The 69,418-nt window shown below is 39.1% G+C and overlaps 1 protein-coding gene across 1 annotated transcript; it reads left to right on the forward strand.

Annotated features, from left to right (window-relative positions):
- Nucleotides 1-823: 823 nt before the first annotated feature.
- LOC117660890 (hormonally up-regulated neu tumor-associated kinase homolog A-like) lies at nucleotides 824-28,973 on the forward strand. The gene is made up of 9 exons (XM_034409223.2): nucleotides 824-1,177; nucleotides 2,071-2,363; nucleotides 5,608-5,663; nucleotides 7,265-7,403; nucleotides 8,532-8,659; nucleotides 9,748-9,883; nucleotides 12,315-12,492; nucleotides 24,283-24,502; nucleotides 26,831-28,973. Exons 1-9 carry the CDS (start codon nucleotides 923-925, stop codon nucleotides 27,580-27,582), a joined length of 2,157 nt encoding a protein of 718 aa, XP_034265114.2. The 5' UTR covers nucleotides 824-922; the 3' UTR covers nucleotides 27,583-28,973.
- The last annotated feature ends 40,445 nt before the right edge of the window (nucleotides 28,974-69,418 follow it).

Below are 69,418 nucleotides of genomic sequence, written 5' to 3' on the forward strand. Positions count from 1 at the left end.
CGTTTTTTTCCCCTTTCACTGATCCCAGGGAAGATTAAAGATAATGTACAATTCTCACTTAGTGCAAGATGAAACTGTAGTACCCAGTGGTGGGTTTCAAATTTTTTTACTACCATTTTTGTGGGCATGGCTTGGTGGGCATGGCTTGGTGGGCATGGCAGGGGAAGGATACTGTAAAATCTCCATTCCCACCCCACTCCAGGGGAAGGATACTGCAAAATCCCCATTTCCTCCCAATCAGTTGGGACTCGGGAGGCAGAGAATAGATGGGGGTGGGGCCAGTCAGAGGTGGTATTTACCAGTTCTCCAAACTACTCAAAATTTCCGCTACCGGTTCTCCAGAACTGGTCAGAACCTGCTGAAACCCTCCTCTGAACTGTACTCCAGCCAAAGAATTTGGAAGGGATCTAAGAACACAAGTTTAAGTAAGTCATTTGGAACATGCTTGCCATCACTTTCTGTGTAAATAAATCTCTGGATTAACCTGAGCCGCACTGATGCCATTACATAGTAAACATTGTGGCTGTTGTCTCTGAAAATACACGGGGAAAGAGCCGTAGTCTAATTTAGTTGATTGGTGTTTAGGTAACGTTGGCCTCTGTAAACGGGAGTGGTTTATTTCATGAAATTATTATGTGACATTGGAGCTGTCAGTTGTGGGGCATTAATTGACATCTTGTATCAGGTTAGGTTAATAATCTCCAGCTTGGTTCTGCTTGAGCGGACCTCCATGCCTGCAGGTAGAGATCAGTAATGAAAACATAGCCTCCAGGGGAGCCCAATTAAATTCTGTCTGACCAATAGATTTGTAGGGCTGCCTCACCATAAGCAGAACTAGCTCTTGTGTTTCCTGACTGAATGGTCTTTGGCAAGTTGTGTTCCTGGGAAGCAAGGCTGCTAAACCCAATCCAACTTCTTGAAGATGCCTGCAGCAATAAAAGAGACTCCAGATGTCAGCATCATCAATCCTACAAATCAAAAAAGGCTATTGTCGGGCATGGAGAAAAACCATACAGATCTACAAATACCTGCTTGTTTCAGGAAACTCTCCCAAGAAGAGCCTAAGAAGACTTTTCCATACACTAAGCAAGTTGGGAATTACCTAGTAGGCAAAGTGATCAACAAGGGTTCTTTTGCCAAAGTGATGGAGGGACTGCATATTCTGACGGGGGAAAAGGTAATCTGAGCATGGTTATATGAGCCTGATTAGCAATTGCATTCATCTCACAATAGCATGTGATAATTCATGAATTGTCTTCTCTTTTCTTGTTTGTTCATAGCTTTACTCAATTACGGTAGCGATGCTCATAGTATAAAGTATAAAAGTAATGCACTGACTTACTTTTCTCAAGTTCCTAAATAGCTTTGGAAGATAAGGGTATATTTCATACAATATATGCTCTATCGATTTGACTGTACTATTAATTTCCCCCAATTGGGTGATTCTGCTGATATTTGAGTATATCTGGAGCATTTCAAGGGACTTTAATTAATCTGTGAGTGCAGTAATAGCAGACTTGTTCAGTCCCCCGTGGAATGTCTGCACTCAAGTTATCTATAAGAAATGTACAAAATGATACAAAGATGTTTGCTAAAACACTTACCTATGCCTCAAACATTACTATAGAACTCCATATTATGCAAACAATGGCCTGATTACATCGCTGGTCTTAAGAATTATGCATTTTTCTTTTTAGTAGTCTGGATTTAATATCTGAATGCCATCCATAGTGATAATCAGCTATTGCTGAGCTTGTTTATTTATATTATTATATTATATACAATCACTGGGTGTTGTGCCTTGTGATTCTTGATGGGTGTATCTTGTCTTTTTATGTACACTGAGAGCATATGCACCAAAGACAAATTCCTTGTTTGTCCAATCACACTTGGCCAATAAAGAATTCTATTCTATTCTATTCTATTCTATTCTATTCTATTCTATTCTATTCTATTCTATTCTATTCTATTCTATTCTATTCTATTCCATTCGCAAAATGGGATGGCTGCTGCCAAATTATGGTGGGAATTATCTGTATCATGAAGGATTCATTCATTTCTGTGATTTAGGTAGCCATAAAAGTTATTGACAAGAAAAAGGCTAAGCAAGACTCATACGTTTTAAAAAATATGAAGCGGGAGTCTCGGATACATCAGATGATTATGCATCCTAACATAGTTCAGCTGTATGAAACTTTGGAGACGGAGAACTCGTATTACATGGTAATGGAGCTGTGCCTTGGCGGGGACCTCATGGACAGGATATGTGAGAAAAAGAGGCTAGATGAAGAAGAAGTAAAGGAATATACGAGGCACATCATGGCTGCTGTAGATCATCTGCATCACCATGGCATTGTCCACAGGTAGACACTACTGTTTCTTTTTAAAGTACGGGTGGGAGGATAACATATTTTATAAACTCGTGTTTTTACAGAGAGTCCTTGACTTACAACCACAATTGAGCCCAACATTTCTGTTGCTAAGCGAAATATTCGTTAAGTGAATTTTGCCCCATTTTATCACTTTTCTTGTCACCGTTGTTAAGTGAATCACTGCACTTGTTAAATTAGTACCATGGTTGTTAAGGGAATCTGACTTACCCATTGACGTTGTTTGTCAGAAGGTCGCAAAAACGGATCACATGACTCTGCCGTGGGACACTGCAACCGACATAAATGTGAGTCAGTTGCCAAGCATTCAAATTTTGATCGCATGACTATCGGGATACGGCAACAGCTGAAAGTGTGAAAAATAGGTCATAAGTCACTTTTTAAAATGCCGTTGTAACTTTGAACGGTCACTGAATGAATCATTGTAAGTCGAGGACTATCTGTACTGTGTTGGGTTTCACATCTAAGAGAAGCTAGGCTCTGATGAACTGTATCAGGGACTTCCTCATAATGTTAGCAAACATTAAGTTTACCTGACTAGGGTGGATGAAAATAATAATGATAAATTCAAATGTAATAGTTTTTCCCTACTTCAAAGCTGATTAGCAATTATTATCTGACATAAAAACATTAAAAAAAACAAATTAATAAGTGTCAGGTGCACATCCATATTCTTGATCGCTTTAGGTTGTGACAAAAACTTGAAAGAGGAAATGAGAATGTTTGTTTTAATCCCTCTTTTGGAAGTATGCTTCATATGGGAAATGAATTGGGACTGTTGCCAAATAAATGGATATTCTTATACTGTATATTAGGATCAATAGCTAAATAAGCAGAATATTATATATTTGTTCAGCCTGTTCTAAAAGTTTGTGGGTTTCCAGAAAATATGATTGTTGACGAAGCTCTTGGGGAAAAAAAGTAGGAAGTTAAAAGAGGAGAAAAAGTAATTAATTTGCACCGGCCATTCATAAATTACGTAAAATGTAAGGGGAAAATAGCCACAGAAAATAACTGATTGATATTATTATTAAAAGGAAATCACAAAAAGTTAAAGAAGAGTAAAAGCAACACAGCAGGTTAAAATGATTAACAATTGAATTTTACTTTCAATTCTTGTTTTTTATTTTTTATTTTTGTTTCATTCTAAATTCTTGTGAGATTACAATAGTCAGTTGTACAATAAAACATATTAAATAAAGATATGGAAGAAGTAGCATAATTTTTAATGTTTTCCTGGTGAAACAGTCTGGAAAACTCAAAAAACACATAAAACTTTTTGGAATTTATTTATTGTTATTTTTCTTGGCTATAACAATAATTTTAAAAAATCATCCGGGCTATAGGTTCTTTATATTTTACAAGAATGTGTCCATTTTCTAATATCTGCCATGCCTCATTTAGTCTTAAACTGAACCATTTACTATTATTGGATAAGATACTAAGTGAGGAGGGGGAAATCTTTCTCCTTGCCTAAATTCTTCTTGACTAAATCTGCTATTTTCCTATGTATGGAACTGAACAGGAAATCCACTCCCTCCAATTTTTATGTTATCTTTATGGTATTTTAATTACAGAATTTGTACTTCCTAAATCTTTAGAAGGTTTACTATAGTATAATACCTACACACCTTCGAAGATTTACACTTCGTGTGAATTTTGTAAAATTGTTTCTTACTTTAAAAAATACATTTATAATGCATATGTACAGGTACTCCTTGCCTTACGACCACAACTGAGCCCAACATTTCTGTTATTGAAATGTTGGGTGAGTTTTTGTCCCATTTTATGACTTTTCTTGCCACAGTTATTAAGTGAATCACAGTTGTTAAATTAGGAATACGGTTGTTAAGTGAATCTGGCTTCCCCATTGACTTTGCTTATCAGAAGATCGTAAAAGGTGATCCCATGACTCTAGGACATTGCAACCGTCATAAATATGAGCCAGTTGCCAAAAAGCCGAATTGAGATCATGTGACCATGGGGACGCTGCAATGGTCGTAAGTGTGAAAAATGCTAATAAATCACTTTTTTCAGTGCCGATATAACTTTGAATGGTCACTAAATGAACTGTTGTAAGTGGAGGACTACCTGTACATTGCTGGAAAACATGTATATTGCCACATTGTCTTGTGAAAAGCTTGCATGCAAACATTAAGATCATCAGGAAGAAAAATATATATGCTCATACTATTTACATATTATAAAGAATAATGAATATTATACATGTTTTGAAGCAGAAATTCTGGCTCATTCTAAAATATTAAATAAATCAGAGGGGGAAACTGAAATAATTTTTCCAGATTAAGAGAGAAAGAGAGAGTAGTAAAATAGATTGTGTCTCCAAGATCCTTGTCCTTAAAGCTCTTACGTTAACAATAAGAGTTCAGCAGGGCATTGTGGGCCAATTGTTATTTTTTTAGCCTAATGTGTCTCCTGGTCGCTGTTGTGAGATCCTTGAGAAGAGACATTTGCTTCCAGAACTCAGGCAGATATAAAGGCCATGTGTGTGATGTTGTTCTGTCCCCGTACCACGCACACACCCAACCAGCCAGCCGAGGGTTAAATAAACTCTTCAAACACTCAACGTCAGTGATAAAGAACTTGGCAGCAACTCCATGGTGTCAAGAACTTTTACTCCGATAACACAGACAAAAATACACACAGTTTGAATAATCCAGTTTGTAATTAAATCCACAGCAAATAGGCGTTGTGTCCAAAGGTGCAAAGTGACTCGCCAGAGATTAGCTTTGTCCGTCACAGAGTCCGAATGGCCACCACACTCCCTTTTATAGCCTGTGGGGTGTGGTCCAGTGACTCAGCTTAATCTCTGGCACGCCTCCTTTTCTGCTGCGCACACTTGTCTCTCCGACACTGGCGTGGGTCCAACCACAATGTTTCTTCGTCACTATCCAACGGCTCGGAAACACCTGGCTCCTGGCCAATCTCTTCTCCTTCGGGAGACACGAGGCATTGCCAGAGAGGAGGGTCCTGGAGAGGGAAGCCTGGCCGTCTCCTCTCCTTCATGTTCGGAGCCTTCTTCCTCCAATAAGATAGGCTCGGAGGACGGAGCCACAACAGATTAGAGATCTATCAACTATATTCCTACTAATATCATTGAGCAGGCATATTGTGAATAACCTCAGTTCTTGATATTTGCAGTGCAAATCTTACGTTTCAAGACTGTGTATTTAGTTTAAGTTTTTCTTTCTTTTAGAGATCTGAAGATAGAAAATTTTCTTCTGGATGAAAACAATAGCATTAAAATTGTTGGTAGGTAGATATGAAGTTCTTGTTTACCATTTCACAGCGATATGTCCTGTAAAGTATTTGTAACATATAGATTTATGTCTTCAGTTAATTGTGGAATTTGGAGGGTTTTATGGACTCCTGAGTGGGTTTTGAACAACTCTAAACCTTGGTGCAAGTTGATGCATTGCCTCACACTGTTGTTACAAGTGAAAGAACACTCCAGGGCCTTTCCACCATTCCTTGAGTCCTTCCTACCTCTTAATTATTACACATGCAACTCCTGGCTGAGAAGATCTGCCACAGATGCTTTTTCATATTAATTGAGGAGATTGGACTGCAATTCAAAGTAAAATGTTTCCCTCAGATATGATGAACAACATCTGCAGAAACTCTCTATATGGTGTGCTAAAACTTCATTTTCAAAATGTTGGACGTGCTGGAAAGATGGAAGTACATAAAGGCCATACCGCTTATTCATGTTCTTTCCATTTTTCTCTTCTTCCTGCTACACATTTGTTAGGAAGAAAATAAAGTCTATTGCTTTATATATTACAGTACTTTCCCTCATTTTTGCGTGCATTTTGAAGAATGAAATGTTGACATAAGTTGCCTTTTAAAGTGTCATCACCAGCACGATCTGAGAAGGGTCTATAACAGGGGTGTTAAACTTGATTTCATTGAGGGCCGCATCAGGGTTGTGTTTGACCTTGGGGGCCAGGTGGGTGTGGTCAGGGTGGGCGTGGCCAGCTTGACATCACTCATGTCAGGAGCGCCTGTACTGGCCCGAGTGTTCTGCCAGCAAAAACGGAGCTCGGAAGGGCCACACCTTTGCTGTTTCCAGGGTGGCCCTGAGGGTCAGATCTAAGCACCTCCCCGGGCTGAATCCGGCCCCCGGGCCTTGATTTTGACACCCCTGATCTATAACAACTTGCTGTGGCCAATGTGCCAAAGGACAACTCACCACGGCCAATTTACCACCAGCCAATTCATCATGGCCAACTCACTGCTGGACAAGAGTTACACTAATATCAAAGAAATAGTGCAATAGAATCATTAAAGAAAGGATGCCAAAGGAGGGACAGAATGAAATGTGAATTACAAAAATTAAAATAATATTTTAACTATTAAATTGAATGGTTGAATTGTCCTGCAGCAAGTTGTCCCTTGGCATGTTGGCCACGGTGAGTTGTCCTGCAGTGACATTGATGATGGGTGATGCCTTGGGACCATTGTTCTTCATCTGAACATTTAGATGGGCATTGATGTAGGAAAAATATTGCCGTAATAGCTTCAACAGCTACAATTAAAATCATGAATTCCCTGAAATTGGTGCAGTTTTTTTTTAACCTCACTATTTTAAATTGTACCTAATAAGAAAGCCTAAAATTAAGTAACCACAAAAAAGTTTCTCTAAATTAATATAACACGCAGCCATAAAACATCTTCTATGCTCACATACCCATATAACGCATCATATGAGTTATTCTGAATGCATATTCTGTGCAGCCTCCAGTTGAGGGTTGTGGTTGTTTAAATCAATTTTCTGTATGATTAAAACTGCTAGAGTTTATCATGCAGACTGTTAAAATTATTATTATTTTTTTGCCTGTTTGTTTCTTCAGATTTTGGACTGAGCAATATCATAAAGTTTCAGGGCCTTTCCCAAGAACTGTTAAACACCCAGTGTGGGAGTCCAGCTTATGCAGCCCCAGAACTCTTAGCTCATAAGCAGTATGGGCCAAAAGTGGATGTCTGGTCCATGTAAGTAGATTATGAATGTTTCTATCTCTCCTTCAGCACTTTTAGGGAGACAAAGTGCTATATAATGTCAGTGGGATAACTATGCATAATGGGAACTGTTTTCTCTCTGTTACATTGCCTAAAAGTCTGGTTTACTCGGAGTGAGATGATGAGCTAGAATAATAAAATACAAGGAAAATAAGCAGACTACTCCAAGATGTTGTTATAAAATAGGTCAAACTCTGACATCATAAACACCTTTCCTACCAATTGTTTTTATTTAAAGAGAGGGATTAATGCAAATCAGTAAGAAGTCAGTGTCTTTCCCTTGGGGATTTAAAGAGCTCTTGATAATCCTTGCCAACAATGAGATCATGAATTCATTTTAAAAAATGTATAGAGACCTCAAACACTACTGTAGAAATAAGATTGTAAGAAATACTAAATTATGTTATGAAAACTGAAGTTGATAAAATATCCAGAACTTCTACAAGGCTATGCTATAGACACTGTAGCAAAAAAAGAGGTTAATATCATCATACCCAACACTATAAACCAGGTTTTATTTTTTTTTAAATAAAGGAATGGAGAAGAGAAAAAACCGTCTTTTCTCGATTTGTGTTTGGCTTCTCTTGTTCTATTGATTTGTGTAATAAATGGCTACAGTCAGTGGTGGGTGTCAATTTTTTTTACTACCAGTTCTGTGGGTGTGGCTTGGTGGGTGTGGCATGGCATGGTTTGGTGGGTGTGGCTTGGTGGGCATGGCAGGGGAAGGATACTGTAAAATCTCCATTCTCTCCCCACTCCAGGGGAAGGTTACTGCAAAATCCCAATTTCCTCCCGATCATCTGGGACTTGGGAGGCAGAGAATAGATGGGGGTGGGGTCAATTAGAGGTGGTATTTACCGGTTCTCCGAACTACTCAAAATTTCCGCTACCAGTTCTCCAGAACTGGTCAGAATCTGCTAAAACCCACCTCTGGCTACAGTGTATAAAAGCAGGAATATACATCATTGCTTTTTGTAGGAAATAACCCATTTTTGTTTGGTATAGTAATTCCCAGTGATGAACAGGTTTGATACACAAAGGGAGGGGGGAATGAATTGGGTCATCTCGATAGCCATTCTGTGTTGTCTTCTCCCTGGACAGAGGAATCAGCACATTTGCCATGCTGACTGGCACACTGCCGTTCACTGTGGAACCATTTAACATCAAGCAACTTCATCTCAAGATGGTTAATGGAGAAATGAACCCCATCTCTCCCAACATTTCCTCAGGTAAGGGATGGTTTATTTTATGTTTTAATAAATATAAAACCTGCTGTTTTAGATTATAGCCAACGTGGCTATTGGCTAGGCTGGTTCGAATTCTGGAAGTTGTAATCCAAACACATCTGGAAGACACCAAGTTAAGACAGACTTACAGTATATTGCTGCAATTTTGGTGTAACATAACAAGAACAGACATTTAGGCACAGCTCTTATTCAGGACAATGAATGACTGATTGAATTTCTAACCTGTCCTTTCTCTGAGAGCTCTAAATAACCTACACAGAGGACTTTTTATCCCCACAACAACAGTCCAATCTGGCTGACAAAGAGTGATGAATTCAAAGTCACCCGTGAATTCTGTGATTTGAACATGGCTCTATTGGTCTTTGTAGTGGAAGGACAATATAGGAAGCACTATATTGTCAATATAGGAAGCACTGATAGTCCAGTTTCTTCAACTGAAATAGCTGATGAATCTCTTCTGGATTGGTTTATATTCACAATAATCCTAAATTCATCCTATAAATCACAAATCAATAAATGACAAAATAATCAAGTGATTTAATGGAAGTGGCCCAAGGTCTAGGAAAATAGAATAGATTTGAATGCAGTCCATTTTTTCCCTTTTCTTTTCTAAAATATTAACTTTTTAAAGTACTGTTGGCTTTTTGCCTAGGTTTAAGGGAAGAATAAAATGCTATGACTCCTCAGTATTTGAGCTGGATCATTTGTCCATGATAATGTTGAAGAATGGCTCTGGGATTTCTGGAAAGATGAGTAGATAAAAGTGTATTAATGAGAAAGTACATTTTGTATCTGTATGAAAGCCAATTACAAGAATAGATCTATTAAAAGAATATCATTGTTGAAAGTGAATAGCTGTTACTTTACCTCAGAAATTTAAATTCAAGCAGTGATTTCTCTGATGTCAGAAAGTTTGACTTTGGTAATTTTTCTTCCATGATGATGTTGTCAGGAAAAGTGCTTCATTAATTCTTCCTATTGTTTGAGGACTCTGTAGGTTGTTTCAAAAAAGCAATGCCACCCAATAAATTTGTTATAACAACTCTGAGTTTTTAAAAATTCCTCCACAGGAGCTGTTCATTTTATGGACTCTTTGCTTGAACCTGATCCCACAAAGCGGCCTACTGTTAAAGAGGCAATGCAAGACAAATGGTTAAATGATAATAATATCAGCAAACCACCAAATGCGTTCATATATAGAAATAGGTAATTATTGCAAGTTTGTCAACCTTTATTTCTTCATTTTCAACAATAATGAATTTGCTCGAAAATGGTCTTTGGCCATGTGGTGAAAGTGGCTTCGACCTTTCTGACCATACCTTTCAGGTCCCATCATCCCACCATGCTTGAAGTATTCTGTTTATAGGCTGTGTAGTATTTCCTGTTGCTATTATCCACTTTCCTGAAGGAAGGCGATGCCTTGCCCTGAATTCTCCCTTTTAAGAACAACTTGTGAAAGAGATGAGCCTTTTACAGTCCGGGCATAATTTTATTTATTCATTTATTTAGATTGAAAAGAATATCTAATTTCAAATAACTCCAAGCTCTGTACCTAATAAAAACCAGAACAATAAGAGAAGCAAATCACAAGCATCCAAAAACCCCATTACTCCAGTTCTAGTTGCTTTGGGGGAGGGGGGGTACAGCCAAAGAACAGCAATTATGTCTCCTTTTGAGGAGATAAAGCAGAAATACAATTTAAGAGAGAATAAAACTTCTGCAGAATAATGATAACTAGTTGGAATAAGACATTTGGCTCTCAAAAGATCATAAATAGTCCTCCAAACACCATTCTCCCCTACAAAACTATGTGGAGATTCAAGCACAGTTATAGATAGATGCGGTCTGAGGCTCAGAAAAACTTGGGATAATGCAAAACTTTAAACTCTGCACAAAGATACAAACATTACTAGGGACAATTGCCAGATTCAAGCAAATTCAGCACCCAGAAAATAAAGTAGAACATCCTGATGAAGAGATCTAGCTTACTGATCAGTGATTTAACACTTATTCTAAATTCTTGTTAAGAGTTAAACTCTGTTTCTTTCAGATTTCCAGTTATTTATTAGAGACTTAGGAGCATTTCACCATGTACTTGGATCATCCTTGGGCTACATGTCCCCATTTGAGTTCCTTCTCATCTCTATTGTCCAAACAAACCAATTGGGAAACCTTTGATTCCCCATTCCTGAATTAATAGAACATGGACCCATTATCCAGAATTCTACTTTCCTTTATCTGAGAAGGCCAATATGGTCTTCTGGGTGCTGTTTTAGCCATTTCCTTCTGGCACTGCTGTCTCTTTCTCTGAGAAACAATCAGAAGATTGGTCCCCCTTTCTCACATCTCAGAGCCCTGATGGTGCTTTGGTTAAAGGGCAGTATTACAGGCAAACTCTGCCCATAGCCAGGAGTTCAATCCTGACAGGGCTGAAGGTTGACTCAGCCTTCCATCCTTCCAAGATCGGGAAAATGAGGACCCAGATTATTGGCAGCAATATGCAAATAATGCTTCTACATTGCAAATTCCTCAAAGAGTGATATAAAGTGCTATAGGGTAATATATAAGCCTAAATGTTATTGCCATTGCTGTCCTGCTCAATTCTTCCCCTCACATTTGCCTCAATCTGTTTCTCTCCAAAAAAGACAAGATAGGACTGGAAAATTTCTTCCTGTTTTTGCTCAAATCATATGGCTCTTCTTATTTGGAGGCTAAGATTCTAAAAAGCCAATGTTTTGTTCTCTTTAGCACAAAGGAAGAGCCTATGGGCCATCTTCCACAGATTTGCTTGCATTTGAAGTCAATATGAATTTTCCTGTCTGCCTGTTGTGTGACATCTCTCATATATTGGAGATACCTGAGGGCTTGAAGTACGTGTATGAAGGCAGGAGTTTAATAGCAGTGATACAAAATATAGTCTAAATTCAATTTTAAAAAAAACCTTCTTAGAAAGAAAAATAGAAAACTATTTGGGATGTCACTTGAGAGTAAGTTAAGAAGACCTTGATAAAAAATATGTAAGAACTGTTTCCTAGGTGAAATAGGATGAAATATTTTTAAAGTCCAGAATAATGAGAGAGCATTCAGAAGCAGCTCAGTCAGATGCCTCCCTGAAGTATAAAAAGAAGGGAAGGGATAGCACAATCAAACTTGCAAGTCTCTGTTATTCTAACCAATCCCAATAAAAGTAGTTTTAGTCTTCATGTGGAATTAATTTCCTGGCCTGGTCTATCTAGCGGGATTGACATTAACAGCTCATTTAGCAGATTCTATTATGACAATGAGTCATGAAATGTATTTCTACTGTGCTAAAAATCCACTGTAAGCATTCACAAGCTCACATCAAAATGTTCTAAATTCTAGAAACTGAGGCAGATTTTACCCTGAAGTCCTCAGTGAATCCTTGTTTTACCGTTGTGAGGATTTGCCGCAGGACACCAGATAAATTTAGAACAAATTGTGTATTGTGGGGTGGGGGGAACCGTTGGAAAACCAGGGGAACTCAGGGGAGATTTTTCAGACTAAATTTTGAACAGAATTATACTACATTTTTTTTTCTCGTATAGAAGAATATAGCTCAGTTTATTGCGGCAACCTCAGCCAAATAGATGCCTATCCCTTAACCTCTTCTTTTCAGGCTTCGCCCAAATGAATTGAATCCTGTTGTTTTGAGTTACATGACAGAAATAATGGAGTTCAACCTTTCAGATGTTGTGACTGTCTTGATTAAAAACAAGCCATCTTCCATCATGGCTACATATTACTTATTGCTGAAGAAATTAATTAGGTATCAGAGAGAATCCAAGACTGAAAAGGTAAGATATGACTTCATGACATCTTTAAATTAATTAAGGATCACATTTTGCTTATATCTTGTCTGCAGTCTGTTAAATTATTTATATAATATAATTTATATTATATAATATTTATATTACACATTGTATATTTATTATATTACATTATATTACATTATATTATATTATATATATAATTTGATTCATATGCCGCCCTTCTCCGGAAACTCAGGGCGGCTTACAATGCGTTAAGCAATAGCCTTCATACTTTTGTATATTTATACAAAGTCAGCTTATTGCCCCCACAAACTGGGTCTTCAATTTACCTACCTTAGAAAGGATGGAAGGCTGAGTCAACCTTGAGCCTGGTGAGATTCAAACAGTAATTGCAGACAGCTTTTGTTAATCACAATGCTATCGGTCTGCTGAGCCACCAGGCCCTATTATATTATATTATATTATATTATATTATATTATATTATATTATATTATATTATATTATATTATATTATATTATATTATATTATATTATATTATATTATTATATTATATTATATTATATTATATTATATTATATTATATTATTATATTATTATATTATTATATTATTATATTATCATATAATAAAAATATATTATATTTATATCATACCTAATTAATTAATTAATTAATTATATAAATAATCCCACAATTATGAAATGTAGGGCTAGCATGGCTGATCATCTGGATAACCTGAAATTGTAAAAAGAAATAAGTAACCTGACTAAAGTGGATTAAACCAACTGGATGAGTCTAGCAAGTCAATCTGTTGTTAAGGTGATATCTGAAAAGGGATTTGCTTCTTTTCATATACCCATGCATGAGGTCAAGCCATGTGGTTAATGTACAATCTTTTCCAGTTTATCTATGAGATGGACATGGCTCAGGGGTTCTTTTCCCTAAGAAAAATAGAGTGATGCAGTCTTTGCAAGGTGTTTCAGTTGCATTTGAGATTATTTCAGAGAAAGCTGATAGACTTTCCAGGAAGTAAACTTTTAAGATATTCTAGTTGGCTAAGAATGGATACAAGCTGATAGTCTCGTTCAGATTTGCCTATATTAGCATCCTCCTCTTGGATTACCAACTGAAGATATACCTGAGTTCAATCCTGATCACTAAAACCATAAATACAGACATACAACAAAGGTGGGCCATCAATGGCTTCTTCCAGAATGATTTAATCTACAGCCTTGGTATTGTTGGAAGAAATATCTTTCTGGTTCATTCCAAGTTGGGAGAAAGGCACTGGAGACAAAATGGAGGCTGGAGGCTGATTGGAAAGATGGTTTAATGGTGAAACAGAACCACATGGATGGTCCTGGGCAGCTGACCACATGGGGTATTGTTTATACCTTCACTTGGGCTTTGAACTTGAACTTCCTGTTCCTGTGCAAGAACATGTATTCTATTGGCTGTTGTCAGATTCCTATGGGGTCGTGTTTGTTTGAGCTCCCAGGCTTGGTTGAAGTTTGCTGGGTGATGCAATGTCCTTAGGATATTGTGCCATGTGGTGAACTCTGCTGCTATTTTCTTTAAAATAATTATTCTGCTCTCACCCCATCTTCAGAAAGACCAGCTGTTGATAAAACAAGAGCAAAGCAGGCCTATTTGTACAAATATGAATTTAAAATGGTTTTTCTGTGGCAGCATTTACAGTAAAACATTTTTAGATCTCTAATTTCTTTTTTAAATCCAAAAATACTGCCTTATGATAAGGAGAATAGCTACCATATTTATATGAAGATTAAGCACTTGTTACTTAAGGGTAGTGAAAAAATGCCAAAGCATCCTTCAAGTCATGCTCAATCCTTAGAGGTTTTATGGATGTGTTTACATAATTTACTTGGTAGCATTATGGATATAATTGCTACTACTTTTGTCTATGATGTTTTTCAAATTTCTAATCTAACATATGACTTAAATCCCCAGCAACTTCAGGTAAATTTTATAACCACGACACAACTGAGAAACCATTGTAAGATAGCTGTAACGGACACCAGCTAACCGCCACCAGCTTATCACCACCAAGTCACTTCTATCAACTCACCACAAATTACTGCAAGATAACTCAACATGGCCAATTAGCTGCAGAGACAACTCACTGCAGGTGGTTGGAGGGAGAGTCGTGGCAGGTGAGCAAGTGTATAGGCAGAGCACAGAGTGGTGGTGGCAGTGGCCAGGAGCTTCTCATTTTCCTACTCTCTATTGCCACTGCTGTGGCCACCACACTGAGCTCTGAGCCATTCAGACTTCAGGCTGTTCAGCAAAGGTGGCGGGAGCTTGGCACTGTGGCAGTGGTGGGGTTATGAAAATGGAACATGCCTGGCCATCACCAGCTCCCTGCTTACCGTCACCACTGAATAGCATTGCCGCCACTGAATGGTCTGAACTCCAAATGGCCTGGAGTTTGGCATGGTAGCAATGGCAGCAGTGAAGATGTGTGCAAATGGGATGTGTCCGGCTGCCACAGCCTTCCCACCCACCACCCTGCCCACCACTGTTACTGCCGAACGGCCCAAACGGCCTGGAGCTCAGTGTGGTGACAGGGGCAGCAGTGCAAGGTGTGAAAATGGGAAGCCGCCAGCTGTAGCCATTGCTCTGTGCTCTGTGTTCACCTGTTCACTCAACTGCCCACTCAGCTCTTCTTCCAGTGGGAAACCCCCAGTCGCCGTTGCTCTGTGCTCAGCCTGCTCATTTACTTGCCCGCCTGGGTCTTCCTCCGACCACCCATGGCAAGTTGTCCCTGTGGTGAATTGGCCATATTGAGTTGTCCTGCGGTGACTTGATGGCAGTGATTTGGCAGAGACGACCTGGCGGTGGTGAGCTGGCTATGCCGAGTTGTCCTAATGTGATGTTTTGACATGATGAAGGGGTGTTCTTGGGAAGGTCAAGTGAAGAATGTTGAGAGTGTATGCCAAGAGTAAATATTTCCAGAAGAATTGTCTAAGGCAGGGGTCAGTAACCTGCGGCTCTTTGGGTCATCTACTGTGGCTCCCTGTCAGATGATCCCACCACTGGCTGGCCTCACCCCTCACCCTCCCCTCCGAGTCACTCCTTGCCTGTCCTGAGAAGATAAGGGTGACGGTGGGGGATAGAGATGCGGCCAGGGCAGAGACAGAGAGATACAGAGAGAGAGGGAAAGAGGGGGGGAGAGGGAGAGGGGAGAGAGAGATGTCAAAAAAAAATTGTGGTTCCCGGTGTTTTTTAACAACTGGTTTTCTGCCCTAATGACCGGCTGGGTAGGTGTGGCTAGGGGGGGGGTCATGTGACTGGTAGAAGTGGGTGACATCGAGTTGGCCATGCCCACCCAGGTTTTGTGGCTCCCAGTGTTTTCTTTTCTGTGGGAAATGGGTCTAAATGGCTCTTTGAGTATTTAAGGTTGCAGACCCCTGGCCTAAGGAAAGATCATCCCAACTCCCCATCTGAAGCAAACAGGCACCAAGAACAGGTAGCACTGATATAGGAAGATGCCAGAGACAGATAATCGCTTTAGTAATAATGGCAAAGATATCAATTAATAGAATCAGAATCAGAACAGAGCTGGAAGAGACCTTGGATAAGGTGACCAGATTTTAACATTGGTAAAGAGGGACATTGTGGGCGTGGCTTATTTTGTGGGCATGGCTAGCTGGTCATGTGACTGGGTGGCCATGGTTATGTGTATAGGGACTACTCAGAGGGCTGAAAAGTCATTTCTGACAGGTTCTCACACTTTTGACTGGTCCTCACACTTATGACCATCCTCACATTTATGCCCGTGCAGCATTCTTAACAACCATGTCACTCATTTCACAACTGCTTCTCTTCACCATGATGACAAGATAGGGCAAAAATGTAAAATGTGAGGACAGTCATAAGTTCGAGGACTGGTCAAAAGTGTGAGGACCAGTCAAAAATAACTTTTTCAGCCCTCCGAGTAGTCCATATGCACAAAAGGACTAACCAGAGGGCTGAAAAAAGTCATTTCTGACAGGTCCTCGCACTTTTGACTGGTCCTCACACTTATGACCATCCTCACATTTATGCCCATGCAGCATTCTTAACAACCATGTCACTCATTTCACAACTGCTTCTCTTCACCATGGTGACAAGATAGGGCAAAAATGTAAAATGTGAGGACAGTCATAAGTTCAAGGACTGGTCAAAAGTGTGAGGTCCAGTCAAAAATAACCTTTTCAGCCCTCTGAGTAGTCCATATGCATTAAAGGACACAGCAATAGAGAGGGATGAAGGAATGGAAATTAGAGTAGGAGTGAGGGTAAGAGAGGGAGGAAGAGAGGAGGAGAAGGAGAAAGGAAGAGGAAATAGGGAGGAGAAAAAGAGGGTGGGGGGAAGAGAAAGTAAGAAGGAAAGAAAAGAGAGAAGTGGTAGGTTTGAGGAGAAAGATTGCTGTACAATAAAAAAGATGAAAGGGAAGAAAGTCAACCCCAAGCAAATATAAAGATATTAAGATAAAGAATGAATTGTTAAACTTTAAAGAATAAAAGAGAACAAATATGAATAAATAGCAATAATTAGAAACACACATACAAACATACAATGTATTTTCTTTGAACAGAATATTTGGCTGGTTCACAAATTTAAACAGCGTTTAGTCATTTCAATTAAATTTACAATTTCTATATTTCCTTTTTGCCATATTTATTCCTCATCTATTTTTTAAAAAAACCAATATTACCCTTCATCCTCATCTCTAATCTTAATCAAATTCAATTTTTCCCTTCTATTCTATATTATACCCCTTCCCATTGTCATCTATTTTTATATCCATCCTCACATTGGTTAATTAGGTAATTATGTAATACAGTTGTTTAATACAAATTCAACATTTTAATATAAATCAATTAGTTATATAACTATCTTTTTTGTATATTAATCAATATGAACATAAATATTCCAATTATTTCCATGCAATCCAATTTCTTACAAATCAATTAATTATATTTACCAATAATAATAAACCAAATAATTTCCCCCATATATTCCTCCAAAGCACAACTTAACCATTTCTGCTTTAAACACAATATACAATTATTAATAGTATCTCAATTATTACAATTCCCTAGTTAAATAGAGCTTTTTTTCTTTTGTGTTTTAAAATCTTGAACTCTTTTGCCCTAAATTTCCCATTGTTTGCAGTTTTGCACCTACCTTTTTTGGTGAGGAAAAAGAAAAAGAAAAAGAAAGAAATCTCTCTCTGCCTCATTTTGTCACATTGCAGCTTTACTTTCGCTTTCGCCTTTGTTTTCAGCATAGCTGGGGGAAAAAAATCTGCTCCAGGAACTTTTTGCAGCTAATTAACCTAGCAGAAGCTGTAGGGGCTGTTTTTTCTATTTTTGCAGGCATGGGTCTACTCATTTTTTTTTATCACTGATCAGCTGTAGGTCGGCCCTTTGAAGCCCCACGGCAAGAGTTTAAACAGTTTTTTTTCCCTCTAGCCATCAGCGGGGACTCAGGAGGCAGAATGAAAAATCGGGACTTTTTTAAAATGCCGCGGGACGCGGGACAAATTGCTCAAAAGCGGGATTGTCCCGCCAAAAGCGGGACGTCTGGTCACCTTAACCTTGGAGGTCTTTTAGTCCAGGCCCCTGCTCAAGCAGGAGATCCTATACCATTTCAAACAAGTGACCATCTAGTCTCTTCTTAAAACCCCCCAGTAATGAAGCACCCACAATGTCTTAAGGCAAGCTGTTTCATTGGTTAATTACTTTATACATTCATCTTCATTGTTCAAGGAGCTGCATTAATGAAATGGTTATCACTGAAAAATAATACCCTGGTCTGATCTTTCTTAGCCCTTTGAATCAATACAGATAGAATAATTTTCGACAGTTCACTCATTCAGACAGTTTAAAATATTTAAGTTCTATAGCATATGAACATGTTTCAATACACTAATGCTGGATATAACCTCTTGGTTTCAAATGTTCAGACATACTTTTCATTGAAGCATAGAATTGAAAGTCATAATGGCTATTGAATTCAACTCTCTGCTCAGTACAAAATAAATGTAGACATTCATGACAGGCAACTATCCACTTTGTGCTTTAACATCTCCCCCTCACTATGGACAATTAACTCAACTTACTCTTTGAGTAGAATGAATCTATCTTCCTGCTGACGAAGAATAGGACCTGGCTTTCCTCTTCTTTTTCATGTACTTGAAGAATGCTATCATCCCCTTCTCCATTATTCCTCCCTTCTTAAAGGATAACCTATTTAGTAGCACCAAGCTGCTTCTAGGTCTTAGTCTCCAGCCCCAACTCACTCCGCATCAGCCTCATTTTCTTGAATTTGCTCTAGGTTCTCTGAATCTTTTAAAAACATGTTTATTCAAATCCGGTTGTAGTACTTGAGATAGGTTCTGACCAATGCAGAGTAATGACTTCAGTGAATGTATTCTGTCTACTGGAATATAACATCAATCAGTGGAACAGGCTTGTTTTGTCACCCTATCTGACTCTCAAATCCACTCCAGAATGTGGTGACACGCCAGAATATGATGATACCTTTTATCATAGAGGTGGGTTCAGGAGGAAGAACAGTTTAAAATCAGAACTCTGTCTCTGTAAGGCCAGCTGTTTACACAAGAGTATCATCTCCAACAGATGTGGTAGATGAGTCTGTGCATATGAATTGTGCATATCATTTTTTTTTCTTAGTTCCAAAGAACTGTGGTATGAGTGTTGAGGAAATGTGATTTGTCACACTAGATCTAGGAAATGATATCTGATTCTCATCATCATCTAAATGTTGTGCTATGTTCTACTTGTCCAATAAAACTCTCCTCTGGAAAAACCCTGAAGGTTTAATATACTAAAGTTTAACATCTCACTCTTTATAATCTTGACTGCAAACAGCTGGTCACAAAAGTGTCTATGGAGATTCTTAGTCATCCAGGTCATGTTTGTCCCAAAAGTGCTTTTTCAAGAGGCAACTGGACTTTCTTGAACTGAAAGAAAGTCCTATCTAGTTGCCTGTTGAAAAAGCACCTTTGGGGCTCGTCACAAAAGATTTTGCTTTAGGCATGACAGTCATTTTGCTTGATGAGAAAAACCTACTGGAAATTTGGCTCTGAAAAGACTATCAGCAACCCAGAAGTTTTTTTTTTCCATGACCATGTTTGAACCATTAATTATACATATAAAAGAAGGACCTGTTCTGTTACACACTGTGATTTCTCCAAGCAACTTGCATTTTATGACATTTGTTGTAGAAAGGAAGTCTAATGCCATCCAAAACCATCTAGTTCAGTGTTGCAGAAATAGTGTTCTTGCCAAAGAACTCCCTGTCCAGATGCTTAACCAATTAGTTCTTAGGAATCCAGGCCATAGCAAGTTTTCTGATGGACAGTAAATAAAGTGACTGTAAAAAATCTTAAGATGAAACTTTGATTTCTTGGTTAGGAGTGTAAAAATTCTGAGATAGTCTTTGACTGAGTTGGCTAGAATGCTTAGGTTATCTACAGAGGAATTATTGAGTCTGTCATCTGCAGCTCTATAACTATCTGGTTTGGTTCTGCAACCCAACAAGACAGACAGAGACTTCAGAGGATAATTAGAACTGCAGAAAAAACAATTGCTGCCAACCTGCCTTCCATTGAGGACCTGTATACTGCACGAGTCAAAAAGAGGGCTGTGAAAATATCTACAGACCCCTCGCATCCTGGACATAAACTGTTTCAACTCCTACCCTCAAAATGACGCTATAGAGCATTGCACACCAGAACAACTAGACACAAGAACAGTTTTTTCCCGAATGCCATCACTCTGCTAACAAATAATTCCCTCAACACTGTCAAACTATTCACTAAATCTGCATTACTATTACTATTAATCTTCTCATCCTTCCTATCACCTATCTCCTCCCACTTATGACTGTATGACTGTAACTTGTTGCTGTATCCTTATGATTTATATTGATTGCTTTCTAGTATGATTTGACTGCTTATTTGTACCCTATGACTATAATTAAGTGTTGTACCTTATGATTCTTAACAAATATATCCTTTCTTTTTATGTACACTGAGAACATATGCACCAAAGACAAATTCCTTGTGTGTGCAATCACAATTGGCCAATAAAGAATACTATCTGTCTGTCTGTCTGTCTGTCTGTCTGTCTGTCTGTCTGTCTGTCTGTCTGTCTATCTATCTATCTATCTATCTATCTATCTATCTATCTATCTATCTATCTATCTCATATTCACCTCTACCCCGATGTAGTATAGTTGGAGCAGGGCATTTCAAACGTTACAAAAATTGTTGAAGCAATTATTGGCAGATAATCACTCAGCTGCCCTGTTTAGGGTGACCCGCTCCCTTCTCCACCTGGGAGCACAGGAAGACCCCTTGCAAGGGCGTGCTGAGGATTTTGCACATTATCTGCACGATAAAATCGCTCAAATTCGGGACAGCCTGGACTCTGACTGGGTGGGTTCAGGCGAGGTGTCCGAGGCGGGTTTTGAGAATGTTATCTGGGAGGAGTTTGATCCTGTGACTCCCGAGGATGTGGACAGGATGCTGGGGAGGTTGAACGCAACCACATGTTTATTGGACCCATGTCCCTCCTGGCTGGTGCTGGCAACCCGGGAGGTTACACGAGGCTGGCTCCAGAGGATTATAAATGCTTCTTTGAGTGAGGGTTTCTTACCTCCCACCTTGAAAGAGGCGATGGTGAGGCCCCTCATCAAGAAGCCCTCTCTGGAGCCGGCTGTTTTGGCAAATTACCATCCTGTCTCCAACCTTCGCTTTGTGGTGAAGGTTGTTGAGAGTGTGGTTGCGCGACAGCTCCCACAGTACCTGGATGAAACTGTCTATCTGGATCCGTTCCAGTCCAGCTTCAGGCCTGGGTACAGCATGGAAACGGCATTGGTCGCGTTGGTTGATGATCTCTGGAAGGCTTGGGATAGGGGATGTTCCTCTGTTCTGGTCCTATTAGATCTCTCAGCGGCTTTTGATACCATCGACCATGGTATCATGCTGCACCGGCTGGAGGGGTTGGGAGTGGGAGGCACCGTCTTAAGGTGGTTCTCCTCCTTCCACTCCGACCGTTTGCAGTTTGTGTTGGCAGGGAGGCAGAGGTCGACCTCAAGGCACCTTGTTTGTGGGGTGCCGCAAGGGTCGGTCCTCTCGCCTCTCCTGTTCAACATTTATGTGAAGCTGCTGGGTGAGATCATCCATGGATTTGGGGTGTGGTGCCATCTGTACGCTGATGACACTCAGCTGTACATATCCACCCCAGACCACCCCAATGATGCCCTTGAAGTGATGTCCCGGTGTCTGGAGGCCGTGTGGGTCTGGATGGGGAGGAACAGGCTCCGACACAACCCCTCCAAGACTGAGTGGCTGTGGCTACCGGCGTCCCGATATAGCCAGCTGGTGCCATCGCTGGCTATTGGGGGCGAGTCATTGGCCCACACGGAGAGGGCTTGTAACTTGGGCGTCCTCCTGGATGCATGGCTGTCTTTAGAAGAGCATATGATAGCCGTGGCCAGGGGGGCTTTTTATCAGATTCGCCTGATACGCCAATTGCGTCCCTTTCTGGATCGGGACTCCTTATGCATGGTCACTCACGCCCTTGTCACCTCTCGCCTGGACTACTGCAATGCTCTCTACATGGGGCTCCCCTTGAGCAGCACCCGGAGGCTCCAGCTGGTCCAGAATGCAGCCGCGCGGGTAATTATGGGGGCAACATGGTGCTCCCATGTAACACCTCTCCTGCACAAGCTGCACTGGCTCCCGGTGGTCTTCCGGGTGCGCTTCAAGGTATTGGTTCTCATCTTTAAAGCGCTCCATGGCTTAGGGCCCGGGTATTTACAAGACCACCTTCTGCCACCGATAACCTCCCACCGGCCAATCTGCTCCCACAGAGAGGGTCTCCTCAGGGTGCCATCGGTCAAACAATGTCGACTGATGACCCCCAGGGGGAGAGCCTTCTCTGTGGGGGCACCTGCCCTCTGGAACGAGCTACCCCTAGGAATACGACTGATCCCGGACATCCGTACTTTCCGCCGAGCGTTGAAGACCTTCTTATTTCAGCAAGCCAGGCTGGCTTAAAATTTTAATGGGCTATTTTATGGGTAAAGGGTTTTAAAATTTGGGGAAGCCAAACTGATCTAATTCTGTTTTAATTTATTTTAATTTTTATACTGTATGTATTTTAATTTTGGCTGTTCACCGCCCTGAGTCCTTCGGGAGAAGGGCGGTACACAAATTTAATAAACCTAAACTTAAACCTAACTGTTTTAAAAAAAAAACAATTTTGACAATATCTGATACAGATGGACTCATCAGAAAAGTTTCTAATTCTATGTCTCTCTTCTTTCCTGAAGTCACAAAATGCACTCAAAAGTGCATATACTATACATATTGTATATAATGCATATATATTATATATGCAAGTGCATACAAGTGCATATACTGTATATTTCATTAGTTTTAGTCAGGTTGTTGAAGTGCAACGGGCATTGAAGTTTAGTATTACAATAGCCAGCTGTCACGTCAAATTAACTATGTAAATATGCCTAAATTATACATCAGTCTCAGCCTCTAGATGTAGAAATATCAAGTATGCCTGAAAAGGATAGAGAGCCTGTTCTCAATCTTAGAAACTTAACATGTATGTCTATGAAGATTCTCAATCATCCATGTCATGGTTATTGCAAAGGTGTTTTTTTCAAGGGGCAACTGGACATTTTGTTTGTTTTTCCTTGAAGATGTTTTGCTTCTCATCCAAGAAGCTTCTTCACTTAAATCCTTCCATTCTCTAACATTCAGTCAGAACTGAAGAAGCTTCTTGAATGAGAAGTGAAATGTCTTCAATGAAAAACAAAGAAAGTCCAGTTGCCTCTAGAAAAACACCTTTGGGGTTTAAGATGTATGGACATCAACTTCCAGAATTTCCCAGCATGCTGAGAGTTGTAGTCCACCTATCTTACTGTTGCTAAATTGAGAAACACTGGTCTGTAGTATAAGCCATTCCCAAGTTTTCCAATTCTGGGAAAAGAGATTGGGAAGTGCCTGGAGAATATAATCTAAATCCATTGGGTAGGGAGGGCTAACTGAGAAAGGGTATTGAGATTATTTTAGCCACTGTGATCTATTTAACTTTGTAATTTTTTGTGCATCAATGTAAGCTATCATCTGTCTTGTGAGGAAACAGAAAGGTAGCCTATTCATTTAGAAATAACAATCATCTATTACTTCCAATACTAGTTTTCATAGAATTAAAAATGGATGCCTGAATTAATTTATCACTTTTCATCTCCTTTTTTTTTTTTACTTCCCTTTATACCGAGAACCAATTTGGTGTAATGGTTAAAGCCAGGGGTGGGTTCTACTTACCTTTACCTTACCGGTTTGCAGCGGGGCCGGGCGCACTCTCTCTCTTTGCTCGTGTGCATGCGCACTCTTCTGCGCATGCGCAGAAGCTTCCTGTTGACATCTGGTTGGTGGGCGGAGCCTCCTGCCGATTTTACTATCGGTTCTTGCGAACCGGTCTGAACCGGGGGCAACCCACCACTGGTTAAAGCATCAGGTTTAGAAACTAGGAGACTGTGAGTTCTAGACCTGCTTTAGCCCAAGGTCACCCAAGTTGGATGGCCTTGGACTAGTCCCTTTCTCTCAGCTCTCGGAAAGAGGCAATGGCAAATCACTTCTGAAAAAGTCTTGCCAAAAAAGCTGCAAGAACCTGTCCGGGAAGTCTTGAAAAATCAGACCTGATTGAATGAATGAAAACAAAAACAATATTACTGTGTCTGATGTGTCTGCAGAAAGAACACGAACCAGAAAAGCTTCACGGTGAACATCCTGGAAGCGTAAGTCAAGATGCAGATGTTCCAGTTTCACAGAAGACAAAAATGGCTATAGCAGAAAAATGGAAAAGTGGCAACAATAAAGCGTTTCATTCCACCCTCGGCTCAAAAATGCCATATGTTACCAAGGAGGATGACATTGCAGTTATTCTTGAAAACCAAGAAATCTTACCAAAAGGTAATGTGTACTGCTCTTTTTGATAGCCTGGGGATATTATAAATGTATAACAGTGGCAGGGACTTCTAACAAAAGGCAGAAAATTAACATTTTATACTTGTCGAAATGTTTTTTGATTAAGGGTGAGGAAAAATTAAAACATGATAAACGTTTTAATGCCTGAAAGTCATATTTTGAGTATGCCTAACCAGGTTTTTAATGTCTGAGACCCTGATAAAGCATGAAAAGGACTTGCATATAGAAGTTAATAACAAGGATCCTGACCTCAGTTGAATGTGTGGCTCTATTTCATTCATTACTACCTTGTACTGATAATAATGAAGGGCAGTTGTTTGTTTGTCTAAAGGTTAAGCTAAAGCTTTTCATAAGAGACAAAAACACAGAAAAATAATGGAAACAAATGTTATTGGGATACAGTAGCATTATTCTGAAATCTGTTGTTGTTTCTATTGTTTTTGCAGTCTTGAATTGTTTGGTAAGTCTCCATGATTCTCTGAATCTTGCCAGCTTTGTAAGATCAAAAGGTCATTAGAAACATTAGGTTGGATCCAGATGTTTATTCCACTGATGGGAACTTCTGGAACAGTTAAATTTCTTCAGCAATCTACATTGTTTTCTTTTCATTTATGAAATCAATTCAGTGTTTGAAGTGACATGCAATTTCAGCAATGGATTACATTATTCTTTTTTTAGACAGTGAAAAACATTTTTTTTCAGTGGATCAAATGCTTTCAACTACGGGAAGGAGGATTTTTATTCCTGGGAATACTTCATTGGATCCAATCTATTATTTATGGGAAACACAGTGTACTCTGAGGATAGATAATTTATTTAGAATTATAATCCTCCACACAGAAATAGAAACAAAAAATATTTCTTCACTTTCCACTCCAAAGAGCCTAGAAGGTTTTATGAACAATGTAAACTAATACACAGTTCAGTTATTGGGGTTTTTTTTAACCAAAACTGTCAAAATTTCCTAAGGCAAGACCATAAAACTGAAACAGTATTAAACTCATTATTATTATTATTCATCATAGCATCATGTTGAGTATAGCGATAGAAAAAGCTATACCTGGCATATCTACCAATCAATCCAGGATTTTATAGTCTTATTAAAACTCTCCTTGCCACATATTCTGTCAGTTGACATTTCTGAATAATGTTCAAAGGCAGTATGGGATAAAGAAAAAATACCTCTTAAAATGGATAAAAGCCAATAAAGGTATAATTGTCACAGTAAATTATACTGAGCAAAAGGCCAACATTTTTGGTCAGAATTGTAGTTGTAGGTTCAGAAATACTTCCATTCTGTGAACTTGTTCTTCTTTAAGGAAGTGCAGTTCTATCCAAAATTGATTCTACGCATAGATTCCATCATTGATTAGAGGGAATTAATTAATGTTTTTCTTGCCTGGGATTAAAACAGCCAGAAGATAATAGATAAAATGACAAATTAATTTAAAAGGACAAACAAGCTTCTTAGAGCGTAAAATATCTGCCTGATGTGACAATTGCAAAAAAAATTAGTTACTCAGCACAATGTAGCAAATTAGCAAATATCCATACAGGAGAATTTTTGTTCTAACCTGCTAAATTATCTCACCACTTTCCCAGTTAGAAGGAAGGTTTCCCCAAAATCTGGTGCAGAGGTGACTTATCCCTCTGAGGTAATAGAAACAGTTTCTCTCATGCTCTTACAGCATCCTTTCAGTGTGGCATGAGAAATAGAATTAAATACCTTTTTTTTATGCCACAGCCATGCTAGTTCTGAGGAGATGACAGGATATGTCTCCACACAACTGATTAATCAACAGATATCTTCAGAATTTATTTGCAATCACTCTAATCCTATTCCTCAAAGTAACCTCTCCTGAAGTTTGATGTATTGTTTAATAGAATAGAGAATAAGAAAAAAAATCCTGACATGGGGCTAAATAATAATCCTCAATGCTTTGTTAAACAGTGTATGAGTTTTTTCTTGTTAAAATTTTAAAAGAACTTTCAAAATACTGTAGTAGTACATAGATTTATATACCACCCCATAGTACCTTACAGCACTCTCTGAGCAGTTTACAGAATGAGCATATTACCCCCAACAATCTGGCTCCTTATTTTACTGCCCTCAGAAGGATGGAAGGCTGAGTCAACCTTGAGCCGGTCAGGATCGAACTCCTAGCTGTGAGCAGAGTTAGCCTGCAATGCTACATTCTAACCACTGCACCACCATGGCTATGATCAACAGAGGCAAAGCAGATGTTCTTATTTTGATGTTTATAGACTTTAAATTTTCATTACCTGATTTCACTTGTTCTGTGTTTTCTTTAGCTTCCAAGTTCGCAGACAGAGAATTGATTTATTTTGATCTCCCTAAATCTCCACGTAATTCATGTGGGCCATTCAATGAGACACAACTTGAACCACAGGAAAATGAAGAAGATGTTAAAGATTGGCCAGAAGTAAGAAAATTGTATTTATTGGAAAAGCCATCTTCTCCTCTAAGAAATAACCCAAGATATGCTATGAATCATGAGACTGAGAAGTCTTCTGTGTCGTATATATGTAGACTAACACCAAGATCAACAAATGAAAACAGAATTGTAGATCAAGATCCTATGTTTTTTCCTAATACAAAAGTCAAAGATCTCTTGAAAGCAATGAATGAGAACCTTCTAACTCCAAAGTGGCAACATCAAGAAAGAAAGAGTTCTGCTTTTCTGGTTATGGAAACACCTCAACTCTCACCTTTACCAAGATTGAAACCAGGTGCTACAAAGGATCACATTATAAAAAAGATCTCATGGTTGGGATCATCACAGCAGGAGTCCATTGGCTCACCTTTTTTTGTTAGTGTTTCAAGACCACCAGTTTTCCCAGTAACACACGAACATGCTTTCATGGTAAAAAGTTTGAGGCAATCTAAAGAAAAGTCCAATGACTTTTTAAAAAATGATAAAATAAAAAGAAATGTTCAACTCAAATATACAATTAGGGATGCAGACTTAAATCTTCCCACATTAACTCCACCATGTCAAGCATCAGGGAAAAGGTCTGAGATTTTAAGGCTAGATTTTGCATAAACAAAATGATTATCAAAAAAAAAAAAAAAAAAAAAGCACACTGATTGGAAAACAATGTACAAGTTCACTAAAGAAACCGAGAACTTGTTGATTGGAAAAAGGGAAATGGGAAATAATTAATTCACTGATTGTACAATAGATGCATCTCAGGTAATGAATAAAAAGCTTTGCACTTTATGACAAAGAAAAAAAAAGAAACAAGAAATTCATCCTTTGAAGAAGGTCAATGGTAAAAAAGAATAATATATTTAGTCTGGTAGTTTCTGTTTCTGTCCTTTTATTCACACACAGAATGTGCCAAATAACTGATTATTTTTATTTTTAAAAGTGTTCTACAATTGTACTTAAATGCAATTGATTTATGAAATTTACTGCTATAAGAATTTATATTCATAATGATATAGTGTATTCTAAAGGCTGAATATTGGCTAAATATTGGCCAACACATTGTAAACTTGAGTATGTGACAGGTTTTCATGCCACATAGAATCTATACATAAGAATCTCCACATATCAATAAGGCTTCCAGCATTGAACCAAGAGACCCCTAGGTAGAATTCACAGTTAACACTGCCCAGTGAATTACATTTAAAAGGAATTTGTTACCATCAAAGTCTCTTCAATCAAGTTTAATACATAATTAAAGATTAGTATAGTTTAATATGGGTTTGATGTAAGTTATAATTAAAGTCAGGTGTCATGCAAAAGCTATAGAGTACAACTATTAATCAGGAATCCATATTGTCAAGATCGCTTAACCTCAAATCTACATCGTTGAACAGAATTAATAATAGCATCCGCCCCTAGAGGTGTAGAAAGGATTCCTGCAGATTTCTCAAGGATCTTAGAAATACGCAAGCACCTTCTCAATGAGGCTGCTGAAGATTCAGCTCCTAATGTGCGACCTTATGGACCTTGTCTGAAGTTAGTTGTACAGCTGACACTAGGAGAATCGGTTTCTTATGTCACTGAGGGAAGGAGGAGAGAAGCTTGAAATGGGTGATTTAGAAACTCTGCAGTGCAGGAATGCTCCATAATCCTATGCATTCTCTCCAGTTAGAGAATGAAGAATTCAGGCAAACCCATTTTGTAGGTAATAAGTACCCACGTTAAGCCATATCTTTCTGACAATTTGTTCTGGTCACTGAAGAGGTTTCTATTGAGAACATCCAAGGGATTTGTTTTTTCTTTCAAAATCCAAAGGAAGCTCATTTGTCCTGGCAAACAAAAATTATAAATAAAAGTATACGTTTATTTACGATAGCATTTAAAATGAATAAATGCTAATCTTTAATGGGATCAAAGAATATATCGCTTTGAGTAAAGGTCTGTGGATGTTGTTTTCACTGAGCAATTTTATTGAATAAAAATAAATAAATATAAATACTGTACTTCAGGGAGTGTTTCCTTAACAATGTCATATCCGGAAAAAGAGCACCTCTCTGTCAGATATATTATGAAATAAACAGGTAAATATTTGAATTGTCAACCTCTTTGTTCCACCAAAGAGAGCCTGTGAGCACAGAGCTGCTCCGTAGTGTTACACTGAGGAGAGATAAGCCATCTGGAGAGAACTAAAAGTAGAGAGGGTGTGTAGGGAACGGTCTTGAAGGACAGAAGGGCAGGAGGAAGAGCTGCTACCAAAGCAATTGTTGCAATATTTTCAGGATCAGACTCAATAATTAAGATAAGAATTATATATTCAAATAAAGCTCTGTTTAATCACAGATGGCATTCTATATTCACTGAATATTTACAGATAGAAGCAAGGTAAAAGTGGTGATCAGCTTCTTATATACACAATGGGTGGAGCTATATGTACAAGTGATGAGTCATGAATACATTATAAGTCAGAGAGTCAGTTAACCCTTGATATTCCTTATATACATTATTTACAGAGTAGGGAAAGAGGCATTTATATCTAACAAATCCCCCTCTAAATGCCGATTGGTTGTATGACACCAATTACATTCTTGTTCAGGACTATACATTACATGCAGTTTGGAAGTTAGATATTTATGTTGTTTACCGGGCAAAGGCTTTGTTAATATATCAGCTATTTGTTCTGAAGTATCACAGTGCACAGCTTTTATAAATCCATCGTGAGACAGTTGTCTCACATGTTTAAACTTTATATCTATGTGTCTAGATCTCTGCCCAATAGCATCAGATCTAGAGATTTCAATAGCTGCTTTGTTGTCTTCATTCATGATGAAAGGTAAAGCAGGTTTCTTCCAAATCTCAGAGATCAAGTCATTAAACCATACAAGGTTATTTGCAGCTTTAGACAAACAAATGTATTCTGCTTCAGTCGTTGAAGTAGCTACTAGTTCTTGCTTGCCGGTGTACCAATAAATTGGACAGTTATTTAGAAAGAAAATGTATCCTGATGTACTTTTTCTGCAAGATGTATCTCCTGCCCAATCCGCATCTGCATAACATACAAGTCTCGGTTCCTTGTTACAATTTGGTTCTAATACAAGACAGAAATCTATTGTGCCTTTTAAATACTTTAAAATTCTTTTGATAGCTTCCCAATGATATATTGTTGGTTTACTGACATACCTAGATAATAAATTGAGTGGTAAAGCAATATCTGGTCTAGTCCAATTAGATATATAAAGGAGTGAACCTATAATTGACCTATAAAACGTGTTATCTTTGAATTCCAAAGATGGTTCATTAGTATTTCTAAGAAAGTCAGTTTGCATAGGTGTATCACAAGGTTTAGCGTCCATCAAATTACATTTGTTCAAGAGTTCTAAAATCTTATCCTTTTGTGTGAGCTGGAAACCCTTCTTTGTTTTACTGATCTGTACACCAAGATATTTGTTTACTTTACCTAATGATTTTAGTGAGAAATGTTCATTTAATTTGTTTACAAACATTTCTCTTTTTTCTTTGTGTTTACCAATGTACAATATATCATCTACGTAAATTAACACAAATTCAATACAATCATTACTCCTTTTGATAAAGAAACAGTTATCAGCAGAGGTTGCATTAAAACCCATGGTATTGAGTACTTTCACTAAACAATCATACCATCTTTTACCGGATTGTTTTAATCCATATAAGCTTTTGTTTAACAACCAAGTCTCATTCCTATTAGTGTATTGACTATGAGGGGCCCTTACATATATTTCCTTATCTAATTTTGCGTGTAAGTACGCAGTTTGTATATCGTATTGGAATACATCAAGGTTGAGTGCTGATGCTACCACTAAAGCTGTTTTGACACTCTCGGTCCTTACAGTAGGGGAATAAGTGTCTGTATAGTCCTCTGGATATTTTTGTGCGTAGCCTTGAGCAACTAACCTAGCTTTATATAATGAATTGCCTCCTTCCAAATTTTTAATTTTATATATCCACCTGGTGCCAATAATAGTTTTATCTTTAGGAGCAGTTATGGGTGTAAACACATTTAATCCTTGCAAACTTTCCATTTCTTTTTTCATAGCAAGCTCCCATTTTTCTTTTTCTTCCTGGGGAAGTTTTAGAACTTCATCATATGTATTGGGAGTTGTTTGTTCGTTATTCATGTTCATTATGTAATCCTTATATTTGTTTGGCATTTTATTTCTGTTGCTTCTAAAAGTTCTTTCTGGTTTACTATTGTTGTCATGCATATATCTTGCTTCCTTTTTTGTTAATGTATCAATTTTTATTTTGTGTTGGCTATTCGTCCATGTTTTTGTTTTGTTCTTATGTTTGTTAGTATTTTGTATGTTTACAGTTCTTTCTTTATGGTGTTTTGTTTCTAGGTGTTTGTTTGGGAATATTTCATTAAGGTGTAATTTAGACCAGTTGGCCTGTTCATGGAACACGGCTGATCTGGAAACTATAAACCTATTATTACTATCAATGAACCTATATCCTTTTGTGCCAGTTTCATATCCCATAAATTTAAGCCTTCTGGACACATTTTCTCCCTTCCTTCTCAATTGTTTAGGTATGTGTACATCTGCGGTGACCCCAAAGATATGCATGTGTGCCAATTTTGGTTTTCTATTATACATCACCTCGTATGGTGTTTTATTTATGATGCTGGACCATGTCCTGTTTTGTGTATAATTTGAATAGTGTAGGGCTTCTGACCAAAAATGTTTGCCTAAACCAGCATCCTCTAATGTACATCTAATCATGGTTTGTAATGTGGAATTCTTTCTTTCTGCAATTCCGTTCTGGAATGCTGAAAATGGACTGGAAGTGTAATGTAGCATTCCTCTATCCTTTAACCATTGAGAGAATTCTTGAGACATGAATTCACATCCTCTATCTGTCATGATCTGTTTTATTTTAATATTGTGTTGTGTCTCTATGCGTTTATAAAATTCCTTAAATTTTTGAAAGGTCTCATCTTTATGTTTTAATGTGTAAACAAAACCATAGCGGCTATAATCATCCACTATTGTTAAAAAATAACGTTTTTTATATGTGATTGATGGGGTAAGCGGTCCTACTAGATCCATGTGTACTAAGTCAAAAACTTTATTGGTTGTTCTAGTAGATTTTTTTGGTTTGGAACTAGTTTTCAGCTTTGTAGATTTACATACTGAGCATTCTAAATAGTTTTCACAATTTTTTATTTTGATACCTTCTGCGTGTTCAGTCATTTTTTGTACTACAGGAAAACTGGCATGTCCTAACTTTCTGTGCAATATATGAGCACATTCATCATGAATAGGCTTTCCTATTTTTGGTTTTTTTAAATTATGTGTATCATTATGATCATGGGTTATTTTACAATCATCATTGTCACTATTGCTGACATTTTCATCATCAGTTTCTATACATTCTTCAACATTTGAATCAACATTATGTAACCATTCTTCCTTTGCTATGAAGTAAGGTAGTCCCCCTTTAATCATTACAGTACCTATGTTGCATTTATTTTTCTCAAGGATTGCTTCTCCCTTTGAGAAAGTAATATTAATGTTAGATTCTCTGCTAAGTTTTAAAGCACTCAATATATTATGTGGTATTTTGGGTACTAGCAATACCCCCTCTATTTCTCCTAAACCAGGTAAAGTTACATTTCCTTTGCCTAATACTTGAACCTTTTCTTGGTTAGCTACTTTTATTATAAACTTATCTTCTGTGAAAGAAGACAATATACTTTTATTATTGGTGGTGTGATTTGTGGCCCCAGAATCTATAAGCCAATTATTGTTATCATTTCGCATTGTTTTTGTATTGTCATGTCTATTTAATCCATTTAGTGAACCAGATTTTCTATCTCTTGAATTTTCTCTGCCCCCTCTATTTTCTCTGTGGTTTGGTGGGCTTCTATATCTGTGTCTGTCTACAGAAGATTGCCTATAATTATATCTGTTTGTGTATTCTGGTCTACGCCTTTCTCTTGAAAATCTGGGACAATCTCTTCTATTGTGTTCTCTGGATCCACAATTATGACATCTATATGATTCATTATGTCTGTCTTGGAAAGCTACTTTCCTGAGAGTTCTATGTTCCGTATGATTATTAGAGCGACTTTTTCTGTAGTTATCCTCAGTTATCAATTTATTGGATAGATTTTCTATTGATAGATATCCTAGGTTAATGGTATCTAAATGTGACATAAAATTGTCCCATGATGAATCAAGTGAATTGATAATAACACTTTTCATTGTTTGGTCAGAGATTACTTCCCCTCTTAACTGCAGTTCAGCTCTTACTCTGTTTAAATATATTAAATGTTCACTTATAGAAACCCCTGGTTTTACTCTGGATGAAAAGAAATCTTTAGACATCCTTGTTGTAGTGGCTACACTGTTGCTGTGAAACAAATTAAACATATATTGAATGATTTCTGAGACAGTCAAATTTGATTTGATGCTATAATACATTGCAGGAGATATACTAGCTATTATTATAAAAAAGGCTCTATGGTGTAGGTTATCTATCTTTAAAGCCCAAGGTCTTCTTGGGGGATTGGTAATGAAAAATAGCAGATTCTCTTTCATGAAAATAACCTGAAGCTGTTGATACCATTCTTGCAGGTTATTTCCATCCACCTTCAATTTTGGAAAATCGTTGGGCAAGTTTCCTATATTGTTTTGACCGTTACTCACAACTTGAGGCAGTCCGTGATCTTGTAAATGTCTAAAGTTGCAGAAAGGTGTGGGGATGTCAGCAACAAGTCTGTGTGGCTCTTCCAGAAATTCAAATCTTCCCGGGCTGTCTTCGAGTTTTCGCGCATGCGCAGTTCTCATTTTGCTCGTGGCTTCGTCGTAGAAGGTTCTCTCCATCGCCGCCCGATCGTTCGGCTCTTCCTCAGACGATTCGGTCTCAGGCTCAGTCTTTGGTGTTTTGCTTGCAGCGATCGTTTCTCTCTTTCTCTCCCGGATAATGTCGCTTGCTTCAGATTTCGGAGTGGGGTAGAATCGGCAAGGTTCTCTGGGCTCGGGCGTCGCTGTCCTCGAGTTCTGGGTAGTGTTAGGCAGTCTTCGATTTGCTGGTTTGCTTGCTTGCTTCTCCGGTGACTTTCTGGATATTTTTAATTTCGGTCCAAATGCAGCAAACAGCGTTTTCATGGCAGACTCTATTTGTAAATTTATTGAGTCTTCTTCATTTTCCGTCTCTGATTCTTCAGAGGTGTGCGATTTTTCTTTCTCATTTTTCATGTCGTGCAGAGTTTTTCGCGCCAGACATTTTGAATCTGGCTTTCTGATTGGCTCAGCTTCATCCATTATGGGAGTCAGTTGCAATGAAGATGGCCGCCATTCAAAATTTCGCGCGGGACCGCTGTTCTCCCTCTTCGTTGTATTTTTGTCTACAAATTCAGCACTTACTGTTTTTGGGTCTTTAGTCTTTTTATTGGTGATGTGTTTCTCTTTCGCTGCTCCGTTGTTCTTTATTACATCTTGGAGTTTCGCGATGAGATTTTCATCACTCTTTTGACTTTTCAATATCTTTAATATTTCTGACCTGAGTTCGTTGTTTTCTACTTCGCTTTGTTCATCATCTTCATTTATTATTTCTTCATCTTCTGTAGTATATTCTTCAGGTTCATTTGAAATAGCGTTTGTGGATTCATCTATTATTTCTGAATCTTCTTCCATCTCTTTACTGTATGCTCTGGTGTTGGGTCTATCTCTTTTTGGCATTATCGAGTCCTTATTGAGTCTATCAAACCATCCTCTGCTACCAAATTGTTGCAATATTTTCAGGATCAGACTCAATAATTAAGATAAGAATTATATATTCAAATAAAGCTCTGTTTAATCACAGATGGCATTCTATATTCACTGAATATTTACAGATAGAAGCAAGGTAAAAGTGGTGATCAGCTTCTTATATACACAATGGGTGGAGCTATATGTACAAGTGATGAGTCATGAATACATTATAAGTCAGAGAGTCAGTTAACCCTTGATATTCCTTATATACATTATTTACAGAGTAGGGAAAGAGGCATTTATATCTAACAGCAATGACCAGAGAAGCACAACTTGAGCCCATGTTTCAGACAGGTCTCTCTCTCTAATTCACATCAATATAAAAATGAGGCAGGGGAAGCACATTCAGACTTGCAAGCTTCTGTTGCTAGAGCTGTTCCAATAAAAGTGGTCATTTTGACATAAAAATACACTTTAGTTAATAATTTAACAGTCAAGGAAATTTTGTTCAGCTTCTAAATAGCCTCTGAATAATTGAGAAGGCATTTGACACTGGATAGCTTTTTCATTGCCTTGACATCCACCTTGTGTGAAATGGTGATGAAGATTGAAATAAGTGAACTGTCTCCTCATTTTACAGTCTACGGATAGACTCTCCAAATCAGAAACCAACCAACCATGGCTTCAAAGAGAACCAACATAGGAGTCCTTTAGAAACAACTTAAGACTACGGAAAAGCATGGGAAGTAGAGAAACAAGGAGATATTAAGATTCAAACATGCAAGAAATAGAACAAAGTAGTTAAGAATAAGGTAGAGCCCTAATTATACAAGATCTCAGAATATACTCCTTTTTATTTGTGAAATCTATTTTCTTACTTTGCATTTTTTGTCTGTGAGGTCTTTGTAGTGGACATGCAGACATCAATGAAGGGATAGAAGAGACATTAATTTCTGAGTGCAGAGTTACATATTGTACCTAAGTTTGTATTTTTGACCAGTATTTATTTATTTAGCATATGGCGATGTTACATTAGGCAGGAGAATACAATGCTAATACAGAATAGTTATTTTGCTGCCTAAGATTGCTAGCCTTTTCTGTCCACACCAGATCTGACCAGTATATATATTTTAGAATATAGTTTTAGTGTATCATAAGATCGATAGATCGATAGATCGATAGGTGGGTGGGTGGGTAGATAGGTGGGGGGGGGGGAGAGAGAGAGAGAGAGAGAGAGAGAGAGAGAGAGAGAGAGAGAGAGAGAGAGAGAGAGAGAGAGAGAGAGAGAGAGAGAGAGAGAGCGCACCATCAGCATCAGCACCAATCCAAGAGGAGAGTGGATCCAAGAGGAGAGTGGAGAGTGGAAAAAGCAACGGAGTCTGGCCCAGATTGACAGATTGTGAAAATACTATTCAGCATTCTTTCTGGGTGGCATCACAATGGGTGTCATTGCATTTTTTATGCTCTCTTAGTTGTGCAGATACAAAAAGCTGACCGTAAGGAATTTTGTTACATCTCAACTTAATTATCTGCTTTCCAGTTACACAAATGGAAAATTCTGACCCCTTTGTAGGATGAATGCATTCTGCTTAAATTTTGGTTTTGTGTGTGTGTGTGTGTGTGTGTGTGTGTGTTTGTAGCAATAAAAGGGCAATGTTTTTATTTTCACAGCAAAAGTTGGATAGCAATTTACATGAAAGGCAATTAATGAGTTAGCTACAAAGGTGTATAAAATGGAGATTTCAGTGTATGTAACTGTTTTTTTTTCCTGTTGATGTATATTTTCTCTCAGGCTTCTTCAGCTGTGACCAATTTGTTCATTTAGTAACACAAATCTGAAAATGTTTATTAAGAAATACATTTATGTATCGATTTTAGTGGAGTTCCTAGGTTAGATTGAGATAGCAGCCTTTATTAACTTTGGCATACTTTTGACGTCATCTGTGCAAACTACACAGTTCATGGATTACTTTTTTTGCATGAGAAATATGAGGAAGCTAGTTTCAAGACAAACTACATTGCCTGTTAAAAACACATGGTTTACATATGTGTGGATGTCAGTCGCTTTGTCTTCTTGCTGTATAGATACACACCTTAGCATGAGTCTCTACTTTTATCACATTTCAAAAGAACCATTCCAGCTGCCAAAGAGGTAATTTTGCCTCTTTTCTGAACAGCTATTCATATAGTCCACTTAGTTCCTTTGGTGCTGCAATTTTACTGTCTAGTCTGATAATTGTTTATTTATTTTGTCATGCTTATATAGTGTATATTGCTAAAATTGTGAGGCAAAAATGACTGGATTTTGGAAGGTTGGTTTTTAGGTTTTGATATGGTTTTAAGACTGGAACTGGGAGTGACTTGCCTGTAGGAGACCTCATCCTCCTGTTCTCTTATTTAACTATCATAGGACAAAATATGTTGATCCTGTCAAATGACCTTACCAAACGATGACCTTCTTTGACCATTTAGATTATGAGGTTCAGCTATAGCCTGTCACTCATCAAATGTTGCTCATTCCTCCTCTAGAGTTTCTACTTCATCCAAGTGAGAAAAATTGTGTAGGAGCTTTCCTGCCTCAGGCAAATCAGTCACATGTTCCATGAATCAAGTTCATTCTAAGTTGTGGTTGATACCATCCACCAACCTGATATTCAGCACAACAGTCTGCTTTTTTAAAAATGACATTTTTTTCTTCCTTTCCTGAAAGATAATTCACCACATCTGTGTTTTCATCCCATTGTGCCTATCACTCTCATTCAGGGGTGGTGGTGGAATCTCTAGTGCTTCTAACTAAAAGAAAATTTCCTTCAAATGTTTTAGCATGGAAAGAAATTTCTTTAAAAACCTTCAGCTGGCTTCTTTTTAATGATGTGTTTAAAATAAACATTCCCAGATGGGATATATCATGGACAAATCATGTCCTTCCATTCAAGTACCTTGTTTACTTTAAAATTTGAAACTAGCTACAAATGAAGAACGGATTTTATTTTAAGCCACCTGGAAAAAATTATCAAATTTTTAGGTGTGTATTCTAATGAGAACAAAAACAGCGTGAAGTCTTAAGCTGCTATATCTATTGTTAAACTGATTCCCAAGTAAGTTTTTGCTTTTGTTTTAATGAGATTTTAACTTTGTTTCAAAACACATAAACCCACCCACATATACACACATGATTATTAGAGGCACATTTCAGTTTGTAAACATAGCATGTCTTCAATAATGACTCAGATCCTTTTTGGCATTTCAGATGAGCTATCTTCCTAAATAAGTTGATTTATTATTCATTTTTACAAGAAACACACCATTGAGGAATTAACTATTTCACTGGAGACAGAGATCTTTGCAATTGCTGAATGTTGGTTGATCTATTTTTGAAACATCTTGGCTGTTAAGCTGCACACAATTAGTTCTTTAAGTTCCATTAATTAAATCAGATGTATATGGCCTGGATATGCAGGATTGCAGCCCTAAAAAATTTGATGATACTGCTATTTGGAGAATACTATTTTTACAGTGCAAACATTTAATAGGACTTAATCCAAAGCATATGTCAATAGGATTGTACTTTATTGTACCTAAAATTAAATACTGTATGTTTAAAAGATTTCTATTTCCTAATAGGAAATTATTAGGCATGACATTAGGCATAGAGATATTAGATAATTGCTCTGTGTAGTCTCCTTCCATCCCATGGAGATTAGTAATATTAGAGATAAAAATATTACATTTTTAGCATATTCATAAACCTCTTGGATAAAAAATTTCCAGGAGATTTAGAAAGATAAACAAAATTGGTTCCAAATAAAATATATAAAACTCGACTTTTTTCCTCCATGACTTGGTCATTCAAGATTGCCTGACTGGGCACTTGTCCCTGTAGGGCGTGGGTGTCAAACTGTCGGCTTGCAGGCTAGATGCATCACATGCAGGCCACGCCCATCCCAGCTCTGTGAAGGGAGAAAATGCCATGAAGCATCATGTGAAGGCAACGTGATGTCACGAGTTTGACACTGTAGGGAGCCAGGACCTTAACTCGTTCAGAATTCTCTTCAATGCATTCAGAGAATCTGATTCTTTGAAAACAAAATGCTGTATGAATCTATATGAGTTGAGAGAATATTTGTTTGTTATATTTGTTGATACATTATTTAGTATGTTGATGTTTTTAGGATGGTAAGTGGGCAGCCTTAAAAAATTGAGATCATCATCATCATCATCATCATCTCCATGAATGGTGTAAGTAGTGCCATGATAGAATTGCAAAAATTGTGAATTTATGTAGAAAGTTTAGTTTTAAACACAACTACATTATTGTCACTGAAAAGAAGTGTGGTTCATAGTGTATCAATGCTGTAGCTGAATTGATGGAAAACAAATGGAAAAATATTGGGATTTACAAACTGAATTTGAAAGACACACACATATACCTTACTACCTTGTTTGGAACTTCTTACATATTATAGCACTGTCTTCATGATTCCTAGGCTTCTGGTTAAAATCCAAGTAATCAGAAACACTGTAATATTTGATTCATCATCATCATCTTCCATCGTGTGACGATATCTGAAACAGCTTCAAGCACATCTGCCTATCCCAGGTCCTTGGTAACGACTCGATAGATAGACAAAATTGCCAAACCCAGTCTGAACACCTGGCTGACTGTGAGAATCATCATCATCATCATCATCATCATCATCATCATCATCATCATCATCAGTGACTACGTAAAAAATACGACATACCTGTTGATCTGTCCCCGTCCACACACACACACAAACACAGCCAGCCGAGGTTTAAGGAAACACTTTGGCACACACCCAGGTCTTTATCTCCAACTTGGCAGCGATATACACACCGTCTGCCAAGTGCATTTATTTCCACAAAACAGAAAGATAAGATACTTAGCGTACAAAAGTCCAATCAGAATAATATTCCTCTCAGCAGTTTCCGGACTAGGCTTTAGTGACTATCCAAGGTTTACTTTTGTTCATCACAGGGATCGCTGGCCACCACCCTCTATTATATAGTCTCTGGGGTGTGGTCCAGTGACTCAGTTCTAATCCCTAGGATGCCTCCTGAGCTGCTGCAATCGTTTATCACGCCTTCGGAGGCATGCGTCCAGGAATGATGTCTCTCCTTCGCTCTCATCCGAGACACCTGTCTCTCGGCTAATCTCCTCTCCCTCAGCCGGCACCTGAGACCGTGCCAGAGAGGAGGGGCCTGGAGAGGGAGGCCTGGCTGACTCCTCTTCCTCATGCTCGGAGCTTTTTTCCTCCGATGGGATAGGCTCAGAGGGCGGGGCCACAACACCTGTATCCGAAAAGTCATGGGAGCACAAAGTGGAAAAAGTTGTTGAAAATGAGATGACATTGCTTGACTGACAGCACCCTGAGGAGGCCCTCTCTGTGAGAGTGTATTGGCCGGTGGGAGGTTATCGGTAGCAGAAGGCGGTCTCGTAAATACCCGGGCCGTAAGCCATGGAGCGCTTTAAAGATGAGAACCAACACCTTGAAGCGCACCCGGAAGACCACCGGGAGCCAGTGCAGCTTGCTTTTGAATACAGACGGATTGTCATTTGGAACACAACACACCAGATATCACGGTTGTTGAGGGCCAAAGCATACAGTTTATTGACATCGCTGGAGATGCCGAAGTAGAAGAAAAAGAACTGGAAAAAATCACGAAATATTGCAACCTGGCCATCAAAACTACACAATTATGGATGAAGCATGTAACAATGATACCCAACATCATCGGGGCACCTGGTACCATGTCCAAGAATTTTACAAGATACATCAACAAATTGCAGCTTCCTGCAATAACACCAGCAGAACTACAAAAAACTCGGAACATCGTACATTTTAAGAAGATACTTGGTTGATACCTGGGATGCTGACAGCAACCCCTATCAATCATTAGCACCAGTCAATGGTATTTGTGATGCATTTTTGAATGTTCAGTTGACTGAGTTTCATGTTTAATGAATAAAGTAATAATAGTAATAGTAATAGTAATAGTCAAGAGTGAATAGTAATGTGAAGAGATAATATTGCATGTACTTTGGTCTGAATCCAATGTCTGTGGCACACTGACTCCCCCCCACAGCCTCTAAAGATTAAATCTACTATTCTTAATGACAATTTCCCATCCATGCAGCTGAAAGAATTCAGTAACCATTAGAATTTAGTGAAGAATTTCCTTTATTCTTTTTTATTACTGTAGTTTGCTAGGGTTTTTTTTTTATTTGTAAACTACTTCATTGGGAGCTTATGTGAAGCAATTAGGAAAGAGTTCTTTATTTAAAATATTTCAAAACTGTTTGTGAAATGAATATTAAAATGACAAATATCCTTCAGTAAACAAGAGAAAAAGATAGCATTTTGAGGCATCAGTCGTCCACATAAAATTGTATGAAACTTGAGTCCCTGGCAGCTGGACTTTATTTATCTGGATGACTAAATATCTTCATGGAGACATTGCAATGCACTTTGGGAGGGAACCCCTGAGGTTAGTGCTTGAGAAGTTGGTACATTCCAACGACTCTCTTCCTAATTAACTGATTGATGAAGCTGCTAGGACAAGCAGTGAAACATCACAAAGTAACAAAAAAAATAATTTCAGTTGCCATGGCTCCAGTTTCAGACAGTTTGGGGCAATGTTTTCTTATTTCACATGCTCACCAGGGGTGGGTTCTACTTACCTTTACTACCGGTTCGCAACGGGGCTGCATGTGCGTGCTTGCTTTGCTCGCACGCGCTTCTGCGCATGTGCAGAAGCTCCCTGATGATGTCGGGGTCAGTGGGCGGAGCCTCCCGCCAGTTTTATTACCGGTTCGCAAGAAAGACAGGGTTAAGGTTAGGGTTAGAACTTATTAATGAATCATATTAATAATCCAAAATCCATGAAGTAAAGACGGGTAACCCGAAAAAATGGCCAATCTGGGGAAACTCCGTAGTTTGGATCAAAAGTCCTGGAGCATCATATTTAGTTTGCATTTTTTCCGTTATACTACTGTAGTGGCCAAAATTGTGGCAACCTTCTGGAAAAAGTGTATTTTTGACGTTGGATAGCTAATAACACCAAGTTTCAAGATAATCATATTCCACTGTTGGAATCACCTGGGAATAGCCCAGACCTTAACCTAATTGAAAATCTATGGAGCTGACTAAAAAAACTTATTAGTCAGAAGCGACCCAGCAATAAAACCCAGTTAATAGAAGCAATCATTCAATCTTGGTTTCACATTATAACAGCTGCAGAACAAAAAGACTTGGTTTACTCCATGGGAAGACGTTGCAAGGTCGTAATTCATGCTAATGGTTACCCAACTAAGTATTAACTGATGGGATAATTTTTGAATATCTCGTTTTTTCTATGTGTTTCACTTTTCTTCTTTATACTGTAACTGCTATTCTAATAGCAAATCCTTCATAAAAGTTATTGCATTACATTCTTGATTAAATTATCTTTCCATTGATATATAATTTTATGGTATTACTCCAAAAAAAAAAAAAAAGTGGTGCTATTAGCTAGTTTTAGAAAATACACTTTTCGCAAAAGGTTTCCACAATTTTGGCCACTACTGTAGGTCTAGATACAGTCCTGTTAACAGTGGAATCCTGAGTTACAAGATGGATTGATTTTGTCCAGCAGTAAAAGGCAATGAGGCAGAAAGATCGCCAGAGAATGAAAGTATATTTTTAAGCCAGTGATGTTCAGATCACTGATGCCATTAGCTAATAATTATATTCTCCATATGCAAGTCAGAACATGACAAGACTAAACGCATCAAGGGCCCTGTCAGCTAGTGTTGTCTCTGGCCCTTCTGAAATATGATTGAATAAGGCACATCGTAAATGGCCTTTTCAATTTTTCTGGGTTTTGTGAATATGATACCAGAGCATATTGCAGACTATTTTAGCAAACCATAAATCAACAAAAGATGTATGCTTTGAAAACTGAGTTTAGGGGTTTTACTTTTAAGGCAAGAAGCCAAATAACCATCAGAAAATGCCAGTGATGAAAAAGAAACACACACACAAAAAGGGAGACTTATGCAAAAGCAGGAACAATGTGTCCTGGGAGGCTCAATGGGAAGGAAAGCAAAACAAAGTTTATTGCACTCAGGACAGGGACAGGGAAGCCATAGGAAATGCTTTCTCCCCTTCCCCACCAAACAAATCAGTCTAGCGCTACCTGGTGGTAGAGTCTTAGTATGTCAGGACCCACACGAATGATGATTCCAAAGGCTTTCCAATCTAAAAGCCATTACCAATTTTGGACCTTAATACAAATTAATTAATTAATACAAATTACAAATTAATTAATTTGTATTAATTTATTAACAAATTTGTAATTAATACAAATTAAGTATCTGAGAAACATTTGGGCTATTTACTTGCATTAATTAATTAATTAATGCAAGTAAATAGCCCAGATGTTTCTCAGATACTAGAGGTTAGCTTTTAACCCCTAAAATGTAGACAAACATTCAGTTCTGTGAATGTTTGTCCAGAACTAAATTTGTCCAGAACTAAATCAGCATGACTCGAAATTAGGAAATATGATTCCCTTGCCAAAATATCTCAATAGTCTGAATCAAACGTATTGCTTAGAAGCAGTAGTTTCTCAATGGAGTCTTTTATTTATATTTCTTATTTGATCGTCTCAGGCTTTTCTACTCTGCTTATGTGCTAAATGATATTTATACTGGGTTGAATTCAGAGACTCGGTCATATAGATCTGCTCTGCATCTCACTGCAACAGGCATTAATCTGATGGGTATCTCATTAAGCTGATGGGGCTGGGGCTACAGTGGCGAGGAAGAGCAAGAAAAACTCTGTGTACCAGAGCAGACCATATTTTTTATCTTGCTGAATATTGTAGAAGTTACCTTGTAAATTGCCTTTGAATTTTAACATGTGATCCGTTTTGATTACGTGTATTAAGTTGGTGTTGACTCTTTGTGACCACATAGATAGGCCTCTGTTCTGTCCCCGACCCCACGCACACACACCAACAGACGTTCAGGAGTTAAAGACCAAACCAGCCGGCAAAATCCTTTTCCTTATGATAACGGAACTTGGCAACAACCTAGTGGCTGCCTGCCAAGAGTTTATTATTTACAAAGAGGAGAGATAACTTCTCCCCACTTCTGATACATCAAAGGAAAGCAGCTCAATAATTACAATCAAGTCCAGAGATAATCTTAAAGCAAAAGTCCGGCAATGCAGAATGGCGTGGAAGCTTTCAGCTTTGTTCGTCACAAGGTTTGACTGGCCACCACGTTCCCTTTTATATCCTGTGGGATGTGGTCCAGTGACTCAGCCTAATCTCGGGCACGCCCTTTCTTCTGTTGCGCGCGCTTATCTCTGCGATGCTGGTGTGGGTCCAGCCAAGACTCATTACCCTCATCACTGTCCATCTGTGGCTCCGTGGATGTGCTTGGCCCTGGCCCTATCTCTTGCCCTTTGGCAGACACCAAAGGCATTGCCAGAGAGGAGGGTCCTGGAGAGGGAGGCCTTCCCAACTCCTCCCCTTCACTCTTGGAGTCCTCTCCTGACGATAAAAATTGGCTATCAATATGAAATTGAAGGATAATAGCAGCATCAAAGCTTCAAGCTTGAAAAAACAAATGGTAGCCAAGAAGAGGAAACCAGACATCAAGGTTGAATATTTGAAGCCATTTCCTCATTTCCCACAAGTTTCCATAATGTCAAGTACGTTGTCACTGAGTATATACTTTGTTACAGGGGTGAAATCTACTTATCTTCCTTACCGGTTTGAAAGTGCACACGCCGTGCGCGCACGCTTGCTTTGCTCGCGCAGACCTTCTGCACATGCACAGAAGGTAAAGAACACATTACTTCCTGGTTAAAACCAGGAAGTAACGACACCCAGGCGGGTGGGTGGAGCTTTGCTCCACCATCGCTACCGGATCACCGAACCACCCGGCACAATCGCTACTGGATCTCCCGATCCAGTCCAAACCGGGAGGATTTCACCCCTGCTTTGTTGTCATCTAATGATAACCAGGCCAGGAGAATCTTTCTTGATATTATTTAAAGTAAGGAGACATTATTAATAATCATGTTATTGGTATTGATACAAGTTGGATGGACCCAGTTACAATAGCAAGGGGAGTTCTGCTGGAAGACCTGAACAACCAGGTTGGAGCAGATTGTTATAGAGAAAATATATCGATGTGGTCACTAAGAGTTAAAAAATGACTTCATGGCACATCATCAATCAGTCCATCACTCAGTCAGTCACTATCACTGGTATGAATGAGGATTATTGTATGTTCATATGTTTAGGTCTTTATGAGTGAAAGAGAGAATGCCAAGTGCTTCATAACAGATAAAATGAGAAATAATATGTACTGGCAAATTCTTTTACTAGCATTCTGTGGAAGTCTTTCCCAGCATTTTTCACTTTAATTATTTTAAATTTTATTTTTTTCATTATATCAGATTTTCACACATGCGGAAGTGGAGAAAGCAGTTAGCTTTGCAGGGACAGACAACACTGTGTTTTAAATCATGGTTGGTCACACTTGTTATCTGAGTGCCTCAACCTCTCACATTTATCCTGTAGGCCTACCACCATGGCAACTATGTTTCTGACAAGGCCCCTTTTCCTCTTCTTCAATCACTCTGATACTATGAGAGACTGGTTCAATAATGTTTAATTACTGGTATCTTGCCACTAAGTTTATTTACCTTCCTTTTTAGGAAAACATAAGTATCTATGGGCAGCTTAAGTTTCATAAAATGTTCATACCTCTGTCTGCTTTTACCCCTTTTTTTTAATTATATGATTTTGTAATATTTTTGGAAGTGGATTTAACATTGTGTGTGCGTGTTTCTATTTTTAATATTTGACTGTGTTAATTTGAATTGTTTAAAGCTGCCCTGAGTGATGCACATATCTTAGAAGTGTGCTATAGATCAGGGGTTTCCAACCTTGGCAATTGTAAGACTTGTGGACTTCAACTCCCAGAATTCCTCAGCCTTAAAGTTGTCAAGGTTGGAGACCCCTGCTATAGATCATTTTATATTAGTTGCATGTCCTATGAAAGGCCTAGGTCTGCCTAGGCTGCCTCAGGAGACTGGGATTTATTGTACAGTGGAATACATCTGCAAAGCATCATGTAGAGGAAGCTTACTCTAAACCAGAGGTGTCAAACTCGATTTCATTGAGGGCTGCATCAGGGTTGTGTTTGACCTCGGGAGCTGGGGTGGGCATGGCTTGAGTGGGCATGGACAGCTCGACGTCACTCATGTCGGGGGCGCGTGTGGTGGCCCAAGCGCTCTGCCAGTGAAAATGGCTCCTGAGCTCCATTTTTGGCTGTGACGGCCTCCTGCAACCTTCCCGAGCTCCGTTTTCACTGGCAGAGGCACCGTGGGCCGGTCCTTTGCTCTTTCCAGGGTGGCCCCACAGACCAGATCTAAGCACCCCGCAGGTGGATCCGACCTGTAGGTCTTGAGCTTGACACCTCTGCTTCTAAATAAATAGTTGATAGCATAGTTATTGATGGCATGGTATCTATTTGCATTTGCTTTGTTGGTTTCTATTATTCCATCTGGTAGGGAGGTGCCTTGCATAAAATAGGGCATTGGGCCCAATGACCTAGGTTGCTCCTTTCACACACTGGGATTCCAGCCTATGGAAAAGGACAGTTGGCTTGAAAACTTGGAGTCGCATCATTATTTCCAATTATTTTGGGATAAAAATAAATATCTCCTTTATCTCTCCTTTGACCCCAGAGCAAAAGCCCTCAACCCTAGCCAACCATTTCAAAAATGTCTCACAATAGAGACAGTATAGGATGTTCAGGTTAATTGCAAAGATGAAATAACAGGTAGTCCTCAACTTACAACAGTTCGCTTAGTGACCATTTGAAGTTACAAAAGCTCTGAAAAAAAAGTGAGTTAGGACCGTTTTTCATAGTTATGACCATTGCAGCATTCCCACGGTTACATGATTTACATTCAGATGCTTGACCTCTGACTCACATTTATGACCGTTGCAGTGTCCTGGAGTCATGTGATCTCCTTTTGCGACCTTCTGACAAGCAAAGTCAATGGGGAAACCAGATTCACTTAACAACCATGTTACTAATTTAACAACTGCAGTGGTTCCTTATCAAATGGGTCAAGAAAAATCGTAAAATGTGGCAAAACTCACTTAACAAATTTCTCACTTAGCAACATACATTTTGGGCTCGATTGTGGTCATAAATTGAGGACTACCTGTATAATCTGTTCAAGAGCTATGGTTAAAGAATCACTAATGGCTGTTTAGTTACCAGCTTAGTTATAAGGCAATGTGACTCTCAGTTGTTGAGAATGAGAACTCCTTTGCTGTGAATCTGAATGATTAATGTCCATCCACCATCTAGGGGAGGGAATAAATTCTACAAAAACCAAGTTGAATTAAACCACCTGCTGTTTCTTGCCATTGACTAGATTACTCCAGAAAATTGCAGGGCATAATGTGTGAAGTTATCTCCCCTAGGGAATTGCTCAATTTCTCGTCCATGCATCATTCTTTACAACTCAATGAAATGCCTTGATGACTCAAGAGGGAAACTTCAAACCGTAGGCACTTTCCAATTTCCTTTTTGAAGCAGGGATTGCACATCACAACACATAAACATGTGACATGCACTGGTGCCCAGACTGATCCCTCTCTCTTTCTGACTGTCGGGGTTCCAGCAAAGTGCATAGTGAGGAGGTGGGGGAACTGAACAAACTGACCTTCAAATGGAAGAGGTCAGTTCTACCTTCTTGAATGAAATATTAGCTCTGCTGACTTTGGCTGAGGCTTTATTGTTATTCACTGTCATGAAGAAAAGCTAAAGCCGGCGACAATTTGTTCAAGCAATTTAGAATCTATTATTGAGTATTCAGCTGCAGTGAGAGCTTTTTTCTTCTTCTGTTGTTATAATGGTCAGCAGATGTGCTGTTGCCTGAATTCATTTTCTTTGGAGAAGAACATGGCTCAGTCCACTCCTGAATCCTTAATTCTCCCTATGTCTGAAAACTAGAGGAGGGTTTCACATAATTTTACCACCGGTTCGCTGCTCACTGAAAATGTGAGTGTGTGCTTTGCATGCATGCACGCATCTTAGAAAACATGGCTAAATAGGATGGCATAGTGTGAGGGGAGGGGGAGGGGGGGCTAATTTGGACTTTGCTCCCTTGTGAGTCATTCTGAACAAGACTGGACAGCTTCAGTTGTGTTTGCTTTGATCTGACATCACCCAGAACCAACAATGGTCCTTCTCATCCTTTCGTTTGTCTTGAGAACATCAAATACCCAAGACTAATAACAGTGAAGTCAGTTAATCATTGGCTCAATTAACCTGAAAATTAAAATAAAACTTTGATTTCCCAGCAGTTTTGACCTGTTTTCATGGTGTTCAAAGTCTGGAAGGAAAGCAGATATTCATATTCTGTGGGTTACATTTTTGGAGATCTTTATTCAGGAGGTAGTGGAGAAATGGAAAGACAAGATGGTTTCAGGGTAAGTCCTTTTCCTAAATTAACTGGGTGTTGTTGTTGTTTTTCTGGATTGCCAATGGGTGGATGGAGGCTTGAACAAATGCTGTCTGCTGCTGAGGTAACACTTTATCATTTGAATAGTGCTCTAAATGGCTCCAACTTATTACATATTAAAGTTTTAACTTGATATATTCTCAAATGCACAAGCAGGCACATAATGTTAGTGGAAGAAGGGAATAGCTATAACTTTCTCCATCAGCTATCTAATGGGATTGAAATCAAATAGGGCCAGTGTGAGAGAAATAGGAAGTTTGCCAAGGTCACTTGTCCTCAGGTATGTTTATTTATAAATTTCATATGCCGTTCATATGGATATCTCATATCCAATGATTCTGGGTGGCTTACAACATATAAGGGGGCTTATAATGGCATTGTCTAAACCAGACCCTAGAATTCAATCATTGCTCTTCAAATCGTGGAGGCAGACACCCATGTTCATAATCAGGTGTTTCTCAGTCAACAATTCCCCCACACACACATACAGAAAGACCAACAGAACAAGTTTAATTCCAAAACTACCATGGCACAGATTCAGAAGACATCCCTTCCCCTCTCCACACTCCCTCCCTCCCTCCCTCTCCCTCTCCCTCTCCCTCTCCCTCTCAAAACCCACAGCTATAGTATCTTTCTAAAGGCCTTGGACAAGCCTCAAGATAATAGCTTAAGAGGGCTTCTTAGCAACAATAAGGCACAATGGAATCAAAGATTTGATCTCAAGAATCAAGCCTGGTGACAACTAGATCTCTACATACTACCTCAGATCTTAATCAGTTCTCCCTCATCATCAGAAATTTGCACAGCTTCTCGTCCTCCAATGTTGTATAGTGTCATTTCTTATCTGTATCATCATCTTTTTTGTCCAGGACAAACAGGACCATGTAGGTATTCAAAACGAATGGAGAAATATTCCAACTTACTTGTCTGTTAAATTTATATGCCACTCATCTCACTGTCAAGTGACTCTGGGCAGCTTACAACAATATAAAAGCATAAGGCAAAATGACAATATTAAAAGATTAAAAGCATTCATCATTAAAAATTAAAATGTTAAAATTTACCAAGAATTGGATAAAAAGAAACCACTATGTAAATGAGTGGAGGTGAAATCTTTTATTAATCTACTAATTATCTCCAAAGTGGGATGTCTCCATCAGGGCTCCAGAGCCAGGTCTTCAGGCCTTTTTAGAAGACCAAAAGTATGGGGACAGATCTCACCTCAAGGGCACAATGTTCCAGAAGTTGGAACCACAGCAGAAAAAGTTCTTCTCCTGCACCTGCCAGCCAGTATTCGCAAGGCCTTCTGCTGGAGTAAGTGGATAAGCCAGTCTCAGCCATTTCAGCCACTGACTTTAGCCAACCATTAATGGTGAGGGTTGGAGGGAAGAGGAATAGTAACAGATTTAAAATGCAATGGTAGCCCTACAGGTTCAGTTTTATCTCCTATGGCTTAAAAATGAAACATCCATTGTGGATGGCCATTGTTGACTTAAATACGTATGATCTCTTTTCTCCCCCTGAATTTCATTTCCCTTTCAGTTTATCCCCCATTTCTCTTCTTTTAAAAAACTGTATTGATTTACTTTTTATCTCGTCTTTATTTTTGGTCCATTGAAGGTGGTGTGCTTACTTAATGTTCCTCTCTCTGGGTGGAGAGAAATAAATTTAGGCTCAACCCAAACAAGTCTATAGGTTTTAGGTTTCTGTGGTTCTGGGGATTTTCTATCGTTGGTACTGAGGTAAAACTGATGTGCATTCTATCTGAACGGTTGGATCGTGCTCAAAAAATAGGTTCAAACTAGGGCTAGGGAGTTCTTTGCACAACTACCGGTATATTTATGTGCACCAATCGTGTCCATTCTGAACTAGGAGACTCTGTCCAAGGTCACTCACACTTTAATCATGTCCTCTTTCAATTACTTTATTGTACTCAACATGGGCTGCCCTTGAAGACTATCTGGAAAAGTGTAAGGCATAATAGTTATGAGAGCACTTCAGTATTCCAACTTGACATTACTACTGTATGATCTGGAGTGTCTGTCCATAGATTTCTGGGTGGTATAAAGTCCTTTATGCTGCTGGACTGGGTTATCTATAAAATGCTCACACTCACATTTGCGAATTGGTAGTGAAGGTAAATGAATATCACCCTTGGCTAAAAATATATGAAGAACGGTTGCAGGAACTTGGTATGTCTAGTTTAATGAAAAGAAGGACATGATAGCAGTGTTCCAATATCTTAGGGGCTGCCACAAAAAAGAGGGAGTCAAGCTACTCTCCAAAGCACCTGAGGACAGGACGAGAAGCAATGGGTGGAAGCTAATTTATTGGACCCATGTCCCTCCTGGTTGGTGCTGGCCTCCCGGGAGGTTACACGAGGCTGGCTCCAGGGGATTATAAATGCTTCTTTGAGTGAGGGTACCTTTCCCGCCGCCTTGAAAGAGGCGGTGGTGAGGCCCCTCCTCAAGAAGCCATCCCTGGACCCGGCTATATTAGCTAACTACTGTCCGGTCTCCAACCTTCGCTTTGTGGCGAAGGTTTATTTTATTTATTTTATTTATTTTATTTCAAATTTATATACCGCACCTTCTCTCGAAAGACTCAGGGCGGTGTACAGCCAGATAAAAACATACAATACAAACATTAAAAAACAATTAAAAGGATATATATTAATTTGGCCCCAGTTTAAGATAACAAACCAATTAAAAATTAAAAATATGTTAAAAAATATGTTAAGCCAGCCCGGCTTGCTGGAAAAAGAAGGTTTTAAGGGCACGGTGGAAGGCACCGAGGTCTTGGATTCTCCTTATCTCTGGGTTGTTGAGAGTGTGATGGCACGACAACTTCCCCGGTATCTGGATTAAGCTATCTATCTGGACCCATACCAGTCGGACTTCAGGCAGGGGTACAGCATGGAAATGGCATTGGTCGCATTGGTGGATGATCTCTGAAGGGCTCAGAACAGGGGTTGCTCGTCTGTCCTGGTCCTATTAGATCTCTCAGCGGCTTTTGATACCATCGACCATGGTATCATGCTGCAGCGGTTGAGGGGGTTGGGAATAGGAGGCACCATGCTACGGTGGTTCTCCTCCTTCCTCTCCGACCATTCGCAGTTTGTGTTGGCAGGGAGGCAGAGGTCGACCTCGAGGCGCCTCACGTGGGGGGTGCCGCAAGGGTCGGTCCTCTCGCCCCTTCTGTTCAACATTTATGTGAAGCCGCTGGGTGAGATCAAACATGGTTTTGGGGTGAGAGTCCATCAGTACGCTGATGACACTCAGTTGTACATCTCCACCCCAGACCACCCCAATGATGCCCTTGATGTGATGTCCCGCTGCCTGGAGGCCATGTGGGTCTGGATGGGGACAAATAGGCTCAGACTCAACCCTTCCAAGACTGAGTGGCTGTGGCTTCTGGCGTCCCGATATAGTCAGCTGGTGCCATCATTGACTATTGGGGGTGAATCTTCACCCCCCCACACAGAGAGGGCTTGCAATCTAGGTGTCCTCCTGGATGCACGGCTGTCTTTAGAAGAACATATGACGGCCGTGGCCAGGGGGGCTTTTTATCAGGTTCACCTGATCTGCCAGTTGCGGCCCTTTTTGGACCGGGACACCTTACACACAGTTACTCACGCCCTTGTCACCTCCCGGCTGGACTACTGTAATGCTCTCTACATGGGGCTCCCCTTGAAGAGCACTTGGAAGCTCCAACTGGTCCAGAATGCGGCCGCATGGGTGGTTATGGGCGCGACTCATTGCGCCCATGTGACACACCTCCTGCGTGAGCTGCACTGGCTCCCAGTGGTCTTCCGGGTGCAATTCAAGGTGTTGGTTACCACCTTTAAAGCGCTCCATGGCATAGGACCCGGGTACTTTCGAGACCGACTTCTGCCACCAATAGCCTCCCACCGGCCAGTCCGCTCCCACAGAGAGGGTCTCCTCAGGGTGCCATCGGCCAAGTTATATCAGTTGGCGACACCCAGGGGAAGGGCCTTCTCTGTGGGAGCTCCTGCCCTGTGGAACGAACTGCCCCCGGGAATACGCAAGATCTCTGACCTCCATGTGTTTCGCTGTGCCCTTAAGACCCTGCTGTTCCGCCAGGCAGGGCTATCTATGTAAATGATTTTAAATTGGGTATTTTAAATTTTGGGTTTTAAATTCGGGCTGAAATTGTTTAATACTTTTAACTATTTTAAAACTGTTGTTTGTATCTTGCGTTTTTAATTGGCTGTACACCGCCCCGAGTCCTTCGGGAGAAGGGCAGTATATAAATTAAATTAAATTAAATAAATAAATAAATAAATAAATAAATAAATAAATAAATAAATAAATAATCAAGGAGAGAAGCATCTTAGAACTAAGGAGAAATTTCCTGACAGTTAGAACAATTAATCAGTGGAACAACTTGCCTCCAGAGATTGTAAATGCTCCAACACTGGAAGTTTTTAAGAAGATATTGAATAACAATTTCTCTGAAGTGTAGAGTTTCCTGCCTAAGCAGGGGGTTGGACTAGAAGACCTCCAAGGTCCCTTCCAACACTGTTATTCTGCTTCCCCATTTTTTTATACAATGGCCTGTAAAAAAGAAGTAGCATAGAAGATTTTTTTTTTAAAAAAAAATTCTCAGCATAAATGACAGAAGCCTTGCCGATCAGCTTGTGTACCTAATGAGGGTGGGAACCTGTGAAGCAAGAATCTTATTTTGTTCTGAAAAGTTTAAGAGAACATTGGTACATCATGTACTCACAACAAGTAAAAAGTGCACTAAAATTAACAGACTCCAAATGTTTTCTTAACCACATATTTGTTTCCAATTAGATGTTTTTAATCTTTAAAAATTGCTTTCACAACTTTAAAGAATGTGTGACATGTATCTTCATGCTCTTTTAATGATTTGTTGATGCTGATTGTCAACACATAGAAAAGCCCGCCATATTGCTGGCTAGAAATCTTCCAAAGCCAGTGGACCCCTGGAATGCTTCCCCACCCCCCATCACCCTTTGGTGGGCTCATATCCAGGATGGTGCTTAAGGGCGATCCTAAAGGGCATTTCCCTTACTAGCTACCTCTGGTTTTTCTTTTATTCCTCCTGATGCTGCTGCTAGAGATACGGAAGAAATTCAATAACACATTTGAATGAGATCATATTTCACATTTTCACATACCCAAAGCACAATTCAACGATGCTTCAAAATCCACATTTCTCTGAATGCTGCAGTGTTAGTTATCAAAGCAGTAGTAGAATAATAGAGAAATGATAATGTGAGAGTACACAAAGTGTATATATATAATGCGACTGCTTGAGGGCTCCTGGATTGGAGCTGAAAGATATATATATATATATACATATATATATACATACATACATACATGCATACATATATGTAGGTCTTTGGTTATTCGGGTTTTCTGCCGTGTAAAATTGGAGGTTTCTTGGCAACGTTTCGACGAAGTCTCATTCATCATCTTCAGGCTGGTGTCTTCGGCTTCATGCTTCTAGGAGCAATGTATGTGATCGCAGCTGTTTCTTCCTTTTAACTGCCAGTGGGGGTGTGAACTGATTGGGTGGGAGCTTGGCTGTGTTCTGATTGGGTGGAGGTGTGTTCTGATTGGTTGGGGGCTTGGCTGTGCTCTGATTGGATGGGGGGTTGGCTGTGCTCTGATTGGATGGGTGTGTGTTCTGTTTAGGTGGGGGCTTGGTTGTGCTCGGGTTAGTCTGAGTAGCAGCGGGATTTGAGCTGGTGAGCTGTGTTGCTGTTGTTTGGCTTCATGTTCGTGGCCGTGCTACCTCTTCATGGTGGGTGCTAGGCACTATTTGGGTCTAGATATCAATCAAACAGCTAGAGATTATAAAATATCTCAATCTAGCAAAATAAGCCAAATGTTGAAACGTTATGTCATGGAGCTATGTAAGGCAGCTAAAATGCCTATGGCACAGGATTTTCAACAAGGTGAAATCCAAAGTCCTAAATTTAGTAAGGAGATCTACCAGTCTCTTATAGGTAGTCTATCTTATATAAGCAATTGGTCAAGACCCGATATTTCATTTGGAGTAAACCAATTAGTGAGATATAATGCAGAGCCAACTGATAGGCATTGGCAGGCTGCAAAGCGTATATTAAGATATCTGAAAATGACGATGCATTATGCATTGTATCTAGAACCTAACAACGATTTAGTATTGAGCACATATGCTGATGCCAGTTTTGCTACTGATGTGACCACCAGAAAGTCCACATCGGGTATAGCTATCATGTTCGACAATTGTTTGATTGGCTGGAAATCAATTCGTCAAAAACATATTCGTCTTTCAACTATGGAGGCAGAGTTCTCAAGTTTGTCACTAGTTTGTACAGATTTAATTTATTACAAACAACTAATGTTGGATATTGATTTAAAGATGGATTATCCAATTGTAATACATTAGGACAACCAAGCTGCTATAAAAATGGCAACAAATTTAGCAGTTAAAACTAGATCTAAGTATACTGACATTAGGTATCTGAATGTTCGTCAGTGTATCCAAAGCAACATGGTTAGTTTGGAATATTGTATGTCAGAGGACAATATTGCTGATAATTTTACCAAAGCCCAAGGTGCTATCAAACATAAAACGTGTTGTGAAAGCTATGGATTAAGAATCTAACCTGTATATATTGACCTGTCCAAAGGGGAGAATGTTAGGATATGGTTTGAGCCTAACAGTTGTCCAGGCAATATAAGTGTACTGTAACTTTAATCTGTAAATGTATTATGTGACTTTAATGCTGAGTCATGCTGTAATTAGGTAATGATTGGTTGTGATAATATTTAAGCAAGGTACTGTAATGTATTCAGTTTGCTGTTGATGATGAAGCGGCTATGCTATTCTGCCATTGTGTGTGAAGATGATGAGATGATGAAGCTGCTATGATAAGCTGCCATTGAGAGGAGTTGTTATCCGCTAATCATTGTTTGATGGATCTGCAACCATCGTGGTTTGTGAACCAGAGTGAGTTTGTTATTCTAACCAACTACTGTTTGTTGGGTAAGAAGATTCTGTAACTACTGGACTGATTTAACTGGCAAAGACTTGGAATTTGTTTAAAGACTATGAGACTGTTTTTCTACTATAAAGTAAGCTTTTGATAAACCAGTTTGCATATCTCTTATTCATTGCTCTCAGCAACGTTTCCTTGTGCATTTACTCTGCTGGTTGGTAACACAACACCAATATCCTTAACATACTTGCTGTACCCTCACCTCATATCCCAGGTATTTTTTAGATATCCTCCAACTTTGTGTAAAGTATGGAAAGAAAACACAAGGCACCTCAGTGAGAAGAGAGTCACAATGCTCACATTATACACCCAACATTTTAAGTATTTTTTTTTCTTTTACAAAAACTAGGGGGGAAAGGTAATAGAGACATACCCATTACCGATATCTACATGTAATTATATATTCCATGAAATTCAGGGGGAATGACAATGATACATAAAATCTGAATGTCCCATCAGATACACAGAATTATTGGGAATTCCATTGAATTGGCCTACAATCAGGGGTGGGCTGCTGGGGGTTCACAGGGGTTCGGGAGAGCCTCTAGCTAAGATTCTGTGCAGTTCAGAGAACCCCCAAATCCCACTCCTGGCTGGGCCCACCCACCAATCCCTTCCCCTCCCCTCCCAGGAGTCCCCACGTGGCCCATTTTGGGTGCAGGTAAGTGCAGAGTGCGCACGGAGGCTCGGGGAGGGCGAACAATGGGCCTACTGGAAGCTCCAGAGGGCCTCTGGAGCCTGGGGAGGCTGTTTTCGCCCTCCCAGAGGCTCGAGAAAAGTGTCCGGAGCCTGGGGAGGGCAAAAACGCCCTCCTGCGTGGTGCAGGAGGCCGACTAGGCCACGCCCACCATGGCCATGGGGAGAGAACCTCTTGATAAAATTTTTGAAGTCCACCCCTGCCTACAATAACCTCAGTTTTCTGCCAAGCAATTGGTCCCACAGTAATGGATGTGTGGATGGCCGTGGGAGAGAAATGCTGTCCAGGAAACAATCAGAGAAGAGAGGCAGGAGTGCCTATCCTCCCCTTAACAGCCAGAGAAAGAAGCTCAGGAACGACCTCCCTTAACTGATCAAGCAGTTAAAAGTGGTGGAGGGAAGTCCCTTCAGACTTGCACAATTCTGTTAATGTATCTAGGTGGCTCAGTGGCTAAGATACTGACCTTATCAATCAGAAAGGTCGGCAGTTCAAATTCCTAGTACAGGTTTCCTGCGTGAGCAGGGGGTTGGACTAGATGACCTCAAAGGTCCCTTCCAACTCTGTTACTGTTACTGTTAGCTTTATCCAATCAGGTTTCCTGTCTAGATTACTCAGGAGGGTTGACCCAAGTCATTGGCCCCACTGACTTTTTTTTCTGGCTGCATGGTTTATGGAATACAATTCCATTCATATACATTCAGAGGCCAAGGGTGCCTTGACTCTGCAAACGGTGTAGTCAGATTCAGGTATGAGGCAATTCTTATGTTCCTAATGGGGGACTAAAGACAGGAAATGAGAATTCATTATATTACAAATGAATTCATGGAAGGGATTAAAACATTGGATAGGAACCGAAAGGTTATTTTCCTCTGGCATTCTGTCAAATAACTCTACTTTTGAAGAAAGTGAGGCTTACTAAAAAATGAAATAATAATAATAAAAAAACATATGACGTGATCCAGGAAAGATTCAGCACATATAACTGCTGAATTGAAAGTGGCCTTCAGCACAGTATCTGATAAATTGAATTGCTGTGAACATCACATTGGTAGAAGTAAGTGCACCACATTGTGTCCCTAACTATAGTTGATCCAATTAAACAAAATTAGGAAACTTAAGACCTTCAGATGTTGTTAGATTTCAGCTCACGCCAGCCTCAGTCAGCATAATCAATGGATATAGATAGAGCAAACTGTACTTATCCATCAGCTGCATAATTCATATTTTCTCCCAATAAAGTAATTTCTTAATGGTTCTAAGTTAAGAATAGATCTCCCCAATCAAAATAAATAGAAGAGATAAATGGATTTGTTTTCTATCCAGACAGACTTTGTCCTTGGGCAGAACAAAAGGGGGGTTATTTAGTCCAGCATTTCTTAAAAATTTCAAGATTATGAACCACCAAAATCAATATAAAACTCTTTCTTTTTTAAAGGATGGGAGTGATAGTAATATAGCAGTGAAAACACATTATTCTTTATTTTTCCTTTACATAAATTTAATATATAAATCTTAAAGGGGTGAATGATTTACATATGGTACTATATTTCATCAATGTATGAAGAAAGATTTGTTAAAGAAAGTCGTAGTGTATATATAATTTTTTTCAGTTGTATCAATGAGATTTCTGGGCAGAAATCTGCCAACATCTCTTCTTCATTTATTGATATGGTACTTTTTGGCAAGTGAAATGGAATTGAATCCAAATGTAGCATAAATCTTCTCTGGAATCTTGGGAACAACTCACAGAACACTTGAAGTTGTTTGGGGGAACATTTGCATTTTGCAAAATGTAATTTAAGGCAAACTGTTCTTCTCAGCTTTTAGTCAGAGTATATATATTGCCTCAGGCTGACATACTGTATATAATTCCAAGTTTTTTGAATTACTGCAAAAAAAAAAAAAAATCTGTTTGGATTTCCAAACATTACAAAAGTTCTGCATTTAGAAAAATTCAGACAGGCCTTTCCTTAGGTGAAATTTCTCTATATGATTCTGCTATTTTCCCCTCCTCCCATTATACTTGCTGTAACTGTACCTTATATGTAACCCAAGTGTTCTTCAATTGCTGGGAGCAAGAACGGGAAGCAATGCCTGTCTCATGTTTTTGAAGGATTTGATAACTGCTCGTGAGATTTCTAATAAGCAGCATTCATAATTCATAAGTGAAGAGCCTTGGTAGTACAGTGGTCTAAAGCACCCTGTTATTAAGACCAGCTGCCTGCAATTACTGCAGGTTCAAATCTCGCCAGGCTCAAGGTTGACTCAGCCTTCCATCCTTTCTAAGGTAGGTAAATTGAGGACCCAGTTGTGGGGGCAATAAGCTGACTTTGTATAAATATACAAAAGAATGAAGGCTATTGCTTAGCGCATTGTAAGCCGCCCTGAGTCTCCGGAGAAGGGCGGCATATAAATCAAATTAAAAATAAAAATAAAATAAAATAAAATAATTATCACTCCTTTCAAAGGTAGAAAAAAGCTTATTCCAATCCAAGCACAACACAATTATAATAGGGCCAACTGTAACAGTAGAAATACTTCTTCTGATTTTATCATTCTTCAGTGTTTCATTCTAGGTAAAAATCTGGCTTTTTTTAAAAAAAAAATCTGTAATATTTTAATGCTACAGTGTTTTCTCGAAAATAAGACCCTGTCTTATATTTTTTTGAACCCTGAAATAAGCGCTTGGCCTTATTGCCATGCGCTCAAAAGCCCAATTGGGCTTATTATCAGGGAATGTCTTATTTTGGGAGAAACAGGGTAGTAAGGATAGTCCTCATTGAGTGATTGCAATTGGGCCTGGCAATTTGATTATTATGCCAAGTGGGCACTAAATGCTAATCATGACTGTGCTTAAGATGTTACCTCAGCTTTCCTTTGCTTTATAGAACTATACAGATTGTATATGTGAAGATTGGATGTAAAGTTACTTTTTCATCACCATCGTAATTGTGAATGGTTCTTAAACAAGGCAGCCGCTAAGCAAGAACTGCCTGTATTTAACAATTTGTTGAAATATGAACGTAGCCAGAATTGTCAAGGCAGTTTACAACAATTCAAACAGGACTTCAACGACAATAACATACATCAATATTGTGGTTCTGTATAACGTTATCTGAAGATATTCGGTTTAACTTTATGGGACACATCAGAGTAACTGGGACCCAATTACTTTAGTTAGATCACAATCATTAAATTTCAGTAGTGTACTCAGTGCATGTTAATTTGAACAAACTGTAATCTAGCATTCCATGGGCCAAGTTTGTTTCATCAGTTATTTTGTTGAGGTGATGATTATTTTGATTTAAGCAAAATAAAATTATGCTTTTAAAATTGACTTTAGATTTATCACAATGCAAAATCTATGCCAATGTATGCACACAGTCCAAGATAGGGAACAATGGCTTCGAGAAGATTTTATTTATTTTAAATAATTGCATTATAGTTTAGAATTATCAATCCATAAGAGCCATGGTGGCACAGTAGTTAGAATGCAGCATTGCAGGCTAATTCTGCTGACTGTCAGGAGTTCGATCCTGACCAGAAGGTTGACTCAGCCTTCCATCGTTCCGAGGTTGGTAAAATAAGGTCCCAAATTGTTGGGGGCAATATGCTGACTCTGTACATTGCTTAGAGAGTGCGGTAAAGCACTGTGAAGCGGTATATAAGTATAAGTGCTATTGCTATAAGATAAATTTCTTATGTGCATATATCAGGTAGCATAATCAAATATAACTTTTTCACGGTAATATATACCGTGAAGTGTCAACTACTAATCAAAAAAATTGATTTTGCTTCAAAGCTAAATGTGCAAAGCCGAATTCATAATTTAGAGTATCTTTTGGATGACAAAGCTTGGATTGAAGATAGCTCAAAAGAAACCAGATGTATTCACAGCCAGAAGTTTATTGTAACAATTTCAATATTCACACAATAGATCTGCTCTTGGAATGCTTTAATAATGTCTTTCTGGTAAATTTGCATATCAAGGTAATTAACAGTTGTAAAGAAAGATGGTGGACAGATGCTGTTGACTGAACTTCTCCCTGGGGTTACCAGTCCTCTAATAGCACTGCCATATCAAGCACTTTATGAGAGTTATAATCCCAGCTGATATTGTTAGAAAGAACTTCCAGGGGATTTTTTGAAGATTTTTTTTATCCTGCTTTTATTATTTTTATAAATAACTTAAAACAGTGAACACACTTAAAAACATTCCTTCCTCCTCCTATTTTCCTCCTAACAACCCTGTGAAATGAATGGACTATGAAAGTAGGACTAATCCAAGTCACCCAGCCAGCTTTAATGCCTAAAGCAGAGCTAGAACTCACAGTCTCATGGTTTCTAGTCTAGTGCTTTAACCCCTAGGCCAAGCTGACCTTTGATATAATGTTGGTGAAAAACAGCCTTCTTGAACTCCATGAAATATATCGGAAGATCTTCAGCAGGGGTATCAAACTCAAGGTCCAGCCCACGGAATGTTTAGATCTGGCCTACGGGGCTGCCCTGGAAACAGCAAAGGACTGGCCCATGGTACCTCTGCGTGAAAACAGAGCTCCGATTTTGCTGGCAGTGTGCTTGGGGCACCACAGGTAGCTCCACAAAATCAAAATGTTCACATATTTCCCCAGGGATATTATCAGTTGATTATGAGTGTCTCATTCAAATAACAGAAAATAAATAATAGGATCATACTGATCAACAACAAAATCTAGGAACATAATTTGATCACCATATTTAACATACATAATACTTTTGTTTCTTCCCAAAGTAGTTTTTGTGGCTGAGAGCTGTAGACTGTAGCCTCGCCTACTGTACATTTTAGAAAATCTAACTAAACACTACAGCAGTCAGCTGGTGGTGAAAACAGGAAGGCACTAAATGCATTTGCCTCTACAATACTTTGAATCTACTTCGTGGTTGCTGAAAATGAGACAAACAGCTTGAAGTGAGTTTCAGTTTCTCTCTTCAATTGGTCGTTCATGTTTAATGCTAACTATGTCAGAATTAGAATAGAATGTATAGAATGTATAACAATACTGTAGATGTTATGAATTTAAGACTCATTTTTTTCAGAATTGTTTTTGTTTTTATACTTTGCTTCTTTCATTTTCAAATGGCCCACATATCAAAATAGGTTTTATGTGTTATTTCAAATTACATATGGAACTTATCTTGAACTATTCATCTTATTTTTTTTAATAAAATACATATTAGTCCATGGTGGCAATATACTGTATCTCTGAGAAAATATATGTGTATGTTCCTCCCAGAGCCTTGATAAGGGTTGGACATCCTTAATGAAAAACTTGAGATGCTTGTGAAGTATAAATATATTATATTCCAACAAAGGTGGAGCACAATGGTCATCAAGTTTAATATCTCTAGAGCAGGCGTGTCAAATTCAAGGCGCGGGGTGCTTAGATCCAGCCCACGGGGTGTTTAGATCTGGCCTGCAGGGCCTCTGCCAGTGAAAATGGAGCTTGGGAAGGCTGCGTGTGGCCCTCCTGAGCTCCGTTTTCACTGGCAATGGGTTGCAGGAGGCTGTCACAGCCAAAACGGAGCTTGGGAGCCTGTTTTCGCTGGCAGAGCACACAGGCCATCACAGGCACCCCTGACACGAGTGATGTCGAGCTGGCCATACCCACCCTGGCCACACACCCCACCAAGGTCAAACACAATTTTGATGCAGCTCTCAATGAAATCGAGTTTGACACCCCTGCTCTAGAGTTAAAAACTTTCATTGCCATTCTGACCAGAAAGCCACTCTTCTTTTGCGTGACCCTTCCTTTTTCTTTAGAAACCACGAAGGTGGTTACAAATTTTTTAGCAAAAGCTATTATTAACCATCTGGTTCCTTTCTCACTTTATTAGCTGCTAATGGTTTTAGGATTTTCTCACAATTTTTAAAATTCCTTTTTATAGTTATTTTATTGAGTTGCTGATCTTTTTACTGTGTTTGGTTTTAGACCGTAAATAAATTTTGACTGAATGCATGGATGTACACTGGGACATTGAGAAAAAGTAGGATAAGGAAGACAGCTGCTGGAAGGAGGTTTTTACGTGCGTGCACATACCTGCCCCTCACACAAAACCATCTCCTCTTCCCCCTCTCCCCCTCACAGGCCAGGCCACCAACCCGGAAAGGTTGGAGAATGTTGATCTAGATGGTAAATGACAAGTGATCCCAGGTTTATCCTTGGAAGATAAACAAGTTCCTATAAGTTGTGACTTATAGAGAGAAGTGAATATTTGGCTAAATGTTGAGTGCAATTAAACGAACCAAAGTAATGGGGGGAGCGGGTGTTTGTCGACAGATGAATACAAGATAGAGAACTAATTTGGTCTAGTGATTAAGACACCAGGCTAGAGAGCAGGAGACTGTGAGTTCTAGTCCCACCTTAACCATGAGAGTCAGCTGAGTAACTTTGGGTCAGACACTCTCTCTCTCAGTCCAATTCACCTCATAGGACTGTTGTTGTTTTGGGGAAAATAGGAGGGAAAATGGTATATTGAAGAGATATATCTATATCTATCTATCAATATCTATATATTCAATATACCTTTTTTTCCTCCTATTTTTCCCAAAACAACAACAGCCCTATGAGGTGAATTGGACTGAGTTTATATATAACTCAGTTTATATATAAACTTGACCTGTATGTACATACAGTACATACATACTGTGCATACATACATATGACAGAATGTTTTACATTATTATTCAACTATTTAAATCAATTCAGTATTATCATTTTTTGCTATATCCTCATTTATTTTTCCCTTGTGTACCTGTCAAACTTTTTTGATGTTCATCTTCAGGCAATAATAACTACTACTACTACTACTACTACTACTACTACTACTACTACTACTACTATTACTACTTTATTGTCATATGTGTATACACAGTATAACCATACAATGAAATTCACTTAACACCCAAAGACCAGGTCCAACACACATAACAATCCCCAAACACACTCCCACCCACGACAATTCCCCACCCCAAATTACCCAAACATCCACACAACAGACCAAGTAATGCTATCCGACAGCTCACTGATGGTGACCCTTTAGTTCATTGTTGAGAGCAATTATAGCTCTGGGATAAAAACTATTCAGAAAATATTGTCAATTCAGGGACTACACTCATGCACTCCTCCTGAAGGACAGAAAAGTCCTTCATTTGTGTGAGAGTTCATCATCCAACTATGGATCCCACATCTGCTTTCAAGCATGTATTTAGCTGGATTTGTGGTAAATTCCTTGGTATCATTTGATGGAATGATGAACAATCAAGCTTCCCTGATGTTCCTTTATGCATCTCTAAGTGTGCAAATAATAAAGAGGCCAAGTAACTATTTATTTCAACTTTAACTGTAGAAAGCAGCCAGGAATGAAAAGGAAAACAACCTACAATTTGAAAATATGAATTCTATTGCATTATCCAACAGAAGCCACTAAGTGGTTAAAGAAATGGGAGTAAGAAGAGAAGAAAAGTCAGTCTAGACAAAAATCAAATTTGGCAAAAGGATTTCACTCCAGAGCTGTATCAGAGCTGAAAGAGTTTGGCATAATGCCTGAAAGTGTATGGACAGATGAATGGATGGGTTAATCTATTTTTAGCCCACATCAGTTTTCAGTCCTGTTTCCGATCAATCTGCAAATTACAACTGGTAGGTTTTTTTTGCATATGTGAAAGCACGGATTTTAAGTGCCTGCTTCTGCGACATGCTGAAAAATCACACCAAGTTTTAAATATCATAGAACCAAACTTGCTTTACAATGTGGTGAAGGCCATGTTGTATTCCTGGAACTGCATTTTGGTCTAGTAAGACCAATACATGTAGTGTTCCTTGCAAAAGCATTGGGAAATGTTAGTGAATTGGTAGTGGAAATAAATTTAACATGGGACAGATTCTTAGCTGTGACATACTATGCCTTGCTATAATTGACCACATTTCATCTGAAAGGGGAAAGAAAACATGCAGAGAGCTTCAAAGAAGGCACAATAAAAGTATCTGCAATGATTAATGAATTAACATTGTCAGAATAATGAGCTATTCTGATGCGCAGGCATTGCTATGGGAGAGATTCCAGATCCCACTGTTGTTTGGTCTGGAGCTGATTGACTGCAAGGACTCCACAGTTGAAGAATTGTTTTAGTACTTCAGGATTGTCAATTTTACAACAGATTTTTCTCCCAAAGTGCTATTTATTGATTTCAGATGGGGAATCCATTCTTAGCCTTCAGGAACTGCCATATGCCTCCTTTCCTTTCCTTTCCTTTCCTTTCCTTTCCTTTCCTTTCCTTTCCTTTCCTTTCCTTTCCTTTCCTTTCCTTTCCTTTCCTTTCTCCTTTCCCCTTTCCCCTTTCCCTCTCCCCTCCCCTCTTCTGCCCTCCCTCCCTCCCTCCCTCCCTCCCTTCCTTCCTTCCTTCCTTCCTTCCTTCCTTCTCAGATGAAATCTGGTATTTGTGGAAAAAGTTGCCGAAAATGAGACGGTGAAGAGATTGTGGGACTTTCCAATACAGACGGATCATCATTTGGAACACAACACGCCAGATATCACCGTTATCGAAAACCAAAGTATACAATTTATTGGTATCACTGTACCAGGACATGCAAGAGTCAAAGAAAAAGAACTGGAAAAAATCATGAAATATTGTGACCTGGTCATCAAAACTACGTGATTATGGATGAAACATGTAACAGTGATACCCATTGTCATCGAGACACTTGGACCATGTCCTAGAATTTTACAAAATAAATCAAGAAATTGCAGCTTCCTGCAGTAACACCCGGGGAACTGCAAAAAGATGTGCTACTTGGAAAATCATACATTTTAAGAAGATACTTGGTTGATACCTAGGATGCTGGCAGCAACCTGTATCAACCATCAGTGCCAGTCAATGATATTTGTGATACGTTTTTAAATGTCCACTTGACTGAGTTTCATGTTTAATGAATAAAGGAGATAATAATAATAATTAAAAAATGCAACCTGATTTTTAGAGTTGACATTTCTGTAACAAACGGAAGCCAAGGAGATAAATATTTTGGTACTGGGGAAAATTTTGTCTGATTACAGTTCAAGGTGCTGATTGTCACCTTTAAAGATGGGGATGACAAAGGCCATATTACTTGGCAGCCTGCCTGCTTCCATGCCTACTCCATTAGATCTGAGAAGGAAGGTGTGTTCCAAGTCCCTCTATTAAATAATGTTGTCTTATGGGACCCGGGGACCATGCTTTCTCTGCTCTGGTGCTTTGCCTATGAAACAGCCTCCTCTGTGTTATCTAGATCTTGACTTTTTCAGTCTTCCAGAAGGCTGTAAAAACCTGGCTTTTCCCTTGGCACTCAGCCTGCCTATTAGAGGAACTCAACCTTGGTGTGGTATGTATAATGAGTCAGTTTTTGGTGCCTCAGTTATGGCGTTATGATTATTTTAATTCTTTTTGTTTCCTTCTTAGCGCTTTAATTGTCTCTTTTGAATGGTGTGTAAATATGATTTATTTCTATGTGGCTGACTTGTCTGAATGCTAAGCTTCCAGGAATTGCATAGCATTTTGGGATTTAGTTTGGTCTGGGATGCTCACATTTTCCCATCTGTAACTATGGTTAAATCTTTCCATATGTGGTGAAATTAAGGAGTTGTCATCATGTTTTCTGACTGTTAGTTAGTGTTCATGGATGTTCTCTCTAGTCTTCTGCCTGATTGTCCTACAGAGTGGTTGTTACAATCCTTACATTCTATGTTGTAGATGAACCCTGTTTTTTTTCCTCTTGGGCTACTGGTTTTTTTTGGTTGTTGTTTTGGAGAGCTTTAATTGGTTTGTGTGCTACTGCAGCACTACATGGTGATAGTCTATTGGTTATTTCAGATAGATAGATAGATAGATAGATAGATAGATAGATAGATAGATAGATAGATAGATAGATAGGTATATATGTATATATCTATCTATCTAATGTGTGTATATATATATATTCATAGATTTTCATGGCTACAGGTATGCAAGTCTTAGTGTATTCGGGTCTTCTCCCGTGTAAGATTGAGAGCACTTAGGCAACGTTTCGGCAGAATCTCATCTGCCATCATCAGGCTATGCAAGGAGTCTTCTGCAGCAACTGCCATTACTATTTCAAATCTGGTGCTGGTAGTCTGCTTTGCTGGGATGGCCCCACCTCTTTGTTGTGATTGGTTGGGAGTCCCAGTCTGTGTCTATTGGCTTGGCTTCGGGTGTATGGTCGGTTTTTCTCCACCAGATGGCAGAGCTTCATCTTTGTGGCTGGCTGGAATGTGATTTGGCTGGAGGTCTTGGGGTCTGTGTGTTTGGCTTCTGGGGTGGAGATTTTTCTGTCTGTGGGACTCGTTTGTTGACAAGGGCTAGTTACCAGATGTCTGGTAGGCGGGAGGTATTGTCACATTTATTCATGTTATGGGGGCGTTTTTCTATTTCAATGGCTTCCATAATTATTCTCTTGTTGAGGTGTTCAGTTTTGGAGATTAATTTGGTTCCTTCAAAATCAATGTCATGTCCTGTAGCTTTAAGGTGCTGGAAAAGGGAGGAAGTTTTTTCTTCTTTTCTGACTGCATTCTTGTGTTCTGCAATGCGTGCATTTATTCTCCTATTAGTTTGTCCAATGTATGTGGCTGGGCAGATTTTGCATGGTATTTCATAGACTCCTTGGTTTTCTAGCTGGATCTTGTCTTTGGGGTTTCTTAAGATGTTGGCTACCGTATGTAACAAACCCATTATTTTGTTTGTATGTGTGAGAGTACTATAGTTTCTAGATGCTGCGTTACAGCCTCTGTTAAGACTCCTGTGAATGGTGATTCCATGGGAGTCCCTTTGATTTGTTGGTGTGCTTGTCCATTGAACTGAAAGTAGGCAGTGAGGCAGAAGTTGAGGAGTTCCATGATTTTGGGAATTGTGCTCTTAGTGTATTTGGCTAGGTTGAGTGTTCTGTGTAATACTGCTGCCATGGAATCTTTGTAAATCTGTTTTTAAGTCTGCTTTAATTCTTCTTTTTGCTTGACTTACTGGGATTTTATTCAATTGTTTGTGGTTGATTGTTATTAGCCACACAAAGTTCATATGTAAGATGTGCACCCATATAAAGTTTGTACGTAAATAAATACATTCTTGCATATAGTATTCATACTTTCTCTAAAATTATTCATACTCAAAAGATGGTGTAGGAGCACAAAAGCATGGAAGAAGTGAAAATCCTTGGCTGTCTTACTCTTTAATGTCTAGCACTGGATACTACAATCAGTTTTTCCCTACATAAATCATTTCTGCATTAGGGCATGGTAAGAGATGGCTTCAAGTCCATTTGAAGAATGCCAAACAGGGAAGCCGATAGTACACTATTATCCTCCAAATATTTTCAATTGGTCAATTGTGAGTCTTTCTTGCAAGATGTGTGCAAGTAGACTTCACATGCTTTGGTTCAGTGTCTTTTGAAGTGGCTGTGGTGAAATGAAAATAAAGGAGGAAGAAATTTGCAGGGCAGCTGGTAGCATTCCCATATTTTGTTTACCATATTTATGGACTTAATTACTGTTTTCATCTCTTGCACAAAGAAAAACTGAACCATTTAGGTGCCGAGAATAATCTGACATTGAAAAAATGTTCGCAAGTCTACATCCATCCATAGCCAACTGGGAAAGTCTGGGTTTCTTCTGAAGGCCAAATTGAACAAACAGCTGTTGTGTGAAGGGACAAGCAAGCTTGCTCATTTTGGCAGCCTGGACCCCCTGCCACTAACTAATCCATTTTTCATCTCTTTATGCTCACATAAATTGGTTTGGCTCTAATTTAATAAAGAACTCTTGGGTAGACTTTAAAGAACGGGCTTCCTGCTGTGATGAAAGGCTATCATTCAGGGGTAGGAAAAATATAGATGATTCGGAAAAGCAAAAGCCAACCACAGAAATGATAATAATAATTTTTTTTTTTTTTGCCAGAGGAGAGAGAAAGGTAGCTACAGGCACAGAAGGAACACATTATAAGTAGGGCAGGGGTGGGTTCTACTTACCTTTACTACCGGTTCGCAATGGGAGCGCGTGCACACACGCGCTTCTGTGCATGCACAGAAGCTCCTGCACATGTGCAGATCATCAATTATGACGTCTGGGCAGGTGGGCGGAGCCTCCCGCTGCTTTTACTACCGGTTCTAAAGAACCGGACAGAACCGGGAGCAACCCACCACTGAAGTAGGGGCACAGCCTGCATTATTGTGTTTTGGAGTGTGATGGAATGCAAAGAAGGCATTGGTACTGCATGATCCACCTTTACCATATCTCCTCCTTTCCCAAAGGCTTTTGACCACAAAGGTACTGCTAATAAAAAAGATAAAGTTTCCCTTGTCCAGTCATGCTTGACTTTGGTGGTGCTCATCTCTGGCTTTTTTAACGTTGTCCAAAGATACTTCCATGGTCATGTGGCCATCATGACTCTATGGTGAGACATAAGAAACATTGTTACCTTATCACCAAAGCGTTACTTATTTATCTACTTGTATTTGTATGCTTTTGAAGTGGGTAGAACCTAATTAATAACTAATATTTAATAATGTGTCAGTAAACTGTTACTTGTCTCAGCTTCTACCAACCTAGCAGTTCGAAAGCACGTAAACAATGCAAGTAGAAAAATAGGGGCTTCCCATTTGGTGGGAAGGTAACAGCGTTCCATGTGCCTTTGCCATTTAGTCATGATGGCCACATGACCATGGAGACGTCTTCAGACAGCGCTGGCTCTTCGGCTTTGAAACGAAGATAAGCACTGCCCCCTAGAGTTGGGAAGGACTAGCACATATGTGTGAGGGGAACCTTTACCTTTACCTTTTAAACTGTGGGGGAGGGGTGAAGAAGGATGAGGAATGGAAAAAGCAATGGTTGCTGGAAAGTTAGGATGGGGTGCAGATGCGGGAAGGCGGGACAGGGAAAAAGCAGAATAGCCAGATTAGGGAACAATCAGTTCAACTCTGACAATACAATTAAGAGGTAAACTGTTCAGAAAGAAGGGTGGGCAGGATATTGGATAAAGAGCACTTGAGATTTGTCATTTTAAGGACATTCTGTAGAAAGGAGACCAAATAAAAATAACTGATAAGAATCGAAAGGCCTAGTTTTGTGCATGAGACTCTGCATGTAATTACCGTGTTTCCCCGAAAATAAGACCCTGTCTTATATTTTTTTGAACCCTAAAATAAGCGCTTGGCCTTATTTGCCATGCGCTCAAAAGCCCAATTGGGCTTATTATCAGGAGATGTCTTATTTTGGGGGAAACAGGGTAGATGTAGAAAGAAATGTGTTTCAACAATATATAGGTAGTCCTTGACTTACAACAATTCATTTAGTGACCGTTCAAAATTACAACGGCACTGAAAAAAGTGAC

Source organism: Pantherophis guttatus, chromosome 1 (genome assembly GCF_059756535.1).
Source record: "Pantherophis guttatus breed Tessera chromosome 1, ASM5975653v1, whole genome shotgun sequence".
Lineage (NCBI taxonomy): Eukaryota > Metazoa > Chordata > Lepidosauria > Squamata > Colubridae > Pantherophis > Pantherophis guttatus.

Bases quoted from the DNA above. Each gene is read 5' to 3' on its own strand.
- LOC117660890 (XM_034409223.2), top strand. From the start codon at position 923: ATGCCTGCAGCAATAAAAGAGACTCCAGATGTCAGCATCATCAATCCT. The intron at 1,178-2,070 runs GTAATCTGAGCA...TCTGTGATTTAG, and splicing joins ATATTCTGACGGGGGAAAAG to GTAGCCATAAAAGTTATTGA. The intron at 7,404-8,531 runs GTAAGTAGATTA...CTCCCTGGACAG, and splicing joins AAAGTGGATGTCTGGTCCAT to AGGAATCAGCACATTTGCCA.